This window comes from Pseudorasbora parva, chromosome 16, assembly GCF_024679245.1.
Source record: "Pseudorasbora parva isolate DD20220531a chromosome 16, ASM2467924v1, whole genome shotgun sequence".
Classification (NCBI taxonomy): Eukaryota; Metazoa; Chordata; class Actinopteri; order Cypriniformes; family Gobionidae; genus Pseudorasbora; species Pseudorasbora parva.
The window spans coordinates 10,554,542-10,626,630 of NC_090187.1; the positions used below are offsets into that span (position 1 = coordinate 10,554,542).

The following is a 72,089-nucleotide window of genomic DNA, read 5'->3' on the forward strand; positions in this document are numbered from 1 at the left end:
GAGTCCCTCACATTATGACAAGAAATGTGCAGTATGAAAGTAAATAGGGCTAATTTGTATTACTTTAATACTAAACATGTGTGTTATTTATAGTGCAAGCAATAAGCCTGTCAATTTTAGACATTATTTAATGGGGTGTCTTTGCTGTCACTGTCCACAAAAGGGTCATAGCCTGAAACAATGGAAGGACCTCTGCTGTACTCTCATTAACATGTGTGCATGTTTTTGAACAGGAGGGGGCAGGCTTTACAAGATAATAGTGGATCCATGATTGTGATTGGCTGGTATGTTTTTTTTTTGTGGGGTGGGGGAAGGGGGGGGGGATTGCAAGGGGGTGAGGGGGTGGGGCTGCCTTTCTGGGGGAGGAGAAGGAGGAGGTGAAGGTGGAGGAGGAGGGGGAGACAATGACGGCTTGTATGTAAGAGCCACACACATGCTGGTTGGCATGGACACACGGCAACCAAATGGAAAATAACATTTCTAAAGGATTCTGCTCTCTTCCAGTCCATAATCAGGTAAGGAAAAGAACATGACAAAAAAGAGGGAGAGGAGAGAGTAGCAGAGAGAGAGAGAGAGAGAGAGAGAGAGAGAGACTGGGTGTTTGCAGACTGATGAATGTGAGTGTCAGACAGGTGGATAGATGCTTTGTGAGCTTGTGTAAAGGTCCGTTCACATGTGCATGATGCAGATATTTTTTTTGTGATCAATTGCATACACATGAAAGATGCAAAAGATGCAGCGTTTATAGGTGCATGTGCAATGACTTCACTGCATATCACATATATCTTCAATTGCTATAAGGCTTGTGAGTCTTCAATAGCAGATCGGACTGTATTTGTGTGTAATAGTGCTTGCACGCTTATGTCTGCTTGCAGGTCTTCTCTGTGGCTTTGCTGCTCCTGATGGAATCATGGCAACAGCTCACAGCACTGCCAGAGCTCTCCTCCTGCTAGTCTGCTGTGCTGTCCTCTGCTACTCTATAGGTGAGAGTCTCTGACCTTGGCTCAATGCCCCATAATATCTATGCCTAGGTGAAATCCCACAAAACCTGTCATCCCCATAATTCAACACAAATTTTTTTTTAAAAAAAGTGTTACAAGTGTGTTGACTACTGTACTATTCTTACTAGTAAAGCTAGGTTAGGTAATTTTGGAGAGACTAGCAATATAAAGATAGCATTAGATCCCTCCGTCCCTTCAGAATGCTCTCCAAAGCCACGGCTCCTTCAAAACACATGAACGCGCACAGCCAGAGTCTGCAAGGCGTCACAAGAGACCTCATGTCTCAAAACACATAACATTACAATAATAATGAGCGGAAAAAGCTTAAAGGTTTAGTTCACCCAAAAATGATATTGATGTAATTAATGACTCACCCTAATGCCGTTCCACACCCGTTGGATCACCGTTCATCTTCAGAACACAGTTTAAGATATTTTATATTTAGTCCGACAGCGTATCCAAGCGTATGCAAACTATACTGTCCATGTCCAGAAAGGGAATAAAAACATCATCAAAGTAGTCCATGTGTGACATCAGTTAGTTAATTAGAATCTCTTGAAGCATTGAAAATACATTCCGGTCCACAAATAACAAAAACTACAACTTTATTCAGCATTGTCTTCTCTTCCGCGTTTGTTTTCAAACCTCAAATAAATATTCGAACAGTCATGAATCAGCGTATTGATTCATGATTCGGATCGCCGAATACGCTGATTCATGACCATTTGAATCTTTATTTGAGGTTTGAAAACAAACACGGAAGAGAAGACAAAAAAAAATCCATTATGATCGGATGGGTTATATAGATCATGAAAGGAGGAAACAAATATATATATTAGGAGTATAGTATCTTTCTTGTCGGACACATTTTGTGAGCTGACGCTTGAAACAAACAGTGAGGAGATTTAGACGCTCTATGCGGTGTGGAAATGAACGGGTCTTTATCATCACTGAAGTGAGCGACAATACGATCGCAAATGAACAAACAAAGGAACATGACACACGAGCATATTCAAGCAAAAGCCAGCATATATTAGTTCTCGGCTAATGTCCGTTATGTGTGTTGTGTGTTTTGAATAATGAGCGCTTTCTTCTCACTATCATAAGTAGACACGCCCCTTACCTGCTGATTGGCTACAAGTTTGTTATTGGACTCTTTGTCTCTCTTATTGGAGTCTAAGTCTGTTTTGTAAAACAGTTTTGAAATAACACTATGGGCTCACAGGGCTCGTACACATCTTTATCAAACAAACACAATGGTTTATTTCTCATCCACCCGTGATTGATTAGAGTATTATTTTTGTTTAACTTGGCCCGCCTGATCGGTGGATATAAGCGTGAACCACACACACACGCACCTTTCAAATATGAAGTCAAGAGAATGAACAGTGCAGATCAAAAAGGAATGTTATTTCACTATTTGAGATTCACCGGCCTGCCGATGGGCTTTTATTTTTGTAGCCCATCTGGAAAACAGATAACCCCGGGACGTTGGGCTTCGCGGGTCCTGGCCCATACATGTCCAAGTCTGAACCCGAATCGCAATGAACCAACAAATAAATTATTCTCCAGCCTGTGACAGCGTGCTAAGGTATGTTCTGTTAGACACGTATACACAATCAAAATGATCTGTAACAATGCAATACTATTACACAAAAAACACGTTTTACTCCAATATCCAATATGGAAATAACAGCATTGTGTTTTAATCTCAATATGTCTGCAAATCCAGAATCGACCTGAGACTTGTTTACAAACGATTCCGCAGTGAAATTAAGCGAACTCACGTACAACTCGCTTCCCCACATGAGTTGGAACTTCATTAAAAATAAAGTTCAACCACACATTCCTAATATTTGTATCTGAAGGAAGTTTTCAGCTCTGAAACATATAGGATATTCTTTTATTACTATGACCTTTTATATATCAAAAGCTCAAGGGAAAGTTGATTTCTCAATTTATCACCCCTTTAATAACTTGACAGTTAACATAACATACACTATCTTAACAGGAATTATTCTGATAATAATTTTCCAACATAATGATTAGAAATATTAGGGTGTTTAAAACGTATTTTATTTAATTTTATTCAGGTACTAATTTGCTTAATCTACCAAAATTAAAAACTAAAGGAAGGAAAGTCAAGTAACGCAGGAGTGTTTTAGTGAAGTAGTTTAACAGGACGAATAGTTAAATTGATTTCGGACTACCAAAATCTGAAGATAGCCTCCCCGAAGCTTTACTGGCAATTTTGAAATTTTGCACGCCCTGCTTAGCTCCACAGCAGGGGTGATGAATTGAGAAATCAACTTTCCCTTGAGTTTTTGATATATAAAAGGTCATGGTAATATAAGATTATCCTCTACATTTCAGAGCTGAAAACTTCCTTGTTAGTCAAAGAAAAGCTTTTATAGACACCAGGCCCAGCAAACGGTCTTGTACTTCATTCTTGCTTCATAGCACCACGAAACACCACCTCTACAGCACGTCTAATCCAGTAGCCCCGCCCACCGACTCATGGAGGTGATTGGCTTGTACGAGCTAGCCAACAACAATAAACATGCCGAAGAAGATAGCAAGATATTTGGCTATTCCTGGTTGTGGAAAAACACAGTCGCTGCATAAGCTTCCTTCGGATCCTAATATTAGGAATGTGTGTTTGAACTTTATTTTTAATGAAGTTCCAGCTCACATGGGGAAGACATTCACTTCAGTTCACTGCGGAATCCTTTATAAACAAATCTCCGGTCGATGCTGGATTTGGATCCTACAGGAATGGTGCAACACACTTATGTGAGTAAATAGTATTGCATTGTCATAGATGGTTTTGCTTATGTGTACGTATCTAGCAGAACATACCTTTAGCACGCTTGACTCAGACACGTATGGGTCAGGGCTTGCAAAGCCCGGAAGGCCAATGAATTAGAAAAATTCCGTTCTTGATCTGTCTTGTTGTTGTCTCTTGAGGCTCGACTTTTGAAGGGTGGTCTGCGCATGTGTGTGTGTGTGTGCGCGCGGTTTGAACTCATATCGACTGATCAGGGGATCTTCAGCTCATTAAATATGCAAATCTAATCCAATCCTAGCCATGGGCGTTTACTTCTGTCTCCAGTGTGGCATGCCCATCAGAACCCAGCGTTTTGGAGAGAGCCTCAAAACCAGTGTAGAAAATAGCCTATTACTTATTAGTTATGATGTTTTTGAATGTAAAAAACACAAACATCATTAGTTGACCTCAGACAACAGTATAAAAAAATTAAAAAGCCAGTTCATGACACCTTTAAAAGGTAGTTCACCCAGAAATTAACTGAAATTAATGTACAACCCTTGTGGTTTCCTGAAACTGTATGACTGAAAAAAACAACAACAACAACAACAACAAAAAAATATTAAAGGGGAGGTGAAATGTAAATCCTATAGTACCTATAGAGTAGTATTGCATCCTTCATATCTCCGAAAAGTCTTTAGTTTTATTATATTTATAAAAGAAATCTGGGCTGTACCGAGTCTTTCTGGAAAAAACGAGCGGCTGGAGGCGTATCGTGTGGGCGGAGCTAAAGAATGACGAGGGCACACAAAGCGGTGACGTCCTCAAGCGTGGAGAAGAAAACGTTACCCTAAATAAACCATGGCTATCAATCAGATTCAACTAATACAGATATGATCCAGAATCAGATCCGGAGGATGAAATAAATTGAACAGGAGAAACAGCAACAGCAGGACGTCCGTCTCTGTGGTATGTACTGTATTTAGTGGCCTGTCAACATTTGTGTGTGTTTACAGTTTATGAGGACATGATTCGGCTTATGGACTATTGTATGCGACTAAACCTTAGCAGTAGCAAGCAAAACGGTTTTGCACATCAGACTAGTGTAACGTTATTAATAGAACAACAATAGAGTCCGTTAGCGCATTTGAATGATGAAGCATGCTTTGTGAGAACGCTAGGTTTATGTTTGGGTGGTTTTACAATAAACAAACTGACACCTATTTTGGTCAGCTAAATAAATGTATTTAAACACACACCATAGATCGCATGCTCCATTGATAAATTAACTAACGTTATACACTGTCGTGTTGTTTACTGATGTTTACTCACGCGACGATAGCCAACAACATAGACATTTAAAGCAGTTTTACTCACCGCCTGTTTCCAAAGCACGACCGTGAAGCTTTATCGTTGGGACCGCTCTGTCAAAAACACACTTCTTTGGTAACTGTTAATTTTGTGAAGTCCTGTGACAGCAGTGACCGTGGAGATCCACTTTTGTGACACGATCGAAGCGTATGTTGTGACGCTTCCCGTCAATTCTGTGTTCAAATCGGTTCAAATGCAGCGCTGCCTTCCCGGAATGCTGTGCTGAAGCGTTGAAGTCGCTCGACGTCACCCATAGGAATAAAGTGGAGCGCGGCGCGACAGACGTGTTGCACGGACTAGTGGATCTGCTGCACCTGAGAGCAGTGTTTATGGGCGGCGTGCATCTAGTCACGCACGCGCGCACCCTTCCGGGAGAAGAGCCCGTACGGCCCATACAAGGGCCTTCCGCTCTGTCGACGTCAAGCGGACCCATACTCGAAAAAAAAACTCTCAGAAACTTGTGAGAAACCGGAAGGAGTATTTTTGACACAGAAATACTCCATCAAACGTCCAACATTAGTTTTTGAAACTTTGTCTATGTTTAGGATGGGAATCCAAGTCTTTAACAGTGTAAAAAGCTCAGTATGCATGAAACAGCATTTCACCCCCCCTTTAACAAACATGGATTGTTTGAGAATTTTAAGTGAAGTATTTTTAGAATTTTTGTTTTAGTTTTTTTTTGTTCATACAATGGAAATCAATTATCAACAAAACGGTTACAACTATAATTTCTGCTATAAGTATTAAACTATTACACTTTAAATATATTATTTAACAAAGAGGGTTGCCGCATGGATGACAGTGACCTCAGAATGTTGTGAATGGCCAGAATTGATTATTTCAAAGTAATTTATAATATAATATAATATAATATAATATAATATAATATAATATAATATAATATAATATAATATAATATAATATAATATAATATAATATAATATAATTTCCCTGCCTTTGCTTTTGATATCCCTGCTTCTGGTCAGATAGCATGCTCTTCTAATTTGTAACAGTAGATGCTGATTTATGTTAATTGTTAAACATATCATGTAGTTAATTTAGTTTTTCTGCATTTTTTTTTATCGTTCATTTATTCTGAATAACGCTACATACATTGTCTAAATTTCTACATTAATTTCAATGATGACATTCTTGTTTAAATATGTCTTTGCATACCTTAAATATACCCTCCTGGTTGTTTTAAGTTGCACCTTGATATAATATAAAAATATATAATGTCATTGATAAGATCACACTTCAACTGTCTCTGTGTTAGTCAGTGAGGGGTGAGAGATAAAAAATATCAGTTGCCACAATACTGTGTATACAGTATGTGGCATGTTTTTTAGACTTTTGAGGAAATAGATTTTCTCTGCTTTTCCCTTGGGCTCATAGCTTTAGCTTAAAGGGAAAATATAGGAAGTTATGACCCTTAAATTAGTTTTGTTTGTGTAACTTAGCCATGTTGATTTAGTCATTGAATTCTATAATTTAGTCATTACTAGTTATATTGTAGAACTGTCCACCTAAAGCCATGCTTGTAGTAAATATGGGATACACAATAATTGTGCAATGGTATTACATTTGTCACAGTCATTCTTTGCATTTTAATTAGTAATGGTCAATTCAGGTCATTAATATGTTGCTTTTTTCATCTACAATTCAACAAAAAAGACTTTATTCTAAGATCAAATAGTAAAACCACTGTGTTCTTTGAAGATGTACAGAAACAGAGTTTAGTGCAGAAATCGGATTATGTTTGCAGTGATTCAGTGTTTTAATAAGTCATGGTGCACATGTTCGCCCACACTGATTATCAATTTATGAGATAGTACAGGTCAGCTGTAAAAGTGTGACCTGATAATTAATGTTTTTTTCTAATTAGTCTTATATTGATCAAGGAAGACCAGAACCACAGATATTGATCAATGGCAAAACAAGCTGAAACTGGAATACCATCTGCAGCTTTGGGGCAGAGATAAAATGGCAAAATCCAATCAATATCTAAATATGGTGCTGAATTATTGGCATATAAATGCATAAATAAATGTATGCTATTTGGGTCTTACCCCACTTTTTTATGATAAATGCAGCACCAATGACCAACAACCTCATTTTAGACAGAAATGAGGAAAATTAGGCTTGCAGTGTTTTATGGCTTCTGGGTCAAATCATTACCTTGAGTCTCAGTGAAGCTAGAATAGTTGACTAATTCTGCTTTATATTACATCGATCTTTAGACATCCAAAAAACTGAATTCCAGCTCTACCAAATAATATATAGTTAAGATTTTTAAACAGGCTGGTAAGTGTTATATACACTGATAAGGCATAATATTATTACCACCTTCCTAATATTGTGTTGGTCCCCCTTTTGCTGCCAAAACAGCCCTGACCCGTGCGGGCATGGTCTCCACTAGACCCCTGAAGGTTCTTGGCACCAAGAAGTTAGCAACAGATCTTTTAAGTCCTGTAAGTTGCAAGGTGGAGCCTCCATTGATCGTAGCCTACTTGTTTGTTCAGCACATCCCCAGAAAATCGATTGGATTTAGATCTGGGGGATTTGGAGGCCAATTCAACACCTCAAACGTGTTGTTGTGCTCCTCAAACCATTCCTGAATCATTTTTTCTTTGTGGCATTATCCTGCTGAAAGTGGCTACAGCCATCAGGGAATACTGTTTCCATTAAAGCGTGTATATGGTTTACAACAATGCTTAGGTAGGTGGTACGCGTCAAAGTAACATCCACATGCATGGCTGGACCCATGGTTTCCTAGCAGAATATTGCCCAAAGCATCACACTGCCTCCACCAGCTTGCCTTCTTCCCATAGTGCATCTTGATGCCATGTGTTCCCCAGGTAAGCGAGGCACATGAACCTTCCACATGATGTAAAAGAAAACATGATTCATCAGACCAGGCCACCTTTTTCCATTGCTCCGTTGTCCAGACCTGATGCTCACATCCCCACTGTTGGTGTTTTTGGCAGTGGACATGGGTCAGCAAGGGTACCTGACTGGTGTGCGGCTATCCACCACATACGCAACAACCATCATTAACTTCTTGAGCAATTTGAGCTACAGAAGCGTTCGCTCCCACGTGCATCAATGAGCCTTGGCCACCCATGACCTTGTCGCAGGTTCACCACTCTTCCTTCCTTGGAGAACTTTTGCTAGATACTGACCACTGCAGACCAAGAACACACCCCAAAAAGAGCTGCAGTTTTGGTGATGCTCTGACCCAGTTGTTTAGCCATCACAATTGAACCCTTTTCAAACTCGCTCAAATCCTTACGCTTGCCCATTTTTCCTGCTTCTAAAACATCAACTTTAAGGAAAAAGTGTTCACATGCTGCCTAATATTTCCCACCCACTAACCGGTGCCGTGATGAAGAGATAATCATTGTTAATCACTTCACCTGTGTGTGTGTGTGTGTGTGTGTGTGTGTGTGTGTGTGTGTGTGTGTGTGTGTGTGTGTGTGTGTGTGTGTGTGTGTGTGTGTGTGTGTGTGTGTGTGCGTGTGTGTGTGTGTGTGTGTATATATATATATATATGGTTCTACAAGAAGCTGATGGTTATACATAGTTTGTCACCCATCCATAGTTTGTCTCCATTTTAATTTTTTATTAAATAAATAATGACAGTGTAATAATATGGTAATATGTCATTTGGTGTTGTTCATCTTAGGTTATATTTACTTTATGACCTGCCAAGGACCAGATGATTTTTGATTAGTAGAATTCAATAGGGTGTCCTTTCTGTTTTACATGATTACTATGAAGAAGTCAGAAGATTAAATGATGGGCTAGTCATAATGCACATTGTATGGTGTTGTTAGTTTAGCAACATGCTTATGGCAAACTTGTGCTTCAATTATGCACATGAAGGACATTTGTATGATGCATATAATTACTGCATATGTTAAACATTTTAAATCAATCCCTTGCCAGCTTTCATTTTAGAATGCTTGCTTTGGATGCAGTTTCCTATAAAGCAGTAGACACTAGGTTTTGAAACAGCTGTAGTGTTTGACATTCCACTTTGAAGAATATCCCCCCCACCAGTGATGGTAACACAAGCCAGATCATCTAAACCAGTTTCACATTCAGAGATTCATAAATCTTAATTCATAACTGCCCCCACAGAAAAGAGCATGTGTTTAGAACATCATGTTTCCCTTAGTGACTCAGACGTTGGAAGCCCTGAGAGGCAAATCGGATCACACAGGATATTGGCATGATAGCAGCAGCTGCTGGAGATCCAATAACAACGCTAAATGAGCTTCATTACAGTTCAAGTATACAATGTACATTAAAACAGAAGTAATTTTTAAGGCATCTTTGAAAGGATCAAGCTCTGATATTAACTGATATTCCATAATTCCAGCAAGAACTCATTCTATCGGCCTGTATTTTCTTGTAGTTGACTCTAAAAGGTGCAGGTGCTCGCTCGTTACAAAGCCTAAATGTCTTGGGTGAGATGTTCATTGTGAGATCAATATGTTAATTGACAAAGTGTCAACCAAATTGTCACACCTTCTATAAGCCTGTGCGGTCCTTGAATCTGGGACTGTTGCCATCTAATTGCTGTTCTTTATCGCCCCAGTCCCTTCTGATGCAATAAAAGATAGATTAACATGAAGTTGTTGATTTCTTTAAGGGCCTCCTGTGCTGTCTTCCTATGCCAAGACAGAAGACAAGCTGTTTAAACATCTCTTCACCAACTATCAGAAATGGGTGAGACCAGTGGAGGATCTAAATGGAACAGTGCAAGTCAAATTTGGTCTGGCAATCTCCCAGCTGGTGGATGTGGTGAGAATCAGCCATTCTAAAAATAGCAAAATCTTACCTTACAATAAAGATTACATTTTAAATGATATACATTTGTCAATTATCTATCATTAAAATGTATTTTACTGTTAACTTTTATGTTCTGTGGTCAGTAGGTTTTTTTGTCGTTTTTGTGTTAGATTGACAGGGTAAATCATCCATAATATGTGACATGTACAGCATTGAATTATCTGGGACCGCAAACATAAATAACATAAAAAAGGTTAATGGAATAACACAGATATAATATCAGATGTTTTGTTGTTGGTTAGGATGAGAAGAACCAGCTGATGACAACCAATGTGTGGATAAAACAGGTAAAAGAGGACTCAATAATGCAATGAGGTTGATCTGGTTAACATGAAATATATTTGCCTTTATTTTGCTTTCATATTGTCTACATTTTGAAAGTATATATTTTATTACCAATGTGTTCTATTTTGGTGGTATTTGGTAATGAGTGCACAACACACCTTTCCAACCACACGTTGCTTTCTTTATGGTTATATTGATTTGGTGAACAGCTTTGTACATAAATCCATGCCTCTCTGCATTCAGGAGTGGACAGACATGAAGCTCCGATGGAATCCGGATCATTACCTGGGCATCACTTCCATCAGAGTTCCCTCGGATTCCATCTGGAGACCTGACATTGTGCTCTATGACAAGTATGTGTATGATTCTGAAAAGACAAAAGAGAGGGACTGAACTTTCTAATATAAACATAGGCACGTTTCTTATTCAAAGGAAATGGACCCCATTTTCCTACAGCTTCTAAATTCACAATTAAAGAAAGTATTCACACAAAATCAAGAGTAGAACAAAATAACAAAATTCACATAAGGGAAGAGCACACTAAGACATTCCCCATGCTCACAGTTTAAGCTGTTACACAAATCATTTACACAAGTGGAAAAGGAAAGACACATTTACACAAAAGATAATTCAGTTATTCATATACCAATACACTTTCTGTTATTAGAAGTCACAATTCTGGATCAGGGCAAGGGGTAAAGAGCGTTGTTGTCAGCATAACTTCTCTACAATGTTATACTACCTGGTTTTGGTGACGTTCAATCACTGATGTGCATTAGCTGGTACCCAATTAGCAAGCACACAACATATAAAACGGCCAATAAGAAAGTATTACTCTCCCCAGATCTAATGAAAACCTGATTCCAAAAAAGTTGGGACAATATATTATTATTCACAATAGAATATAGATAATGTGTTGAAAGTGAGACATTTTGAAATGCCATGCCAATTATTGGCTCATTTTCGATTTCATGAGAGCTAAATAATATATAAATAAATAAATACTAGAGCAATATCAGAAAGGAGTTTCTCAGAGAAAAATTGCAAAGAGTTTAAAGTTATCATCATCTACAGTGCATAATATCATCCAAAAATTGAGAGAATCTGGAACAATCGTGTGCGTAAAAATTTGAAGTTATTTTTTGAAAACTTGGACGCCATGTCACAGACTAAAGAGGACAAGGACAACCCAAGTTGTTATCAGTGCTCAGTTCAGAAGCCTGCATCTCTGATGGTATGGGGTTGCATGAGTGCGTGTAGCATGTACAGCTTACACATCTCTAAAGGCACCATCAATGCTGAAAGGTTTATCCAAGTTTTAGGACAACATATGCTCCCATCCAGATGTCGTCTCTTTCAGGGAAGACCTTGCATTTTGCAACATGACAATGCCAGACCACATACTGCGTCAATTACAACATCATAGCTGAGTAAAAGAAGGATCCATGTACTGAAATGGCCAGCCTGCAGTCCAGACCTTTCACCCATAGAAAACATTTGGCACATCAAAAAAGAGAAAGATTATAAAGGCAACTAGAAGCCTGTATTGGACAAGAATAGGACAACATTCATATTCATAAACTTGAGCATCTCAGTCCCCCGACGTTTGCAGATTGTTATAAAAAGAAGAGGGGATTATTATACAATATACTCAACTATTTTGAGATGTGTTGATTCCATGAAATTTAAAATCTCAGTTTAAACATTTGATATGTCATCTATGTTGTATTCTGAATAAAATGTTAAAATTTGAAACTTCCAAAATCATTGCAATCTGTTTTTATTGACAATTTGTACAGTGTCCCAAATTTTTTGAAATCAGGTTTGTACATCCACAGGACAGGGCGAAACAATATGTAAAATGTATGTAAGTATGGCCAAATCGTTTTTTAAATCACATTTCATTTTAAGCTTGATCTTATCTGTATTTTTGCAACCTGACAAACTCAAAGTTTGACAGAGAATGGAAAATGGTTTGTACCGCTATTATAAGTTCTATATATAGATAGATAGACCTATTGGTCAATTTTAATGTTTCCAACTCCCTGACATGCTTGTAAAAGTACAAAAAACTTCACTTTTGAAATGTGAAACAAAGTTTTTTTCTCAGTTTACTTAATTTTCATTAAATTTGGACTGTATCTCATGACTGAATGATTCTCACCTGCAGTGCAGATGGTAATTTTGAGGCCACAGTGACAAAAGCAGTGGTGAGATATGATGGCACTATCTCCTGGACCCCTCCTGCCAACTATAAATCTGCCTGCACCATCGATGTGACATTTTTTCCCTTTGACCTTCAGAACTGCTCCATGAAGTTTGGCTCTTGGACCTACGATGGTTCCCAGGTAAGTGTTTAACTATTTTTTAGAGGCATTAAAAATAATGTTTGCTTGTAGATTAAATCTGTTAAAAGTTAACATTTTAAAATTACATTTTAAATAAGTCAAAATTCTGAAAATTATATACTTACTTAAAACCTTTATTTTAATATTTATTATTTACCTTAATCAGAATCATTAAATATCATAAATCCCTTGTAAAAGTAATTAAAATGACTGGTCTTCTGTATTCCTAGTCTTCTGAAGCCATACAGTTTCTTTTCAACATATGGATAATCATGTAACATCTGCATACTGCATCTGCATTTTTTTTAAGGTGGACATTCTCCTTGAAGATGTACATGTGGACAAACGTGACTATTTTGACAACGGTGAATGGGAGATTGTGACAGCCACTGGCAGCCGGAGTTTGAGAAGTGACGGGACATTTTTCTATCCATCCATCACCTACTCCTTTATTATCCGACGTCTTCCACTTTTCTACACACTCTTCCTTATCATTCCTTGCATTGGATTGTCTTTCCTGACTGTGCTGGTGTTTTATCTCCCATCTAATGGAGGAGAGAAAATCTCCCTCTGCACGTCTGTCCTCGTCTCCCTTACCGTCTTCCTTCTAGTGATAGAAGAGATCATCCCTTCCTCCTCAAAGGTGGTACTCTTTTTAAGACTTCAAAGTTATAATGACTTCTATATTTAAAGCTACACTCTGTGATATTTTCCCCCATCTAGCGGTGAAAAGGTATATGACCATCCAGCGAATAATAGTTTCTGTTCCTCTCAATTCTGATTTCGTTTTAACTCCTACGGTGGCCGATTTAGTCCAATATTATCATGGCAATCCCCCTCTTTACATTCGACATGGTGCCATCGAGTGTTAAAATGTGAAAGGCGAAGCATGAATTTACGGATATGTCCCTCTTTGGCTAATGTACTTTCAAGATGGTGGGGAACATGGCGACCCGCATTCGAACCCCTCACCCATATATATTTTCAATGGCATATTATAAACTTATGAGAATAATTTATTACTTGAAAGAAGTAAATATACATTAATGAGCACATATATTTTTGAAAGAACTAAGTGTTTTTAGCTAAGAATAAACTAAAAAAGTTACACAGTGTAGCTTTAAATGAGGTGTGCCACGCACAGCACTTTCTTAATTATTTCACATTATTGTCTACAATACAAGAGTAAATTGCATTATTTAGCTATTGGTTGTCTGTGTGATACATTTTCACCACAAATATAAGTTCATTCATGTAGGCATTGAAGTTCTTTTCTGTATTTACTTTAAGGGGATAACAGGATATATTGAATAGTATAGGATAATATATACTATTCAAAACTTAACAACTGAAAATATGTATATATATATATATATATATATATATATATATATATATATATATATATATATATATATATATATATATATATATATATATATATACTCACCTAAAGGATTATTAGGAACACCATACTAATACTGTGTTTGACCCCCTTTCACCTTCAGAACTGCCTTAATTCTACCTGGCATTGATTCGACCAGGTGCTGAAAGCATTCTTTAGAAATGTTGGCCCATATTGATAGGATATCATCTTGCAGTTGATGGAGATTTGTGGGATGCACATCCAGGGCACGAAGCTCCCGTTCCACCACATCCCAAAGATGCTCTATTGCGTTGAGATCTGGTTAATGTGGGCGCCATTTTAGTACAGTGAACTCATTGTCATGTTCAAGAAACCAATTTGAAATGATTCGAGCTTTGTTACATGGTGCATTATCCTACTAGAAGTAGCCTTTAGAGGATGGGTACATAGTGGTCATAAAGGGATGAACATGGTCAGAAACAATGTTCAGGTAGGCCGTGGCATTTAAACGATGCCCAATTGGCACTAAGGGGCCTTAAGTGTGCCAAGAAAACATCCCCCACACCATTACACCACCACCACCAGCCTGCACAGTGGTAACAAGAGATGATGGATCCATGTTCTCATTCTGTTTACGCCAAATTCTGACTCTACCATCTGAATGTCTCAACAGAAATTGAGACTCATCAGACCAGGCAAAATTTTTCCAGTCTTCAACTGTCCAATTTTGGTGAGCTTGTGCAAATTGTAGCCTCTATTCCTATATGTAGTGGTGATGAGTGGTACCCGGTGGGGTCTTCTGCTATTGTAGCCCATCCGCCTCAAGGTTGTGCGTGTTGTGGCTTCACAAATGCTTTGCTGCATACCTCGGTTGTAACGAGTGGTTACGTCAGTCAAAGTTGCTCTTCTATCAGCTTGAATCAGTCGGCCCATTCTCCTCTGACCTCTAGCATCAACAAGGCATTTTCACCCACAGGACTGCCTCATACTGGATGTTTTTCCCTTTTCACACCATTCTTTGTAAACCCTAGAAATGGTTTTGCGTGAAAATCCCAGTAACTGAGCAGATTGTGAAATACTCAGACTGCCTGTTTGGCACCAACAAACATACCAAGCTAAAAATAGTTTAAATCACCTTTCTTTCCCATTCTGGAGTTTTGGAGTTCAGGAGATTGTCTTGACCAGGACCACACCCCTAAAAGCAACTGCCATGTGATTGGTTGATTAGATAATTGCATCAATGAGAAATTGAACAGGTGTTCCTAATAATCCTTTAAGGCGGGCGTACACTGTGCGAATTCAGACACTCGGAAGGTCGTGAGATATTGCAGATGCTACGAGTCATTTAATTTGATCATCGCATCAAATCAGCTGGTACACGGCACGACTGTTTGCACCGCGAGCCGGCCGCAATCACACAAGCTTTCGTGTTAAACACAGACACCGGAGCTTTCAGTGCTGCTGCTATAGCTTCACATACAAAAAATAAAGAAAAAATGTGTGCAAATGATTTGTTGAAAAGCAGAGAACAGTAGCCATTCCTTTCAACCGAAACAACCAGAGGGAGAGAGAAGGGTGCGTGTGAGAGAGAGAAAGAGTGTGTGCGTGAGTGTGTGTGAACGCTGTATGTTTGCAGCCACTGAGCTAATAATACTCATAGATTGAGCCTATGTAACGTGCTTGTGCATGATTTGGCAATAGGGGACAGTCATATGCTGGTAAAAATCGGGCCGACTCCCCGAACTTTTTAAACATCTAAAAACACCGTCTTTCAGATGAGACGTTAAACCGAGGTCCTGACTCTCTGTGGTCATTAAAAATCCCAGGATGTCTTTCGGAAAAAGAGTAGGGGTGTAACCCCGGCATCCTGGCCAAATTTGCCCATTGGCCTCTGTCCATCATGGCCTCCTAATAATCCATATATCCTGATTGGCTTCATCACTCGGTCTCCTCTCCACCAATCAGCTGGTGTGTGGTGAGCGTTCTGGCGCAATATGGCTGCCGTCGCATCATCCAGGTGGGTGCTGCACATTGGTGGTGGTCGAGGAGATTCCCCCCTTCAATGTAAAGCGCTTTGAGTGCCTTGAAAAGCGCTATATAAATCCAACGCATTATTAACATGTTTAAAAATTATCGTAAGGTCAGGAGGTGCTCTTAACGTGCTCGGCAGGTCTCGTATTTTCTCTCACACAGTGCGAGCCGTGACCATACAAGCATCCACGATGTCAGCGCGATTTCTCCCGAGAAAAAAAAAAAGTCTGCGAGTTCGTACGACAGCAAAAATCGCACCGTACGCCCGCCTTTAGGTGAGTGTGTATATATGTGTGTGTGTGTGTGTGTGTGTGTGTATGTCTGTGTGAGTGCTTTTTTGAGCTGGGATAGTTCACCCCAAAAGTGACAATTTTCTCTTACCTTATCCCAAAATGTACACAATAAAAAATGTAATAAAAATAAAAAGTCACTATAGGGTTAGGGCTACGATTAGGTTCATTGTAGGGTTATTTGCATTTAATTATGCATAATTTATTGTTATTACTATATTGTATTTACATGTAATGTATATAAAATTGTTTAAATGTTAAATTCTCATTTGCAAATAGCTCTGCAATTTTCAAATGACTTATGTTTTCTGCAATCTTATTTTCTGTCCCAGGTGATTCCTCTCATTGGAGAATATTTGGTCTTCACTATGATCTTTGTGACGCTTTCCATTGTCATCACCGTCTTTGCCATTAACATCCATCATCGCTCCTCATCTACTCATCACAGCATGGCGCCCTGGGTCCGCCGGATCTTTCTGCACCACCTGCCTAAACTGCTGTGCATGCGCAGCCATGTGGACCGCTACGCAACCACTGCAGGGAGGCAGAGAGCAGAGCTGGGCTATGAGAAGAGTTTGGGCCAGGATACCACTCTGCTCAATGCAGAACACAGTCTGCGGGCAGCCTTAGAATCTATACGTTACATCACGCTTCATGTGGTGAAGGAGAATGAAGTCAGAGAGGTAAGATTGTTATTGTCTCACTTAAGCATCACAGGCATGATTGTAAGTTTTTAGCTCTGATGATTTCTAATATGATGCCTCTTTTTAGGTTGTTCAGGACTGGAAGTTTGTGGCCCAGGTATTGGACCGGGTTTTCCTGTGGGCATTTCTCTTAGTATCAGTGCTTGGCTCTGCTCTCCTTTTTATTCCTGTCATCTATAAATGGGCCAATATCATTGTTCCCAGCTATGCTGGAAGTACCACCTAAAACACATGAATGTATGAAATTTAGCTTGGATAAAGTTTTTGCATTATTGTTACATTTATTATTACATCTATGCAACTTGAGCGCTGTCATTTATGCTGTAACATGCTGCACCACATTTTGTTGTATGATGAAGTCATTAAAATAAAATTTACAATAAATAATAAATAAATAAATATAAATTGTGCATTATAACAATTTATAATTGTTTCCTTATGGGGAAATTAACCAAAAATGTAGATTACTCATCTATATCTACGTGTACTTTTTGTCCAATCAAATGGTCTCTGGTATGAGAATGCTCCTCCCCCTAATGCCATCTGCAGTGTTTTCTGGGATGTGATGTTAGCTAAAAGCTTGGGGCTATGTAACCCTTGTGCGTCCTTGAGGAGTTTTTTTTTTCTTTTCTTTTTTAAATAAATATAATTTTGCCTGTTAATGGCAACTGCATTAGTTTTGCCACAAGTGTGTATTGTAATTGGTATTGTACTGTGTCACCCTCTTTTCCTTTCGTAAATCTATTTCACATTAGATACACAAAATAATTACACTAACGAACTTAAAGGGATAGTTCACGCAAAAATGAAATTTCTGTCCAAACTCAATGCTTCTCTTTGAAAAAAACACATATGATATCTGGTGTTTTACCTAAACATGAATAATCTGGCAACCATATGCACGCAAGCTCTCTCTTTCTCGCGTGGATGATCTGAAAACACCTATAAACAAGTAGGCTGCACTTTAGCCATTTGAGATGTTCTGCTTAAAGTGTCATTCAGTTGGCCTGTGTTCTGTCAGGACTGACGAGCCGCTTTGCTGAACATTTGAACTGCGGTGTGCTGTTAATAGAGCAATCTGATTGGCTGAAATAAGCCTATCAGAGCAGAGCTCAACATTAATATTAATTACTCTTCCAAATAAGGCAAAAACAAAGCATTACATCCTAGGGACAATTTATAGGGTTGTAAATGGACCTGTAAAACTGTATCTGGACAATTTTTGCCCTTAAATAAGCCACATAGCCTCTATGTAGATATCAGAGAACATTTTAACATATTGTTTCAACTCATTCTAGGGCACCTTTAAAGTAAGTGTATGTAAGATTGTGGCCAAAACTGGTACTGCAATCACTATCCCCTCTCCCCCTCCCCCTGACTCGAGGCTGCAGGGACCAGCAGAAACGTTTGTAGCTGCAGCTGTGGTAAGTGGAGCAGATCTGGCAACCCGGATGCAGAAACACTACTGACTTCGTGATTGGTAGAGGGTGGCGCTTCAGGCCAAAACACAACATGTCAACATCAGCATCAGTTGAGGGCTGCCACAACAACTTTTAAATGACAATATCCTGGCTGGACTACTGTTATCAGTGATATAATTTGAAATTAACATGATTTCTTAATGCCTAGTGACATATCAGGGCCATTTTATGATTAATTGAAATACATTTCTTACATACAGTTCCTTTAATTGTAAACAATTGTCATTGTTCCAACAACTTATTTTCGGTTCAATTCTGCAAATGTGATTTCAGTTCCTCCAGTGTCATTATGTAAAGGTTTCTCATGGTTTTTCTTTGATATAAAAAACAACTCTCTGCTAATGTTCCACTCAAACTTTGTTGTTCTTCAGCCTTGTGGAGTGTTTTTACACAGTTTCTCTTTTGTCTCTCAGAGAATTTATTGAACATTTGAAACATTCCTTCTGCTCTCTTCTTTCTCCCTGTATTTTGAAACAAATGTTTGACTCAGTTGGACCATGTTTGGTGTCTCTTCTGAACTGTCCCTAAGCACTGCTTGTGCTAATCACATATTTTCTTACTTTTGAATTACATAACTTGTTCTTTATTAAGAAAATACATAACTGTATAGTTTGAAATGGTATGCTGAATGGACATATTTAGATAAAGTTTGCTCAGCTATGTCTTTAATAATTCATTTATTTAAACCTGTGACTCTACACTGTGGTTCAAGGGTTAACTCTCTGTTATCCAACATCCAGCCCTCACTGCAGACATTCACTCAGAGTCTTTGTGATACTTAAGCTCACTGGCTTCATCTAAGGGTAAGAGTTTTTTTATTTTAATTTTATTATTATTGTTAAAAGAAATAAGTATTTATACACTTCATATTTCAAGCTTCTGTTGATGTGTTAGCACTCTTCAAAGTGTTGCTTAAACTTTTTCGGTAACACTTTGAATGAGACTTTGGCAGCAGTTATTTATCTTATTAATTTTAACATTTGCTAATACATTTTTTAAATCAAATGTTGTAATTGTTTACATTAGTAAATGCTGTGTTCTAATATTAAAATTGTGATTTTTTTTAATAACTAACATTAGCAAATATTAATAAACATTGTAAAAATATATTTTCCTCGGTAAGTTCATGTTAGTTAGCTAAAATCAAATCTTACTGAAAAGTTTTAATATTGTGTCCCTTACAGTTTTATCTCATTGCACCTTCTTTTTTGTAGGTTCCATACCTCTGGATCTTCTTGTTTTTCACAACTTCATTCTTCTCTATTTTTTGGCTGCAATTTATGTTGTATTTCGGTAACTTTTTATTCAACATCACATGCAATTCACATATTAGAACATATTAATTAATTTTAGTGACTAACGAGAACATTACATTTCAAGCCCCGACATATTTTCTTAAACTGTCTAACACTGCAGAATGGGCTAATTGTTTTAAAGCAGAGCAACCATCAGCTTTACCAAACAGAACTGCAAACACAATAAGCTCATTTGAGATGACAAACACCTTGCCTTGAATGTAAATGAGAATAAACAGAAAAAGAGCCAGGGAAGGGAGCAAATAAGAGCTGTCAAGAGCTGAGAATTTTCACTTCTCTAAGTGGACAACAATATGTGAGCAAAAAGCTAATTATTATTACAATATCACACTACATTTTTTTGTTGTTCTAAGTGGATACATTTGAAATATTTTAGAGTTAATAGTTAACAGAATACCATTAGATGTAACATTAGATACACATCACAGTTTTGAGACACTGCACAGCCTGAAGGTCACACAATTCGTATGCATTTTATGAGGTGGCTAATTTGTAAGAATTTGTAGGACCTCACTCATAAAAAATGTGCATCATTTTGTATGAATGACCTACGCTGACCCACCCCTAAACCTACTCGTCACGGTTTAGACAAATCATTTGAATTTGTACGACCTCACTCAAATTGGTCGTGAGATAGCATTGGACTGTCTCTGGTGGCATTTGTAACCGTTGTGGTGAATAGATTCCATAATTCAGATTCCATGGTAAATTTGGACTTGTCTACTAGAACATATTTATGAAACATAATGGTGATTTTCAAATGCTTCACCTTAATTGCTTTAACCCACACTCTCAGAAAAAAAAGTACAGTGGAGGTACAATTTTGTTCCTTGGGGAACAAAATGTATAACTGTACCTTTAAAAGTTCACAATTGGTCCTTAGGTTACAATTATACCATTGGTTTCCTCAGTTCGGTCCTAGTGAGTCGCTATCCTGCACAGTTTGGTTCCAAGCCTAAAAGACATTGAAAGCTCTTATTGAGACTTAACAGGTTTAGATTTTGATGTTTTATTGAAAATGATTTGTCTCCATTAAGGTGATCATTGTTTCCTTTAGTTGGGCAGTTTTAAGTGAATTTGTTACAGTGTAAACAAAACACATTTGTTCAAGACAAAAGAAGCCATAAACAAAATGAATCATTAAGAATAATGTTTGACTAAACTCAACACTGACTAAAAATATTAATAAACAATATTCACCAAAAAAACTTTCTTGCCACAGATCAGACATTCTAAATTTTAATTTTTAAAAGCATTTAGACGCATTTAGATGCACATACATATCAAGAATCAGCATATGAATCTCAAAAATGGTGACATGCAATGCAATGCATGCTGGGAGCCACACGTTTTATACTGTGGTGGCTTAGGGTGTACTCACACTAGCCAGTTTGAACCGTGCCCGAGTGCGTTTGACTACCAAAGCGCGGTTCGTTTGACTAGTGTGAGTGCTCCGAACCGTGCCCGGGCTCGGCTCGATTAGCCGGCCCTGGCCCGATTGGAAGAGGTGGGCCAGAGCATGGATCAGTTGGACTCGGGCGCGGTTCGCATGCAGTGTGAGCGCTAACCGTGCTGGAGTCCGTAATCAAAGCTGCAAAGTCCTTGCTGCACTTCAGCTGGTACCTTGCAAACCTCATAATACGAGCAGCACGATTACGTGAACATTTTTGCGCCACTAAGGCGACACATCTGTTTAACAACAGGCTGTGAGAGGGCAGTGGACCAAACGACACAAAATTATCCACAAAGAAAACAGAGTGATGGACTCCATTGTGTTCAGAGCGCCGCTCTTCCTGTTTATCCTGAAACCGTCGCACCATAATGACGTAAGCGTGCTCCGGCACGAATGCTGAAACCCGAAAACGTCGCACCATAATGACGTAAACGTGCTCCGGCACGAATGCTGAAACCCTCCTATGTGAGTGCAGGCCAGCGGGGGAGTGGGGAGGGGGACAATCGTACTCGGGCCCGGTTCATGGCAACCGTGCCTAGTGTGAGTACACCCTTAGAAGGGTTGGAGCTAAACTATGAGGGCATCAACTGTCAAGGACCGAACTTGCCTACCTCTGATTTAGAGGTACAAAAATCGACCCTTAGGGGGACAGCCCCAGTGATGGCCACTTGTACCTTAAAAGGTACAATTTGTTACTCTTTTTTGGCAGTGCACTGGGGACCTATTGTGGGTAAAATATTGGGTAAATATCGTCAATTTGGATAAAATACTGCATATTTTCACATACAGTTTTCACCTAAACTATATAGAAGGGAAGTATGAGATTTTGGATGTGACTTATTTTGTGCAGAACTTGGTCCTCTCATTTAAGCCTAAGGACCTGCACACACCATTGGTTGCTGTATTGGATTTTTTTTTTTTTTTTGGGATGACCAAACAACCAGAGCATGGTTTTGATAGTCCCACAGAGACAGTGTTTATACTTTTCAGGAAAATTAACCTACAAATGGTGTACTTATAATTGTCACTAATAACATATTTCAGCTTTAAAACAGTTTGTGCATTGTGTCTTTAAGGACTGAAATGGATCTGAGAGGGTACTTGAACAGGATTGGGTTTACTGGCCAATATGACAAACCCGACCTGGACACTTTGCGCACCATCCACAAGCTGCATGTTATGAAAATTCCATTTGAGAACCTCAGCATCCACTGCGGAGAGAAGAACACGACAGACCTTCACATCATCTATGATAAATTAGTCAAGAGCAATCGGGGAGGCTGGTGTTGTGAAAACAACCTCTTATTCTCATGGGTCCTAAAGGAGATGGGATACAAATACACCACACTAGGCTCCAAGGTTTTCAACAAGTTCCAAAATGATTTCCACCCCGTGGACTCTCATCTCATCAATCTGGTGGAGATTGATGGGAAGCCTTACATTACCGATGTGAGCTATGGGGTGTCGTGCCAACTGTGGTATCCCCTAGAGATGATCTCGGGTAAAGATCAGCCACAGCCTCCCGGTGTGTTCCGCCTCCTAAACTATGGGATGCGATGGGTTCTGGAGAAGACATCAAGAAAGCAAGTGGTCAACAATAAGGCCTATGCTAATTCCAGCCTTCTTGACCATCGCCTGACGAAAACAATGTATTGCTTCCCATTAACACCCCGCGATAAAGAGCATTTCGTGGAGACACTGGATTGCCTGCAGACCAGTCCGGATTCTCGTTTTGTGCTGAAGTCCATTTGCTCCCTTCAGACGCCCACAGGCTTCAGAGCTCTGATTGGCTGGACTTACAGCGAGATCACCTACAACCCGGGCGAGGACTCTGACACGGTGGACATGAAGGAAATTCCTGACTGTGAAATAGAGACTGTGTTGAGGGAAAAGTTTAACGTGGTGTTAGTGAATAAGTTCACACCTAAAAATAACAAAGCTCATTATTGCATGTAATGCTCAGAAGCAGTACTGATCCGTAAACGCTTTTATGCATCTCTATGGCCAATATTGTCACTAGACAGGAAAAAAATATAAATATAAATTTTATGCTCAATGCTTTTTCATGCTCTGAGATTAAAATGAAACAAAAAATAACTATATAATGAAATATGTGCAATTTATATGTTTTTACACAGCCATCGGTGATGCAAATGGTTTTAGCACCTAGGGGCTGACAGAGGCATGATAAACAGAGTTTCTGAGAATGCTTAGTGCATGCTGAATGCAGAAATGATTATGTGGCTCTGTGTTTATTATGATTTCTGAAAATATTATTTTACATAGTAAACATTGTACTACTAAAGATTAAAATTGATCAATTATGTTTGTCTCAGTGACTGACAGAAACATGTATGCATAAATACAGCTTTGTAGTTTGTGTCGACAACAATGTATTTTGAATTATAGTCAAAATGTTAGGATATTTATAAAACCAATAATACAATAATTTTACTAACTTTTTTTTTTTTTACAATAATCAATTTTGGTCATCACTTGCAAAATTCAAGTCCACTTGAGAATTATTCTATTAAACCACAATCTAACCAAATTTTTACCTTATCAATTGCTAATAAAGTGTAAAATTGATTGTGTCAATTTATGTGTAGTATATACTACTGTACATATTGTATGTATTGTATGTATTTTAAATGTTTCTTGGGTGAAATTATATGTGCTCATATTCAGTAATATTCCCTTGTGTGTGCTTATATATGTATCATTATTCATTAAAAATATTAGGATGCAACTTATTAACGTTTTACATTTTTACATTTAAATAAATCTAGTGTTTGATCAAATCTAAATATTTATTAGAATGCAAAGACTGGGCAATGGCATTACAATTAAACATTATTATTTTTTAGCCACAGAATGACTCTAATTTGCCTTTATGAATTGGAATTCTCTATTTAAACCTTAATAACTACACAAATTGTAATATAAATAAATATTAGAAGAAAATTATCTTAAGTGATCATTAATTAACAATAATTGTTGCACAAATAGTATTTAGCACCAAAAGATCTCCTTAAAATATTAAATAAATATTATTGAACTAAAATATAGAACATTTATTTAATTGAAAAATAGTTACAGTGTATGGTAACATTTGAGTATGAGTGAGTATGAGTGTGACCAATTAGTGAGGAACAGGGCTACATACAAGAATAACATTAATGTTACAATGTTGCATCTCTCTCCATTATAAAATGATCCTGTAAATATGGTTGATTTAATAATAAATGTACACTATCACTATGCTGTACAGTTTACCAAAACTTACTGCAAACATCCGTATAGTGAAGATGTTTTGTATCCGCTTAAGCCATTTAAATGCATTAACACAGCGCTAGAAGTATTGAGAACTCCATGACCACCGCTGCAGGAAGACGAGAGCATGCCGCAACTCCGCCTTTAAACGCCTCTGGCTTTAACATTATGCTACATTAGCGCCAAAATGCGTGACACAAAGACTGAAAGCATGTGTCTCACGCCAGATGCGTGAGAGTTGGCAACCCTGCAGTTGTCAAAGGTCAACAGAACTCAATTGCATAATTGCATTCACCCCCCCTCCTCAGACGTTCTGAGTAGTTAGCAAACAACGTGGACCTGGACATGAGCTTACTCCCCAATTTTGACATTTTAGATTAAAAAGTGGTCAATTACAGTGCCTCAAGTAGGCATAAATTATACTTTTTATACTCAGTTAATAACAGAAAGAAACTTGTATAATAATCAGTGTTGGGTAAGTTACTCTAAAAAAGTAATGAATTACTAGTTACTAATTAGATCTTCAATAGTGTAATTAGATTACTGTACAAATTACTCTCGCTAAGAAGTATTTAATTACTTTTAATTACTAATTACTTTTTTAATCCTATACCAACCACGAGTTAAGCGATTCAAGGATAGACATGAAACGGCTCTTTTATTTCATTCAAACATATAAAATAAAACGACATAAATTACTCTTATTAACTGACCAAAGTATTACAAATGTGAGAAAGATACATAAAAACATGCATTTTAAAGTAAGACTTTAAATGTTGATGTTAAGTCCACTATTGAATTATGTATAAGCATATTTAGTATTTAGTTCAATTACATCAGAAGTAACTGTAATTCAATTACTGGAAAAATTAATAAAAGTAATCCCTTACTTTACTTTTTCCAAGGGAAAATTAATTAAATTACAATAACTAATTACTTAGTAACAAATTACGCCCAACACTGATAATAATTATACAAATGTTGAATATATTACAATACATTAATATTGTATTGCACACACTTTTGCTGATATTGAGGTGGATACAGGTAAAGTTAGGGACAGGTGTGCTGGTATGTGTAAGTTTAAGGGTAGTAAGGGAAGTGCCGACAGTGTAATTATAAATGTAACTACAGAAATGTATTACAGATTTAATTACATGCAGGTATTTTTAAAAATGTAAGTAGAATGTAAAAACATGTATGCACACTATAAGTGCATCGTCTCTATTCAGATACATGAATGCATACAGCATTTTAGAAAAATAAAATATACACAGACAGGGAAAGCAGAATTGTATTATTCTGAATACAACCCATTAAAAAAGTGAGTCCAGCAAAATGTCTAAGATTCAGATGGAAAACCTTTTTATATATTTCATATTACATGCACACCTATATATATTCTTTACAGTGTTACCAGATCTGCTTACTAACATTTTCCGTCCAGACATTATCATTATTTACTGTAGATGTTTTCTCTTTGCCTACAAAGTTCAGTGTGCCGTTCATAATAAGTCATGGGACAGACAGAAATTATATTTCTAAACTTAATATGCAAATGTGTTACTCAGTTTTCCTTTTTCTGCTGCAGCACTTGACACACAGGTATCTAACTGTTAAAAATATAGATAGAGTGAATATCAGAACAACTGCAAACAATAGAACTGCAACATCTACTGAATAATATGAGTACCAAGGCAGTTTGTAGGACTCTGTACGGAGGTGAGCAGCACCTTTGTGTCTCATTACAAACTCAATCCAGAAGAGAGCGCTGTCCAAAGGTTTAACTGGCTTGTCTCTGTGCAGATGAGAGAGTCTCTGCATATTCAGTCTGTAAGATGGTTCATTGATTAGTTCCTGTATGGCTGCATGCAGTGTGTTTTTATCTAAAGTTGCAATGGAAACGATCTTGGATCCTCCCCTTTCTTGTAATCGAAGAAGATTGTCGTACTGGTCAAAAAAGAATGGAATTCCAACCACTGGAATACCATGGTACAAAGCCTCTTGAACCCCATTGGTTCCGCCATGTGCAACAAAAACTTTAGTCTTTGAATGCCCTAGAAGATCATTCTGTGGCATCCAGTCAACCAGTAAGGTGTTGTTCCCCAAAGTAGCTGGTCTCTTTCCAGTGTATCTCCAAATTACCTTTTGAGGGAGCCGAGCAAAAGCAGTAGCTATTTCTGCTGTTAAATCATCTGGTAGGGCACTGATAAACGACCCTAAAGACATGATAATGACTCCATGCTCTCCAGAACTTTGCATGAAGTCTTCCAGGTCACGTGGAAGGGCCTTTGCTGGTTTACACTGGAAACCACCAATGTAGATGATATTTGGCATTGTTGGACGTGGAAATTCAAAAACAAAATCAACCCTCATAAGCCACAAATCAGCCCCCTGGAGAAGTTCATAAAAACGTACAGGCGTATGGAAATATTTATCACACAGTGCTTGGTACTGGGGTAAATTAAAATAGCTGTACTGAAAGGCCATTAGGAAATAGAAGAACATGTTTTTTACTCGTTGAAGGAAGTTCATTTTGTCAGTGTTTCCAGATCCTGTGATGGGGATGTAGGACAATGGTGAGGGAGCGATGTCAAAGTGTCCCTCTCCAGTAGCGGTCCATCTCACATTATATACCATGGGTAACTTGAGTTCATGAGCCAGGAGAATGCCTGCACCCCATACCGGATCAGTAAGCATCAGATTGTACTGTTTTTCATGTAGTGCCTTCATAATTTCCTCACTTTCAAACATGTTTGTTATAAGTTGACATATCATTTTATGCATTTTATACATGTTATTAACCACATCCAAATTCAGCTGTACAGTGCTCAGCCAGTACCCCTTTCCTCTTTCATGATCAATTAGTTTGGAGATCATATCTTCTACAAATTCTTCATCCATTCCTTTGGTGTTAGGTATGGTTATAGAGTTGTAATAAGTTGAATTCTCTTTTACGAACCAGCTATTATAGGTGCGTATTACATCAATGCTGTGCCCTTGACCATGTAAAGCCTTGATGAGGATGTCCATGTTCACCCAGTGACTTCCCTCCAAAGGCACCACCAAGATTTTGCCACCATTGCAGTGAGAACCAAAAAGGATTATGACTGTTATCCAGAGGGAGACAGGAACCATGTTCTTAGAAAATGGTGTCATCTTGCCTGCAAATAAAAAAGTGATTGGATTACATAAAATTGGATTATAGAATATTAACACTTTTGAATAAGGTTGCAGAGCGGGCCAAAGCCTTTATGGGGCCCTAAGCAGAATTTTATTTGGGGGCCCCTCGGTACCGATTGACTATTGTCAATTCTTGATAATAATCACACACCCATTATCAATTGTATTAGTTGTAGCTGTGTTGCTTACATCATGCCTGTCTGTCATGTTTTTACCCTTACACGGTTTTTAATTGTAGCAAACCCACAAGAGTGCTCAGATGTTCATTTGCACTTTAATATTCAAAGTCTTACAGTACGGTTCAGACTGGGATATGTACGCTAGAAATAAAAAAAAGAAGTATCATGCTAAATATGCTCACAATTCTTTACCCCAGGACTCTTTGATGAATAGAAAGTTCAAAAGAACAGGATAGAAAGCTTTCAAAGAATCCTAAAAAAGATGTTTACACAACTGTTTTCAACATGATAATACAAAATAAATGTTTCTTGAGCAGCAAATCATCATGAGAATAATCTGTGAAGGATCATGTGACAGTGAAGACTGGTGTAATGAAAATTCAGCTTTGATCACAGGAATACATTACAATTTACTTGATATTCATATCACATACGAATATCTCTATCTATCTATCTATCTATCTATCTATCTATCTATCTATCTATCTATCTATCTATCTATCTATCTATCTATCTATCTATCTATCTATCTATCTATCTATCTATCTATCTATCTATCTATCATAGAAAACAGCTATTTCAAATTGCAATAGTTTTGATCAAATAAATGCAGCCTTTGATGAGCAGAGACTTTAAAAAAAAGAAATGGTGGATTTCTTTCATACATTAAAGGTGAACTATGTAGTATTTTTGCAGTAAAATATCCAAAAACCACTAGGCCAGTGTTATATATTTTGTTCAGTTGAGTACTTACAATATCCCAGATGTTTCCAACTATTTGTAAATTGTGAGAAAATTGCTATTTTAACTAAGGACAGGGACGTTGCAGCATTGCATTTGAGAGAGTCGCCTGTCAATTGCGTCATATCTGCGTTACCCTCGGTTTCAGGTTTTATTTGGCAGGAGCGCTTTACTCTTAGCAGTGTGAACAACTGAACGCACGGAGTAACGTCATAACATCGTTTTAAACACACTTAAATGTATCTAATATGATAAACAGAGCTCCATTACCTCAAAATCATAATCGGAAGAGCGGATCTGTGCAGGCGCCCGGCAAATGAGTCCCGTCCCGTCATAATAAAAGTCCCGGTATTCGCAAGGCGGGTATTTGTTTAACAATCGCTCCAGCAGCTTTGCTCAGGTCCATAACACTCGGTCCTGCTCTGCTTTAGACTACATTAACGTTAATAACCGCATGCATGAACGTGATTTCTGCCCGAGTCCTATTTTTCACCGGCTGTGATGAGAAGACCACATCTCCCAAGATGCTGCGCTCACACTTTGCGTCATCAAACTACGCATTTGTTTTGCATAGGCGCCCTCCAGTGGACAAAAGCTGCATTGTGCACCTTTAAGCAGAGCTTTTATTTTGGCGGAAATTCACGCAGAAAGACATTAGTACTTCTATTTGTTGACAACAGCATATTTATAAATGATTCTCATAACAAATTTGGGAAGGCTTTTTTGGGAAGAACGAACTTGAATCTCCCCCCCCCCCAAAAAAAAATAATAATAATTTTGAGCGACTCAACTATAGCACTTGCAGAGAAGCATTTAAGCTATGCTGTACTCCGTCCAAAACATACAGCATGTCAAATAAGATATTTGCACTAAACCAAAGCGCATTCTCAAATCCATCCATTCATAAAAAGGTTACCGGGCAACTGACGAGTAGCGCGTTTCGGCACCGATTTTTTTTTTCTCGCACTGTGGACTTTGAACCCTGACGAACAAGCTAGTCCAGTCGATGGCACCGCGAGCTCGTGCAGCGCTGTCAGAATCAATCCGTGCATATATTAGAAAACGTAACATTTTGCAGTTTATTTAGTAATTGTTTTAAGGCCATAAAGGCGATTTCAAACATAAAGGAACATGCAGCAGGAAGTCATTTCAAGTGCTCTTGGTAGCCCCCTGGTGGCCAAGGGGGCCCTAAACAGCCGCTTAGTTCGCTTATGCCTTGGGTCGGCCCTGTAAGGTTGTATTATTTAACTTTAGTTAATGCATTAGTTAACATGAACTAACCATGAGCAACACCTCTGTTTAGCATTTGTTAGCCTTTGACTAAAATATACCAATGCATCTATTAATATTAACAGTGCAATTTAATTTAATGCATTAGTTAACATGAACTAACCATGAACAGTGCTTGTAGCTTTACTGTTGTTGTAAGGTTATCTTACTGTGCATATTAACATTAGTTTATATAGCAACTAACACACACTATGAACATTTCTAAATCACCATTTTACTCTAAAGGTAAAAATGCTGTTGTGTACAGAGGGCAAAACATATTTAGTCAGCCACCAACTGCGCAAAAAAGCTTCTAAAGATTTCTGGCTCTCACAGATCTGTAACTTCTTCTTTATAGGCAAGGTAAGGCAAGTTTATTTGGAAACCACATTTCATACCCAATGGCAATTCAAAGTCCCTTACATAGACATTTATTAAAAAGGTGATAACATATGCATGAGAAATGAGACATGTAAGAATTAAAAATAAAAACAAGGATAATTAAAACAGTTGTAAAGAAAATATATACTGCAAATATATACTGCATATATATATATATATATATATGTGTGTGTGTGTGTGTGTGTGTGTGTGTGTCACATGTATAGTCGGTTTCCTTTGTGTTTGCACTGGTCACACGTCCCTTTGTTAGTTTCCCGCAACTTATCTTATCATGCCTTTTCAACACATATTTTCTCTGCATATCTTTAGTAAATACTGACAGTAGTTTTTTAACACCAAAAGAGTGTTTGCGCTGGTGCAAGCTGTTAGTAAATCCGGGCCTATGTCTCAAAATCTTGAATGTACAATCACTAAGTGCATTAATAAAGACACACACACACGCACGCACGCACGCACACACACACACACTGTGTGATATATATACGGGAGCTACTTAAATTAATTTTTAAAACCAGACGATCTCTGAAATAATGCAAATGTTTAATCTATTGGAATAAATATCCTTACATTAAAAATTCCTGTGGTTTTAATTCACAAACTGTAGATCACTTACGTTTCTATTTCAGCTTTGTTCAGTGCTGATGTCTTTATGTTGTCATGTCTTTGGAATTGAGCAAATTTCTCCTATAATATTGCACCTTATCAAATACAGTGAGCAGCCAACAGCAAAAAAAAGTTCAAAGTACAAAGTTTATTCGTAACATGATCTGTATGGCACAGATGTATTTAAAAGTCACGAGTGTTTCTAAAGTCACTTTTACTTGATTTGCCTGTGATATCATTTCCACAGAGAAGAATTTATACTACTTTTCAACACTATGACTATATCTTTGCACACATGCTTATTATAAAGCAACACAACTATTGATTTAAGAGAACTTTGTTGGTGTCCATTTGACTGCCTGCTATCTGTATCTGGACTGTGAACTGAGAGAGAGAGAGAGAGAGAGAGAGAGAGAGAGAGAGAGAGAGAGAGAGAGAGAGAGAGAGAGAAAGAGAAAGAGAGAGAGAGAGAGAGAGAGAGAGAGAGAGAGAGAGAGAGAGAGAGAGAGAGAGAGAGAGAGAGAGAGAGAGAGAGAGAGAAATGAGGGAAAGAGAGTTCACATTATGAGAGGTCGTGCAAGGGAGTGCAAAATCTCAAAAGGAATCAATCTGTTGAATTTTGTGAACAATGAGAGAATGCTACATTCACAGGCAAATGACTCAATAATAAGTTCATTTAATTAAATAATTTTACAATGCTTTGAAGTGGGTTGAGGCACCATTTTACCAAGCAGAAAAGGTAGTTTAAAGGACTCTATAAAGGTGAATAGCACCTTTTTGTCTCATTGCAAACTCAATACAGAAAAGGATGGTGTTTAAAGATTTAACTAGCTTGTCTCTGCAGAAGAGAGTCTCTGCATTCAGTCTAACAAGCCAATTCAAGCCAGCAATCTTAGCCTAAAAAGCGTAACACCCGCGGTGGTACAAATGGAAGGAGACCATTTTTTAATTGATGTCAGTGGAGGACAGGCTTCACAGCGCTAAATTAACCGCTATTGTGAGGAATTTGCTTGTAATCAACAGGGATGGCTCGATACCACAATTTTGGCTTCGGTACGGTACCACAATCTAATACCGAAGTACCGATATTAAATCGATATCACACGGTCTGATATTAGCGCGGGTATATCGCACAAGAATGAGAACAATTATGCAAGTTTTGAGTTTATAAAGTGGAAAATCACCACAAATGTTTATTAGTAAATTAATTAGCAAAGCTTATCACATCAAATCCGTCGTTTGAAAACTTTCTTGTGAGAAATAATTGCAGCAAAAAACTCTCAAAATTAGCAAATTGCTTCTGGTTTCAAAAGAAATCGCACCTAACGTTACACTAAAGCAATCTGCATGCTCCGATTCAACATGTCACGCTCGTCTCGGGATGGATAACGGAAATAATTTGAACATGCAAGCGATTGTATAGCATTTCGTAATAACAGTTACAGGAGACATGAGCTCATAACAACAACACACACACTCCTGTAACGTAGAGCTGGCACATTACAAATTAAATTTCCTCAAACAGTCAAATACACAGAATTATGTAAAAATGTCCGTCTTTAGTCACAAACACACTCGGTTGTGTCGAACGCGAATGTAAATAGTGCAATAGTATGCATGCAAATATTATGAGATCTAAATGTCATTGGTTGAAACGAAAGCTGGTGATTTTGTGATGTTCGATCTTATGTTAGGCTGTGTATGTGCGTTGATCAGTGTTAAAAGAAAATAAATGTCTGAATGAGATGGTTTGAATGATCCACTGACCTGTCGATCTCTTCAGAAGTCAGGATAGTGACAGATGCTTCTTGGCTAGGTTTGATGGTTCTTCATCAGTTTTAAGCAAAGTAATTACAAATTCCACTTCTACTCCTCTCTTTAATAATTCGTTTTGGGCATCTTGAGTGAGATTCAACTGCTTTATCCATTTTGTTCGTCTATGTTGTTGTCACATTTGCTGGTTGTTTCGGGTCAGTTTGGGTAGAGCGCTGCCATCTATTGGTGAACTTCGGAAAAGCAGCATATACCGAAATGTGCCAAATAATGATATCGTACTGTTTGAAATAAAATATATACCGGTATTTTTCCAGTACCGGTATACGCGCATCCACTGGCTAATCTTCAACACGTTTTCTCTTAAACATTAATTTTGGAATGATCTATTTATAAAGTTTACACTGAAGAAGATGTTTTTTGTAAGAGAAGTCAAAGAGTTCTGATTCAGTTTATGACACTACTCATAATTTCTATGGTAACTGTAAACAATAATTGACTTTTCCACAACTCTGAATGCGATTTCAAGGCTGTGATTGGTTATCAAGGCACATGTGATCCAAGTTAGCTATTATGCTTTCTCCAATGGTAGAGCAGCAGACCCTCATATCTCCCAATAATAAGACCATCTCTTGTAGCCTGGCTCATTGATTACTTCCTGTATGGTTGTGTGCAGCAATAGTGACGGGGAGTATCTGGCCTTCTCCCAGCTTGTAGTGAAAGAAGATCAATCCTAATCACTGGAACACTGTGTTACAAAACATTTAAACCCCATTGGTTATGTCATGTGTTATAAAACTTTGTTCTGTGCATCCAGTCAACCAGTAATGTGTTGTTTCCCAAATTACAGTTTTTAGTGTATCTCCAAATCAGAATTTAAGGAAACCAGGCAGCAGCTATTTCTTCTGTTACATTAGTATTGTAACTTCTGTTACACATGTAGGCTAGTGCCCCTACACAATAATGAGCCCTCCAGATCATTTGTAAGGGGCTTTAAAGGTCCCTTTCTTCGCGATTCCATCTTTCAAACTTGAGTTAGTGTGTAATGTTGCTGTTAGAGCATAAATAATACCTGTAAAATTATAAAGCTCAAAGTTCAATGCCAAGTGAGTTATTTTATTTAACAGAAGTTCCCTTTCAAAGCCTACAGCGATCGGCCGGTTTGGACTACACCCCTGCACTTCCTTCAGGAATGACGTCACTAGAACCGTTTGTTGACTAACCCTCCGCCCATCCTCCGTGGTCGTTGCTCTCCCACGTGGAGAAGAGCGCGCAGTCAGTGCTTGCATCTCCCCGTTATGCTAAGAGGCGGGATATTTCTGGGCAAAGTGTGCTAAGCTGCTGTCCAATCACAACACGGGAAGCGCTGGCCCAATCAGAACTCGTTACGTATTTTTGAAGGAGGGACTTCATAGAACAAGGAAAACATCAGGCCGTTTTTAGGACAGAGGAAACAGCGCTGTACAGATAAGTCAATTGTGTGAAAAATACTGTTTTCTTACACGCGAAACATGAACTCATGTTATATTGCACACTGTAAACATAATCAAAGCTTCGAAAACACGCGAAGAACGGGACCTTTAATAGAATGTAACCTGGACTTACTTACATTTGCCATGTTGTCATTATCATATTATGTCGCTTCACTGCCATTTATCTCAATCATATCCTGTGGCCTCATGGTATAGTAAAATGCCCATCGTATGCCCACTTCAGAATACGATAGCACTACTCACCGGGAAGTAGTAGTCACCCAGGTACTTGGTCCAGGTACCTAAATTTGAGTCCTGTAATTTCGGTTATACTTATTTTATCACACACTGTTTTTTCCCTACTATATAATAGGAAAGTATGCGATTTCGGATGGAGCCAGTGTCTGTGCACCTGAGTAACAGTGCACGATTGGGACAAATCTTGCCAAGTTTGGAGTCTCTAAGATTTACAGTCTCCGATGCCCATTTACCTTTAGTGCAGACAAAAAGAAGAACATTGCATGCATTTCATGAGAATACAGGCTATATTAGAGAGAGCTTTCTTTTTGCATTCCTGTTCAATTCAGTGGCAAAGTGGCCACACACACCTCCACATTCATCATGTGTCTGTCTCCCTCTGGTGGTGCTATTTTTTCCTGGTGGTCTTCTTGGCCATGTTGGTCATGTTAGGGCATGTTCCAGCTCCTATATTTTGTGGTCAGTCTTACCTTTGAGAGTCCTTATGTAATGCCTTTTCCCTACAGCTCATCTTTAGGCTTTAACTTTGGATGCATATTGACAATTTTTGCTTTAGAGATGACTGAAGATAACTGCAGGGTGAGTGTATTCCTGTTTTCACATTGCACTTGTTGCTTATGTTTATATGTTGAATAGTTGGTGTGCATGGTCCATAATAAGGATTGTATAAATGTATCGGGTGAAGACTATGGTGCTTTTCTTTATCTGTCTTCACCAAAGTAGGTGAAGACCTCTTTTTATCAGACCTAACATAAGGGGTAGAAGTCACAAGGGCTATATAATGTTATGAAACATTATGTTATATATGTATATATATATATATATATATATATATATATATATATATATATATATATATATATATATAGTAGTCACACTGTAAATATATATATATATATATATATATATATATATATATATATATATATATATATATATATATATATATATATATATATATAATGGTAAAACAGTCAGTCAAACCAAAATTTATTTAGACACCTTCAACATTTTCTCACATTATCATAGTTTATTTACTATAGTTTAGAAAATGTTAATACAATATGACAAGAACTGTGTCAGAACAAATTCATTTTAATAATGTCAGATAACTTTGATATAAATGTATATTAGGTGGCCTTAACTACTATGTACTAACATTGTAATTAATCATTTGATACAATGCACTTATTGTGTATCTACATGTTTTTACATTGTACTTACATTTAAAAACATATCCCCACTTACATAAATGAACTTAAAGTGTCCTGCACTTTTAAAATATTTTTTGGTTTGAGTGTATAAAGTTACAGATCCTTGTCTCTTCTGTAGTCAAAGACTGGAAGTGACCCTCCACAAATGACTCTTGATATACAGGTTAAATTGCATTAATCATTGTTTTTGAAAAGGGATATATGATTATATGGAGATATAATTAGTTTACTTCTGCCTGCCTGAGAATTACAGTTTTTCTCAATTACTAAAACACTAAATCCCATTGGCTGAACAAAGTACTCAGTTCCCTGAACTCATTTAGCTAATTGTGCAGTCTGTTGTCAGTACCTTAAACCATTTCACATGGTAAAACACAATTTGCAGATCTCACTTAGACTTTTCAGCAAAACTCGAAACACATTCTCATTCTCAAAACACATTCTGTACTCTAATGCACATGTCATTCATACTGGTAGTGGTAACAATAAAATACAAATAGAGAACACAATGTCATTGGTTGAACACAACCACTCCAAATAATTTAACCTGTTTCAAATGATGTGACACAACCAATATACAGTACAGTGCATTGTAGGCTGTATACTGTACAATTAAAAAATGGTATGGCTCTGAACATTGTGCTGAACAGAACTGACAGCTCAAAAGATTTTGACTGATTGCAGGTTCATATCAATAAAGAACAAGAATTACAATACCACAGAGACAAAGGACAAGTTTGTGAGGTGCAGGGTACAGTACTGTAAAACTCAGCCTGATCTAATGGAAATGCAACTCCACACAACTAAACCTACCCAATGGGATGAGAACGCAAATCATATGCACGTGGCTTATAAATCGTGCAGTAAAAACAATTGTGTTTTCAAAAGCAGAGTAGCAATTTCTGATCAATTTGAGCTACTATGATAGAACAATAGGTTACTATCGTAACCCCGGTTCTCTGAAACATCGAGTGGAGAGATCCACCTATGGGAAGGGCATCCGTACCTGACCTCTGCAGAAGCATCCAATTGCACCAAGTCTGACAAGACAGGCAGGAGCGCGCAGCCAATGCCCAGTAAGGCCCCACCCCTTACCAGCGGGCATATATGGGCTGCATACGCTACTGTACATCAGTAAGTATATTCGCTTCTCGTGCGGTAAGCGGGGCAACGCTGGTGGATCTCTCCACTCGATGTTTCAGAGAACCGGGGTTACGATAGTAACCTATTGTTCTCTTTCATCATCTCGTTTCGAGATCCACCTATGGGAGAGACATGGACAGCTCCCCGATTGCCCAATACACTCACAGTGAGGTCCTGTTAGCCAGAAAAAGACGGTCACCCCGAGGGGCGGTGCACGACGCGTCTCATAATCATGAACTCGCCACACCGACGCAACCGCGTAACTGCGGTGTGAAGCAGGACATGAAACATAGGCTATGTGTGTCACACATAAGGAAGGCAGGGTTAGGAAGACCCCACCCCCAAGACCGAATGTGCTACTGAGGTTCTGGTGACATCCAGCCTGTAGTAACGCACAAACGTATGGGGAGAAGCCCAACTGGCCGCAGAACAGATATCCTGCAGTGATACTCCCCTGAACAGAGCCCAAGAGGCGGCCAAGCCCCTCGTGGAATGAGCTCTGATGTTCCCTGGGGGTTGCACTCCCTTTGATTCATATGCCAAGATTATAGCGTCCACAAGCCAATGTGAGAGGCGTTGTTTAGACAGGGGATCCCCTTTGCGAGGAGGAGCCCATGAAACGAAGAGTTGGTCACTCTTCCGGAACGCGCTGGTCCTAGACACATACGTTTGTAACGCACGGACTGGACACAGGGCATTTAGCCTCTGATCCTCCGCGGAGGAAAAGGGCGGAGGGTGAAAAGCGGATAGCTCCAACACCTCCGATGTGAACGCAGGGAAACATTTCGGCATGAATGCTGGATTAGGCTTGAGGAAAACCTTATCTCCACCCAGAGAGAAATTGATGCACGAGGGGTGGACCGAGAGTGCATGTAACTCACTGACACGTTTGGCTGACGCCAAGGCCAAGAGCAAGGCTGTTTTGAAGGACAGCAACTTAAGGGGAATATTCCCCAGAGGCTCAAAAGGGAATTGAGACAGAGCTTCCAGCACCATGGAGAGGTCCCATTCAGGGATCGTTCTCCTAATGACTGGCAAGGAGCGACGGGCGCCCTTCATAAATCTGCGGATTAGAGAATGCTGCCCAACCGTTGAGCCCTCAAAACCCACATGACAAGCAGAGATAGCTGCCAGATAGACCTTAATAGTGGAAAAAGACCTGCCCTTATCCATAAGGTCTTGGAGGAAACACAAGATATCAGCGACTGAGCACTGATATGACGTGAGACCCCGCCCATCACACCACTCATCGAACACCTGCCACTTACAGCCATACAAGGACCGTGTAGAAACGGCCCTGGCATTCTGTATAGTAGCCACCACGCGCGGGGGAAGCCCTAACGCGCTTAGGTTCGTCCTCTCACGGGCCAAGCCCAGAGAGCTACCCTGTCCGGGTGTGGGTGATAAATCTCCCCGTTCGCTTAAGACAATAGGTCTGTGCGGAGGGGGAGGCACCACGGCTGGGCATACAACAGAGGGATTATCTCTGCCAGCCACGGCGCTTTGGGCCACCTGGGTGCTATCAGGATGAGAGAAAACCCCCCCTCTCTCGCCCTGGCCAGTGTGAGAATTATCAGGCACAGGGGAGGAAAGGCATACAGCAGCACTCTGGGCCACGGGTATGGCGTGGAGGTCGTCCACCTCGAGGGGCGCGTCCAAGTCCTTTAGCGAGAAGAACATAGGACAATGGCTGTTTTCGCGCGAGGCGAACAGATCTACGGGCGCCCGTAGTCTCATCCATATCATGTCTACTATCTGAGGGTGGAGGTGCCAATCTCCGAAGAGCGGGTTCCCCCTCGATAGAAGATCCGCGCCTCTGTTCAGAATTCCCGGAACATGAGTCGCGCGTAACGACAGGAAAACTCGCCCGCTCCATACCAAACGCTTGTAAGCTAGGGCATGAAGCTTCGGCGAGCGCGCGCCGCCTTGACGATTGATAGCCACTGTCGTGGTATCGTCGCAGCGTACGAGCACATGATGTCCCTGCAGACGAGGCAGAAAATGATTCAGAGCCTTCTAATTGGTTAGAAGCTCTAAATAATCTATGTGCTCTGAACGTAGTTTGCTCGGCCGCAAACCGTTCACAGTTCTGCCCTCCTGGGTGGCACCCCAGCCTGTTAGGGACGCGTCCGTCGTCACGACTTTCCGCAACATGACAGTCCCCAGAGGGGTACCCTGTGCGTAAAAGTCCGCGCTCTTCCAGTGGCGCAGAGCTGCAGCGCAGGTGCGCGTCACTGTTACAGAGCGGCAAAGATCGTGTAACGGGCTGAAATGTAGTGACAAAACCCATTTCATGAACGCCCTCATCCTCAGGGGTCCTAGTGGCAAAAACTGGATAGCTAAAGCCATAAGACCCTGTAGCCTGAGACATGTGCGATATCGCACCCTCGCCCCCTCTCTGAACTGTGACAGACAGTTCGTCAGAGAGAGAACGCGCTCCTGAGAGAGACGCGCTCGCATGGAGACTGAGTTCAGCTCCATGCCCTGGAAGATCACCCTCTGACTGGGTGTAAAGCTGCTCTTGTTCACATTCACCCTGAAGTCCAGAGATCGGGTGTGCGCGAGCACACGGGAGGTGTCCTGCAACACCTTTTCCCACGAATCGGCTATGATGAGCCAATCGCATATGTATGTCAGGATCCGTAGACCAGACATTCTTAGGGGAGTGAAGCCCGCTTCCACACGCAAACAGAAAGTTCGGGGGCTTAATTTTTGCCCGAACGGAAGCACCGTGAGTTCGTAACAAATGCCTTGATAGGCGAAACGAAGAAACTTCCGGTGTGGTGGATAAATGCTTATGTGGAGAAAAGCATCTCTCAGATCGACCGATGTGAACCAGTCGTTCCGTTTCATGACACGGGCGAGCGAACCAAGGGTTAACATTATGAATCTGTATTTCCTCAAATGTTTGTTCAACACCCTGGGGTCCAGAATAGGACGGAGGGAACCGTCCTTCTTTGTGACCAGGAAATAACGGGAAAAGAAACCCTGGTTTATCAGATTGTGGGGAACCACCTGAATCGCACCTTTGTTTAGAAGAGAGGAGATTTCCTCCTTCAGGACGTGGGCCGTGCTTTCCTCTGTGTGAGAAAAGAGAACGCTGCTGAAACGTGGATGTTTCATAGCAATCTGCAGACGATAGCCCTGTAATATCATGCGTAATACAGTAAGCCAGGCTGACACACAGCTCGTGTGAATGCTCGTCCAGGCCGTGCTGGCTTCGAGCATGCCTAGCTGGCTTATTTGTGATGCAATGGCGCCCTCTAGTGGAGAAACTAGGGACGACACGTGCAGGTTCACCATTACGAGAGAAAGGGTATTTCCCTACATTGAGAGGGTATCTCGCTGTGACGAATTCATTTGATTCGTTAGATTTATTGTGTTTCTGTGTGTGTTGTGTTTTCTGGGAAACACTGGGGCCGAAGCCTTTATTATTTGGGTGAGGGGAACACAGTATGTGCGGTGTGGTTACACTGCTTTTGAACTTTTCCTCACGACAATCCCCTTGAACAGGGGGGAACACACATCGTCCACTAAACATATGGGCTGGGCAGCCACGGGAGGGGGACACCCTACAGCAGGAACCTTCCGTCCTTTGGACAGGGGTTCTGGGGCAGGGAGAAAGCCCAGAAAACTTCTTTCGAGGCTTTTCCTTGACCTGATTAAAATTACGTCCCGGGACCGGGGGGTTAGGCAAACGCACAGGGGGCACCTGGCGTGGGACCGTCTTCCTGGGAAGATACAATATGAAGGCCTCGTGCTCCTTCTTGTCGTCGCATCGTTGTTGCATCATAGCAACTGCGGGGCCAAAGAGAGCCCGGCCGGGCTCTACCGGGGCGCCTGCGATACGTTTCTTTTCACTATCCGGGAGACCAGACAGGTTGAGCCAGAGCGAGCGCTCTCCTACCACGGAAAGCGCCATAGAGCGCCCGCAGGTTTGGACGACCTGACGAGCATTACGGAGAACGAGGTCGTTAACCGTGATGATCTCCTTCCACAGTGCAGGAGAGGGAGAAGATCCCTTATCTAACTGCTGGCCCAGATCGTCCAGGATCTCCGCTTGGTAAGCGGAAAGGAGGGAGGAGACATTCAGAGTCCTAACAGCCAAGGCCGAGGATTTATAAACGGCCTGGTGCACCGAGGCAGAAAAACGGTCCATCCTGTTAGGAAGGACCGGCTTCGGGGGGGCGGGCAGCCCTCCCTGGACTGGGTTGAGGTGTCTGGCAATGGAGGGCTCAATGGCAGGCGGTTCGCCCATGCCGCGAGCCGCCATATCTTTAACCTCCAGCCCCGCGAGACCGTGTTTAAGATCGAGCGGGTCGTTCCAGTAGTGCCTCATGTGCTTAGCGCACGCTGGAAGAACGGGAAAGAGTTCTTTCCTCGGGCCGGGGGGGGCTCCCAACACTTTACCGTCATAAATATCCCTCTCCTGGTCGGTGGCGCTCTGTGGAGCCGGCCATTTAATGTTGAGACGAGCGGCCGCTCGTTCACACACATCCAGGAGGATGGATTCAGGCAAGGCCGCGGGGGCGCTAGCCTGGGGAATAACAGAGGGCGGGATGGCCTCCTCGTCCTCCGAAATTCCAAGAAGGCCCGCGTCGTCGTAATCACCGGACCCGGCAAGATCGTCGGCGAGCGGGAGGTTACCCGTGAAGATGTCCTCTTCGGGGAACTCAGGATTGGGCTGGTCAGCCAAAACAAGAGCCGTCGCGCCCCGGGAGGTCCCCGGTAGCGCGCTATCGTCACCGTGTTCCATATCCGAGTACGACAAGTCGAGCTCGCCACACTGAGTAGCGGCAACTTTAAGGCGGTGTCGCAGGAGTTTCTTAGGCAGTACCAGGCAGTAACTGCAGTTCTCCGGGTTCTCTATTGCCTCCTCTGCGTGCTTGAGGCCCAAGCAGACCACACAGAAAGGGTGAAAATCCTTAGCGGCGATAAGAGACCCACACGCGGCCGGGCAGGCCCGTAATAGGCTAGACACAGAAGGAGAAGACTGAGAGAGCGACATACCCGCGAAAAACTCAGAAAGGTCCGTGGCGGCAGCCGTGGAACAGGAAGACGGACGAGAGCGCGAGCGGCTCCGAATGCAGACACAGAATGTGGCAGAATAGAACTGTCACGCCCGGTGGAGGCTGATCTGGCGATATTTCCTCCTGCAGACAATAAGTGAGCAGCGCAAATCTAACCGAACTGTGTCAGTGCAGAGATCGCGAGAAGCGAATGTCAACTGATGTACAGTAGCGTATGCAGCCCATATATGCCCGCTGGTAAGGGGTGGGGCCTTACTGGGCATTGGCTGCGCGCTCCTGCCTGTCTTGTCAGACTTGGTGCAATTGGATGCTTCTGCAGAGGTCAGGTACGGATGCCCTTCCCATAGGTGGATCTCGAAACGAGATGATGAAAGAGAACATGTTTTCATTGATCAAAAGACAATGACAATGACAAAAAAAATGAAATTTGTTTTGAGATTAAAAATGTACTCCTCCCTAAGAACTATGTTTTCTATTTTTCGGTGTATTGTTTACTGACTGCTTGATAGTATCATTTTCATCACTTATGATTCCAGAGCAGTGTTTGATTTTGAACACAGGTAGAGCTGTTTCGAAAGTCTCATTTTGCCAGAGGAGTCAGCGGTTTTGTAAATAGTGCTTAAAGAAAAGGTTTTGTGTTTAATGTTTTCAGAAAATGGAGCAAGGTTTCAGAAATAGTGTTTTACCAATTGAGAAAACTGTAATAATTGTTTACAGGAAATATGTTCAGTTTTGCAGTCCATAATTTCACCTCTTGTGGTGGCAGTAGGTAAAATTTGGTAAAGTAGGTAAAAACGTGATTTTTCTGACTATTATTCCATTTGTCAGGCTTAAAAGGGTTAATGGTTTACAGGGTTTGACAATAATTGTATTAATGGAGAATGTGACCCTTGTGTGACACTCAGTGATGATGATTATTTGTGGCATAGTGCAGGGCTGGATTAACATTAGGTGCTAGGTGGGGCTGAAGCCCCAGAGCCGGCCGAGGAAATTATTGACAGCAGATCTGGAGCACTTGGACTTTTCCTTGTGGGCCACTCGCCAAACCCCACCACATCCTCACATACCTCATAACCTCATCTTCAAGCACTATTTATAAAACCTCTGACTCCTCTGGCAAAATTAATCTTTTGCCTCATAATGCACAGTTTAATCAGGTAACCTGGCTTTTGGTGTTTGTTTCCCATGCACTCACAGCACATCAATCAGAAATTACTACTCTGCTTTGCTCTTTTCAATTTTTTTGTACCCCCTTTTTTTGTAGTATTTTTACAATACTGTACCCTGCATCTCACAAACTTGTCCTTTGTCGCTGTTAAACTGTAATTCTTGTTCTTTATTGATATGAACCTGCAACCAGTCAAAATCTATTGAGCAGTCAGTTCTGTTCAGCACAATGTACAGGGCCATACAATTTATTAATTGTACAGTTTACAGCCTACAATGCACTGTACTTATACTGGTTGTGTCACATCACTTGAATCAGTTTTGAGTGGTTGTGTTCAATCAATAATGGTATGTTTACCCAGCCGGATCTCACAAAAAATGCGTATAAATAGTACGAGTGTGCAATGTCGTGTAATGTGTACGCCAAAACTCATTTTGGCGTGCATATGATACGCACTTTATGGCGTACTATACATACGAACCCCCCAGCCCACTACCCTAAACCTACCCAAGAGAGCGTTTCATATATACACAATAAAGTGCGTATCATATGCATGCGAAAAACAGCATATCATATGCACAACAAAATGAGTTTTGGCGTATACATTCCACGACATTGCACACTCCTACTATTTATATGCATTTATGTGTGATCGGGTTGGTTTACCAGTATGAATGACGTGCATTTGAGTGCAGAATGTGTTTTGAGAATGAGAATGTGTTTAGAGTTTTGCTGAAAAGTCTAAGTGAGATCTCCAAATTTTGCTTTACCATGTGAAATGGTTTAAAGCTACACTATGTAACTTTTCCGTCCACTAGAGGGTGTCTATTCAAAACAAAGGCGTAGTTTGATAATGCCAAGTTTGAGAACAGAAACTTGGGACATGTGGTTTTCACCTCACAGCCGGTGGAAAAGAATCGGGATAGGACTCAGCAGAAATCATATTCATGGATGTGATTCTTAATGTTACTGTAGTATGAAGCAGAGGGCCTCGGGTTGAAGGAGCTGAGCAAGGCCGCTGGAGCGATTGTTACACAACACACGGATCGCAAGCAGCAGGACTTTCATTATGAAGGGACACAGTCGCCGGCATAGATATCCATAATAAAGGCTAGATGTCTTGTGCACGCTGTTGACCAATGGAGGTCGCCGTCCGCAACTGGCGGCCATCTTGTCACAGGCAGCTCGCTCACTCGTAACAGTGTGTTTTAATGGTGTGTGTACTTTTAAATAACCATAAATTGATCAATTTTCAACCGATTTTCAAACTGTTTCGTTTGTTATAAACGTCAGAGATGTAGTTATGACACTACATACTTATGAATAATTATAACCATGGACTTCGATATGAAAGTAACATTGAACAGAACAGATAGGTGCAATAAAAAAGGTATTTATGTTAAATCAATATATAGGCTACTAAAACTGTGTACCGAATGGCAACATGAGAAATTTATTAATTATATCACACACACACACACACACACACACACACACACACACACACACACACACACACACACACACACACACACACACACACACACACACACACACACACACATAGCTCTGCATTTTTTTTCCATAATATATATATATATATATATATATATATACTTTTATAATAGGAATATCACTATTATAATAAAATATATATTTTTAAATAAAAACAAAAACAAAAAAAACATGCAAACTAAGTTTATTTTAACTAGACAAAAGATTGGTTGTCATAAAATCGTTATTGGTGTCAATAAACCTATATAATTGAACAGCTCGATTGTGGTCTCAGCCTTGATAACGTGCACGTACGTTTGCCGTCATACACAAGCTGCACGATTAAGTCGTTTATCGAAACGAAAAGCTGCAATTTCAACGTGTTAAAGCATCCAGATCTGTACCCATGTTAATAACGTTTGTAAGAAACCAAACCATTTGTAAATCCGTCAAGATTTCAGCGAGATTAGAGTATTTATGTTCGTACAGATCACTCACCTTACATCAGGTTCCACAGAGCCCGACAGAAAGCTTGCCTGTGACAAGATGGCCGCCGGTGATGCCGATGGTGACTCCGCCGTAAGATATCTAGCCTTTATTATGGATATCTATGGTCGCCGGTGCCACTTCCTCTTTTCCAGTCATGAGTATGAGGTAACAAAGCTCTGTTTATCATATTAGATACATTTAAGTGTGTTTAAAATTATGTTATGATGTTACTCTTTGTGATCGCACAGCGGCTGCTGTGACACGTGTTGCCCATTGCTAAGAGTAAAGTGCTTCTGCAGAATAAAACCAGAAATTGGCAATTGACAGGCGACTCCCTCAGACGTCCCGACATTGTGAAATGTGGGGACAATGTTTTTTATACTGTACAAATTGTATTTTATATCCCCCTACACTGCCCCCACCTCAAAACCTGCCCTTCACAGGAAACATTTTGCATTTTTACTTTCTCAAAAAAACTCATTCTCTATTATTTATAAGCATTTTGTAATGTCCTTATATGTCCTCATATTTCACCCTCTTCTTGTGATACCTGTCATACCCATGTCATTATATACATTTGTGTCCTGATATTTCACAAAAACATGCCCCCCCCCCTCCCCACACACACATACATGTCGTGTTTCCATTTTTTATGGGGACTTTCCATAGGCGTAATGGATTTCATACTTTACAAACTGTACATCCTATCCCCTTACACTGCCCTTACCCCTAAACCTACCCATCATAGGAGACATTCTGCATTTTTACTTTCTCAAAAAAACTCCTTCTGTGCGATTTATAAGATGGTTTCCTCATGGGGACCTAAAAATGTCCCCACAAGGATAAGGATTTCGGATATTGCCATCTTTGTGGGGACATTTTGTCCCCATAACGTGGGGATTACCAGGCCACACACACACACACACACACACACACACACACACACACACACACACACACACACACACACACACACACACACACACACACACACACACACACACACACACACACACGTCTGCTTCACTATCTTTGAAGGGACTCTCCATAGACGTAATGGTTTTTATACAGTACAAACTGTACATTGTATCCCCCTACTTACCCCTGCCCCTAAACCTACCCATCACAGGAACTATTCTGCATTTTTACTTTCTCAAAAAAACTCATCCTGTTTGATTTATAATCATTTTGAAAAGTGGGGACATGGGTAATGTCCTCATATTTCACCCTCTTCTTGTAATACCTATTTCATACCCATGTCATTTTACACATTTGTGTCCTAATATTTGACAAAAACATGCCCCCCCACCCCACACACACACACAAAACACGAATTCCTTCGTGCGACAGGAGATGGCAGTATAGACCCACTAATAGAAGAAGAAAAATTAACCCTCCAAGTCCACAATCATCCTTCTATCCACTGATCCCCAATCCTCATGTCATCTATCACCATATTTTTTTTTTTGTGATATATATATATATATATATATATATATATATATATATATATATATATATATATATATATATATATATATATATATATATATATATATATATATATATATATATTTGTCTTTTATTATTAATAATAATAATTGTCATCATGTTATGACACCCCAAGCATTATGCTTACTGTAAAAACATTGCAAAGTATATTTTGTGTTATAACAGGATATCCTGGAGGATTTAGAAGCCAGCTCTTGTGTGCTTTGTGTATAAGAGATTGAAGTGTGCAACGGAGCTGAAAAAGCCCAGTGTGGTTTATGAGTGAGGGGCCTTCTGTGGGGAATACAGGAACAGACTCAAATCTCAAATTTCATCCTCTTGTTCCTTAAACGCCACTCTCCCCCTCCATACAGTTGTATGTTCAATGTTTTAACATGGACCATAAAGAGTTAATCCCAGTCACAGAGACATGTCATAGAAACCCTATGTAAGCAGAAAATGTGATCTAGAAAAGACAAAGTGCTGTTTTCTGTACATTATGAGTTGGGGACAGAGTGACTGTGAAACACTATGTATGTACAGTATATGTGTGTGACACAGATGGAGTTTTCATGTGTGTGTGTGTGTGTTTTCATAAGAACGTGGGCATAATAAGTGTTCCACCTGAGCACACACAGAAAGAGAGAGGGGCAGTAATTACCTCGGCACGGGGGGTCGTCGTTCTTTAACACGTACACACACTCTCTTTAGCCCTTTCTCTATTATTCTGTGAGAAGGTAAGAAGTGGCAAAGACCACGGGAGGCCCATTTTTAAAAAAAAATCCCTCTCTGTAATTACAGGGAGAAGAAAACACTGCCGCCCCATCTTTGACTTATTTCCACCTTCAACCATTCTCAAAAATCTCTATAGCTTTCTGTAAATCTGCATGTTAACTTCAGTATTCAGTGGGAGGCTTTACTAATAAATGAACATTTTAAATTAGATTTTTATAGACAGATATGTTTATTGCATTATATTTATTGAATACTTTGGATTATTTAACTAGCAAAAATTGTACAATAAACTCAATCACCACCATGCTGTCCTTCTGCATACTTCCAGAGTTTCAGACCCAAATCAGTTCAGGGGTACAATGGGGTAAAATGTAGTGCATGGGACTGGACTTCTCTTTGAAACACCAATCATATTGAGATTCTGACTGTGTCTGAAAGCTGAAAAATTCTGCCTCTGCTGGGACCATACAGAGGCACATAAAAATCCAATGATCGTGTCACATCCTGTGTACTGAGATCTGATTGATTTTAGTAGGCAACATACTGTAGATGGATCCTCTGCTGCCTATGATATCCCACTATTCTGTGTGTTCGATTCCATAAGAGTTGAGCTAGAAATTGTGGTTGGTGGTCATTTTGTGGGTAAAATATTACTGAGGTAATATTCACCTAGTTAAAAGTGCACTGTGCAACTGTTCCGTCCGCTAGAGAGCGCCTATTCAAAACAAAGGTGTAGTTTGATGACGCCGAGTTTGAGAGCAGCCTCTTGGGACATGTGGTCTTCACCTCACAGCCGGGGGAAAATAGGACTTGGGCAGAAATCATGTTCATAGATGCGGTTATGAACGTTACTGTGGTATGAAGCAGAGCAGGACTGAGTGTTGTGGAGCTGAGAAAGGCAGCTGGAGCGATTGTTAAGCAACCACATGCAGGGTTGCCAACTTTTAAGTTCAGATTGGAGAGCGATTATTATTATTTTTTTCCGATTGATTGTTTTAGTATCAATTCATATGTAGTACATAGCTTACTGTACATAATAAGGAAAAAGTAGTTTGTCTTAGCACTATTTTAGCACTATTTTTAATGTTTCTTGGGTCAAATTATGTGCTTGCATTCATTACTATTCACTTGTGTGTGCTTATATAAGTATCATTTTTCATTAAAAAAATATTAGGATGCAAGTTATTAACGTTTTAAAATTTCACATTTAAAGAAATCTAGTGTTTGATCATACCTAAATATTAATTAAAATGCAAGACTGCAATACTTTTTTGAGCAACTAGATTAGATACATGTATATGTATTAAAAAGCCATTGCTTGAGCCATCACATGTCTAAGAGTAAAGCGCTTCTGCAGAATAAAACCAGAAACCGGGTGTAACGCAAATATGACGCAATTGACCCTTCGCTAAGCCACGCCCGAATACCACCACAGGCCAATCGTGGCTTAGCAACTGTAACTAGGCACGGAAGGTCTGTCAAGCTTTCGATTTCCGATGCAAATCTGTGCGTATGGATTGTGCAAATCTGATGCCTATCCTAAAAGTTTGGACAGATGGTGTATTTTTTTTTCCTTCCCCAAAACGTAAAACTGAAGGTAAGAAATACCAGCCTTGAATCAAGCAGTGTGTGTGAGACCCCATTCACAACGTTAAATGTCGTCAGGATTAACAAAAACACCAACGTTTGCTTCAACAAACTGAAAATACATGAGGTTTTTGACTGATGCAAGTTATTACGTATGATGCAGTATATAGACTATAAAAAGAACTGTCTTAGCTTTATTTATTAGTTTTGTATTGTAGTTTTGTTTAGACAAAATGTGTGCAAATTAAGACCTTCATCATAAGGATTGTTGCAGTGGCTGTGTTATAATATTAATAAAACCCATCATGTTTGAAAGACTGGCTTTCTGTTATAAGGTTTCAGTAAATGTGTGGTTTTTGATGAATGGCTCAGGTCAGAATCTCAGGCTAGTGCCAGGAGTAGATTATAGACACACGACATGTGAGCAGTGGCCCGGCGCGCTAAATATAACGTTAAGCCGGAGAATCATTGCAAAGTTTTCAGGCTAATGTCTTGTGTTTATTCCACAAGATTTATTGATAAGTTGTTTGATTTATAATTATTCGATTATTTTCTCATTTAACTTACCCTGTTGTGCATGAACATACATATGAGGCAGCTGCTGATTGCGCTGAGACCATAGGCTTTAGCTTCAATTTTATTGAAATTATTCTGTAATCGGTTGCATAATCTATCGCGGATATATCCCGCAAATACATACTGCAGTCCCTTTTTTCTTACTCTCTCAGATATTTCCCCTGTTCGCCAGAAATGACTAATTATCTCCTCGGAAATGTCTGACACCGGCACATACATACTGTAATAGACGTGCCAGGCGCGAAAGCTTGACAGGTGTAGCAACAGTAACTATGGGGGGCGGGGCTTAGCGAAGGGTCAATTGACAGGTGACTCCCTCAGATGTCCCGGATCCTTGGTTAAAATAGCAATTTTATCACAATTTACAAATAGTTGGAAACGTTTGTAAGTAGACTTACTCAACTGAACAAAATATATAACACTGGCCTAGTGGTTTTTTTTGGATATTTTACTGCAAAAATACTACATAGTGCACCTTTAATCTATATTTTGCTGTAAATCTTTAGATTGTTATGCAGCCTCAGAAGCAGATCTTCATTGCCTGACAGGGCAGCATAGTCAACAAGTCTGCAGCATAAGTTTTCTGTTTTGGTATTTAAGTTAGAGCTCAGCAGATAGAGTTGGCATGATCAGGCTTTAGTGTCAAAGTTAGTTTTGGCTATAGTCTCACAGAGCCATAGAGCCACGTTAAAGGGATAGTTCACTCGAAAATGAAAATTACCCCATGTTTTAAAATCAGAGTTATATTTAGTTATAATTGAGTTATATCTTATATTTAAAATGCCCTGGCTAAAATGTAAAGCCTCTAAAAGGCTCCGGGGGGTTAATAAAGGCCTTCTGAAGTGTATTGATGGGTTTGTGTAAGAAAAAATATCCATATTTAAAACTTTATGAAGTAAAACATCTACACTCCAAACAATTATTCTAGCTGTTTGGATCAGGAGAGTAAATGTTGAAGTTAAGTGCTGTTTAATGTATTTTTTAGTAAAGGGAAAGTGTAAATGTTATGTTAAATGTTATATGTGACATTTAAAAGTTGTGTTATATTGTGTTGATTTTTGAGGTTACCATTATTGTGAAATGTAGAAATGTAGCTGCGGCTACTAATGCCAGTGATGAGACATGTTTTACATGATCATTACTTGCATACTACAAATGTTACAATTAGCATGGGGTCAAGTTTTGTTTTGACTGTTCAGTTTTTATAGGAATAAATAAAATAAATACATTTGACACAGATCCCACAGTCTTACTATGGTCAATTATATAAATTCTACTCCTCTTTATTCTGTTTTTTATTATTCAGTTTTTAAGTAGTCTTAACTATATAAATTTAAGTTCATACAACAAGGTTACAACAAATCATTTCAAACCAATTCGATTTTGTTTGAAAAAAATTTAATTCAGTTTCGTGGAAAAAGTTTCCTTAATTTAGTTAAGTTCGTTCAACAGTTTTTTTTTTAATTATTATTATAGCTTCTGCTAGACCACCTTCCGTATTCAACTTATGGAGAAAGTGTAATGTTTCAAAACGCTTACACTACGTCCGACGGCACACAGTGCATTCAGTGGTTACACTTTTTCCGTTTTCAGTTGAATACGGAAGAGGGTCTGGCGAAAGCTAGATGTTATACTTCATAATGTGTTAAATTTTCGTACACAAACACATCGCTTCACTTCTTAGAGCCCTGTGTTTTAGTTTTATAATGGATGGATGCACTTTTTTGGGCTTCAAATTTTGGGCTGCCATTATAATGCTTGGATTAGCCAGGACATTTTATTTTAAATATAAATCGGAATGTCAGGCATCAAGTTGAGTAAATTTTTGGTTGAACTATCCATTTAAAGCTGCAGTCCGTAACTTTAGAACTGCATGCGTCTTGCGGAAGAACATTGCAGCCAGAGCTACTTCTCTCTGTTCATGTCTATGGGCGAGTCACGCAGGGACTGTGCTCCTCCGCAGCGGTACCTACCAGTCTGACCTGAAGTAGTCCCAATATAAACAGTTATTATAAGTGTACCATAATGACATGGTTTGGTAAATGGATTCATGTTGTACATTCTCATTATATCATTTTTGTAAATCTTGAACTCAAAAAAAAGTTACGGACAGCAGCTTTAACAAACCATGATGATAACACAGATACTGTAAGTAACACAGATTATATTAAATGATAGTTCACTGAAAAAAGTAACATTCAGTCATCATTTACCCTCAAGTCATTCCAAACCTTATTAATTTCTTCTGTGGAAGATACAATAAGATTATTTAAGATATGTGTCAGTGTATTTTTGTTCATACAATGGAATTCAAGGGTAACCAAACTGGTTATCAACATTCTTTAAAATGTCTTCTTTTGTTTTCTGCAGAAGAAAGTCAAACAGGTTTGGAGCAACATGGGTGATGGGTTAAAAAAACTATCATTTGAGCTGAAATGGATTATTAATCACTCAAATCTCTTTTAGGACACCTTAAATGTTGGTCTCAAGCACACCCACCATGTTTGTAATTCTTTTTATTTGTGTTGGTAGTTCTGACCTGAATCCTCCTTCAGAGGTTTATGGACATTATTAGCCATTAGAGTGTGCATGGTTCCAGTCTTCGGAAATCTACCGGAAATAAGGGCCACACAGGGACTTGTGGCATACTCTTTTCAACATTGTGCTTTGGAACACACTTATTCTAATTTCACTAATTTCCATATTGGAATGCAGGGAAGGTATTTGAAAGGTATATACATCTAGTACATTGATATTAGTATATACTTACTACATAAAGTATACTTAAAAATATAATTAAACTTTACTTAAGTATACTTAATAAAATTAACTCGTATGTATAATATGCCATAAAGTGTGTATCATATGCACACGAAAAACAGCGTTGCATAGACAAGCCAATATGAGTTTTGGCGTATACATTCCACGACATTGCACACTCGTACTATTAATACGCATTTTCGTGAGATCTGAAATATGCGCCGTTTATGAGGAATACTTGCAAATGAGCAATTGAAGCATGCTTTAAGTTTAACTTCCAGAAGTTGAAAGGAGTTGCGCACAGGGTTATTGGCAAAATCATCATGTACAGATGCTTTAAAAAAGTAAATCCACTAGTAAAAATCTATCATCTGCACTTTGGCATTCTATTTTCATGATTTATGATTCACTAGTTCTAATACATGCTGTTTATGAGGAATGTGAATTGGCAAGTCATTCTAATGGCATAATTATATATTATCTGATTAATTAAAGGCTCTTTCTGTTTGTATTATTCATCTTCAATGCCTCTTGAGGTCCGTTACAAACACAAACTTCTAACAACTCTTAACCGCAGAGAGGGGGACAGAACCTCTCAATGCGCCAATGTTTGGAAAGGAGACACTCAGCGTTTTTGTATTTCTGAGTGTGAGTGTTTGTCAGTAGGAGGGTCTTTTGTCTCTCAGATTGTATTTAGCAAACACACAGCAGGTCTATCAGCATATGAACGGCGCAACAGCAGAGGTCGAGCATAACAGAAAAGAAGCGAGCCACGAAACCACTGAGCGCACACACTGCATGCATCCACATGAATGCATGCTCATCTATGGCCACGAATGCAGGCACTTATGCACTTACAGTGTTTACCTTGGACATCAGCCCAACCCACCAGTGCTGTTATTGAATGCATTTCACATTCATGCGCCTGACGCACACCTCTATTGTGTATGTGCTTTGAGAAGACCAGTGTTAAACACACACTGAGCATGCTGCCTATAGTCTTTCATCATATACTTTTCCAGCTTTTCCTGAGCATTCTGTAGTTACTGTCTTTCTCAACCCGTAATAACTTTTTGTAATACAAATGTAGGTATTTTCAATGAAATCCAAGAGTTCTCTGACCACTCCATGCTAGTTAACACTTTCAAGGCCCAGACTATCGTTAAAACAGTCCATGTGACCAGTGGTTCAACCTTAATTTTAGGCAGCATCGAGAAAACATTTTGTGTGCAAAAAGCAAACAATTTTATTCACCAATTGCTTCACATCTGTGTCAGTCTCCTATGCTGTTGACGTAGTAGATACAGTCCAGCGCTTCCAAGTTACGTCAGAGCTACGCCAGAACACTGGCTTACATTGGCCAATGGTGTTCATGCGAGTACCACGACCCATACATGCGGTGCTGACACAGGAGCTGGCCAACGTAAACTAAATAGGAGTCTGACACAGGTGTGAAGAAATTGTTAAATAAATTGTATTTATTGTTTTTGCGCACAAAAAGTATTCTAGACGCTTCATAAAATTAAGGTTGTGTGACAATAGTGTGACTATTGTTGTATGTTCTGTTGTAGAGGGGCCTTAAAAAGAGGGACACACCCAGGGTAACCACATGTACAAATGTGTTTAAGGCTCAGAAGTTTATTAAAAGAAGTCAAGTTAGTCCCAGATGTCTGTCTTTATTTTGTAGAAAAATACACATAAAACAGGTTGAACCACTGTAGTCACATGTGCTATTTTAACAATAGTCTAGGCCTTGAAAGTGTTAATAAAATTTCTGTCTATGGAGGGGTAAGACTCAGAAAGCTCTCGGATTTCTTCCAAAATAATAAACGAAGGTCTTACGTGTTTGGAACGACACAAGGGTGAGTAATTACCCAGAATTTTCATTTTTGGGTGAACTAACCCTTTAATGATGAGAAGCTGATGAGCAAGCGGCATCCTCTCGCAGTTTTTCTTGAAGCCAGTACGGAAGTGACTTAAACTGCAATTCCTTAGACTGGCCACTAGGGACAGGCTCCAGAAGGGAGCAGAATTGCATTAAGCCCCATGTTAAAATGCCCAACTTTACAGCAGAAAAAAACATGCTTACAGCCTGATACAAATTGTTGTTTTGGTCTATATGGCTAATTTTGCCTGTATAGTTAATCATGACAACTCTGAGGGGGGTGCATTTTTGGTAACTCAATCATTTATATAAAGCCTTAAAGTTCTGCATAATTAAGGGCATGGCCACTTTGAATGACAGGTAGATCAGAATCAGAAAGAGCTTTATTGCCAAGTGTGCTTTCACACACAAGGAATTTTTTTTGGTGCTGAAGCTTCCAGTGCACATAAACAATACAATACAACACGGTAATAAAAAATTCTAAGAATAAAAATATGAAGAAAAATATGAACAGTATAAGGTCACGGTTACGTTTAGTCAGAAGACGTAGATTATGAGCATTTACAGTATTTGGGTGGAGAGAATAAATATGAATAATAAATAATATAAGTAATAACCTGAGTTTAGGAGATATTGCACTAAAAAGTGGGAATAATTGCACTTACAGGCATTTGCCTTGGGGGGGGGGGGGGGGGGGGGGGACTGTTCAAGAGGGAAATGGCCTGTGGGAAGAAACTGTTCCTATGCCTAGATGTTCTAGTGGCCAGTGATCGGAGTCGCCGTCCTGACGGTAACAGTTCAAACAAGAGGTGTCCGGGGTGAGTGGAGTCTGTGATGATTTTACCCGCTCTCTTCCTCACTCTGGAAGAGTACAGGTCCTGGAGGGTTGGCAGTTTGGCACCAATAATCCTCTTATATAGATAGCCACTTATCCGCTGTCTGTTAGTCATCGCATCACCTCAGCTCCGTCCACGCCCCGCCTCTTTGCCCATTTTCTGTTATCTGGGCGTGATGCGCGATGACGCGTTGCCAATATGGCATCGGCCAGCTCGTCTCTAATTTACACTTCAAAACATCACTTCAGAATCCTATGGGTGAAGTCACGGACACTACGTCCATATTTTTTTTTTACAGTTTGTGCTGATGAGTAAGCAAGCGCAGATAGTTAATCAGTGGTTTAGCAGCACATTGACTCAATTTATCAATTCATATAGTTATATTTGTATAGCTAAATCAGCAAAATTATTGATAATTTGGGGTTTTTTTCAGTATATTTATTTAATACATTTCAGTTGTAACTACAGTAATGATTTTTGTGCTGTGAAAGTAGCATTGCTGATGGAGAAAGAGATTTTCTAAACTCTGATTTAGCTGAATTGCTACATTGATTTGAAAATGATTTACTGTTTCGAAGTGATTGAAAAAACACAGGGTGGCGGTACCTGCTGGTCAAAATAGTTAGAAGCATTATCATTATAGATGGGTCTCGTCACGCACCACCTGGGGGTAAGGACATATGAGACGAGAGAAAGGAGATAGGATGAGTAGGGACAGAGAGGAGAGAGGAAATAAAAAGGGAAAAACAACTCGATCCTCAACCAGCTGGCTGGCCCTCATTTATGGTGTCATGGATGCCCTTTGTGGATGGCCTCTGACTTGTCCACCCCCTGGTGGACGGCGACAGCCCGACAGCGAGCCTCCCATTAAATAGCTCTTCCTGCTCATCCCCATCATCATCCTCTGTCCTCCATGGATGGTAGTCGCCCCTCCACAGGGAACAAAGAATTCTTAAATGTTTTGAAGTTTTATGTTTCGAATGCATTCATCACTTATATAAACTCTTAATTACGGTCTAATTTTATTTGAGTTTATTTGAGTATATTTTTTTATCCTGTGGCACTCCAAACCAACATCAAAGAAATAGTGATGGTGAAAGCCGACGGTCGCCTTGCATCATCTGCATCAAAACAGCTGCACTTGAAAACACAGAGGATATATATATAACACTATAATGATGTAAACATCTGACAACATAGTCAAGCCGGATCTGACTAAAAAAGCTGTATTATGCATGCCAGGCCAGTAGTTGGAGATGTCATTTAGTCAAGAAACACCCTAGGAACTTGTAATACACATGCATGAACATTCAATAGTTGGAAACATTTGGGAAATAAGAACTGAACAAAATATATAACACTGGCCTGGTGGTTTTTGGATATTTTACTGCAAAAATCCTACATAGTGCACCTTTAATGTTTTGTTTTTATTAATATGGAAACTGTTACATTTTTTTAAAATGAAAATTAGAAACTAAAACTGCCAGTTCGTGGCAGTAAATGTCTAATTGAGTAGGTTATTGAGTCATTCATTCGTTCGATTTGTTCACATGAATGATTCATTCAGGAGTGAAGTTAAAGGGGTGATGAATTGAGAAATCAAGTTTCCCTTGAGCTTTTGATTTACACTCACCTAAAGGATCAATAGGAACACCATACTAATACTGTGTTTGACCCCGTTTCGCCTTCAGAACTTCCTTAATTCAATGTGGCATTGATAGGATAGCATCTTGCAGTAGATGGAGATTTGTGGGATGCACATCCAGGGCACGAAGCTCCCGTTCCACCACATCCCAAAGATGCTCTATAGGGTCTGAAGTCTCTTTTTACACAGATCTGGTGACTGTGGGGGCCATAGAGTGTTGTCATTGCCATGTTTAAGAAACCAATTTGAAATGATTCAAGCTTTGTGACATGGTGCATTATCCTGCTGGAAGTAGCCATCTGAGGATGGGTACATGGTGGTCATAAAGGGATGGACATGGTCAGAAACAATGCTCAGGTAGGCCGTGGCATTTAAACAATGCCTAATTAGCACTAAGGGGCCCAAAGACTGACAAGAAAATATCCCCCACACCATTACACCACCACCACCAGCCTGCACAGTGGTAACAAGGCATGATGGATCCATGTTCTCATTCTGTTTATGCCAAATTGTGAATCTACCATCTGAATGTCAAAACAGAAATCAAGACTCATCAGACCAGGCAACATTTTTCCAGTCTTAAGCTGTCCAATTTTGGTGAGATTGTGCAAATTGTAGCCTCTTTTTCCTATTTGTAATGGAGATGAGTGGTACCCGGTGGGGTCTTCTGCTGTTGTAGCCCATCCGCCTCAAGGTTGTGCGTGTTGTGGCTTCACAAATGCTTTGCTGCATACCTCGTTGTAACGATTTGTTATTTCAGTCAAAGTTGCTCTTCTATCAGCTTGAATCAGTCAGCACTCTGACCTCTAGCATCAACAAGGCATTTTTGCCTACAGGACTGCTACATTCTGGATGTTTTTCCCTTTTCACACCATTCTTTTTAAAGCCTAGAAATGGTTGTGCGTGAAAATCCCAGTAACTGAGCAGATTGTGAAATACTCAGACCGGCCCGTCTGGCACCAACAACCATGCCACGCTCAAAATTGCTTAAATCACCTTTCTTTCTCATTCTGACATTCAGTTTGGAGTTCAGGTGATTGTCTTGACCAGGACCACACCCCTAAATGCATTGAAGCAACTGCCATGTGATTGGTTGATTAGATAATTGCATTAATGAGATATTGAACAGGTGCTCCTAATAATCCTTTAGGTGAGTATATAAAATGTCATGGTAATATAAGGATATCCTGTAAGTTTCAGAGCTGAAAACTTCATTGTTAGTCAAAGAAAAGCTTTTATAGACACCAGACCCAGAAAACGATTGTGTGCGCATCATGACAGAATAATAAGCATTATCAAGAAGATAGCAAGATATTGTGCTATTCCTGGTTGTGGATGAACACAGTCACTGCATAAGCTTCCTTCGGATCCTAATATTAGGAATGTGTAATACTTCATTTATTTTTAATGAAGTTCCATCTCACGAGTGGAAGCCATTCACACGTCTTCGCTTCATTTTTACTGCCGAATCGTTTGTAAATAAGTCTCAGGTCTGATGATGAGTAAATATCAAAATGTACATTTGATGATGTAAATGTGAGGGCGTTTTTACTTTGTCAGTTTAGTTCGAAACGGGGTACAGTTCACGAAAAAAATATTGGAAATGTGAAAGCTGTCATGCGGTCCCGGGTGAGTTGAGCTCAGGGGTACCAAATTCGAGACAGCCTGAAGGAGGTGGTTTGAGTTCGTCACTCAAATCGCTCTCAAACTGTTCCGTGATTCACATGAATGTGAAAGCAACACAGACTGGGGTGCGCAAGAAAAGTAACCTGCCCATGCGGTTTATCAGATAAAACACATGCAAGGGATGATGATTTGTTTGTCTTTACTTTATTTATTCCAGATGCCATGTAGTTATGAAAATATTTACATATTGAAATGCTCAGGTAAGATGTAGGTATTAAATTAGAAGAGCCATCTGTGTATGCCACCCTGACTCCATTGTGTGTTTGCTTTTTTCACTTCCGTTTTTTCTTCTCGTGTATTGGTTTGCTAAACTGAACATCCAATCAAAGTGATTTATCTCACTGACTGCCCTAAGCATATTCAACATGCTCAATTGGCCAAAAAGCCATGGACGGGGTACTAACTAGTGCTGACAGTTCAGAACACACTGCAAAAACTGGGCTGATAGACGTTCAATAAAGACCCGACTTAGGCCGACGACTCATCATCAGCTTGGTGTGTCACAGGCTTTAGACCTCACAATCATCCACAAAACCTTACTATAACTCATAACACTCCACCATACTTCAGTAACTACCAAATGACTCGTGGCATGATGTGCCTATTTGCTCTATGAATGGAAAATAGACCAGCTTATGTGTGTGCTGGGAAGCAGATCTCCTGCTGGTGATTTGACCTTCCTTTGCTGACTATGTAGAGAGAATGACAGGTCAGGCAGTAGGTTTTGAACACCATGGCCCTTTTTTTTTGGCGTGTTTGCACTATGATTTTCACAACAATAAGGCTTGTGACCTTTGTGTTGTCTTTCTGCTGTCAATGGTAACCCCTGACCTTAGCATAGTTCTGCTACTAGCCATTGATCAGTAGCCTGTATTCTGTCTGGTCCTGTTGTTGAAAGGCTGACTGCACTTTCTGTTGTGGTTATGAATATGGAACTCATTCTTGCATTCATGAATTTTCAGTGCAAGAAGAAAAAACATTTTAGTCTGCTTCTAAAAAAGTGCTTTTGACATAGACAAAAGCGTGAGTCAGGCCCTCACACCGTCTGCCTGTAAAGTCTGTCTGTAAACTGTCTCTCACCTTGAGGCAGCTGAAATATTTTCTCTGCATCTGTTGCTAGTTAGAATTTTACCTTCGTTATAAAACACATTCTCAGCATGTTCTTCTCTTGTAAATGGTGATGAACCACTTTTAATTAGTTTATCAACATCATCTGTTATATGCTGTATGCTATCACAGACATTTTGAAAAACAATAATAATAATAGATTTCAAAGAGATATTTTTCTCACTATTGGCTGAGCACCACAGGCATGCATTGTGTTGCTTACGTGAACAGCATAGGAGAGTGTCATGAAAGAGAAGAGATTGCTGAAAAAAGTCTTTATTAGGGCCGATGCACTGATGGTCTGAGGACCCTATTGGAATTGCTCAGTATATTATTATTATTCTCCCAAATGAATTGCATTTTTGAGGGTGTAAAGATGCACACGTGTCAGAAGTGGTAGAAATGTACATCTGATATGGGTTTCAGAACTAGTTGTGGCAAAATGGCTTGATAGCGCCACATACAAAATTGTATTAAGCGCCGTTCGAGCTACGTTTCAGATGCAAGTATGAAATTCGTTAGACACGTGTAAAAGCCCGTTCTTTACAAAAAAGTCAGTGGGTGCAAAAACTGAAACCCAACAGGAAGTGAGATATTTAGATTTTTTCGTTTGCAGTTTTTGCCATTTCCAGACATTGTACTTTAACAAACTCCTCAACATCATATTTGTCTAATCTAAAGGTCTTTGCGACATTACATTACGAAGATCTTGAGATTTTCCTGAAGTGTGTGTCCGTGGCGGCCTCACAAAGTTTGATGTTTTGCCATGAAACAGGAAGTTGTTGTAACTCGGGCCCAAACTTCATATGTTCAAGAGTCCTGACCTGAAGACATCTGCATGCCAATATTCAATTTTAGTCATAGCTCCACCTGCTGGCAACAAGAAATGGCATGTTTTATACTATAATTCAGTCCAAGAAAGTCATTTAAATAAGCCATGAAGTACCAAACATGCTAGACCAAACACATTATATCATATAACACGTGACTAAGTGCTAATGTATGTGATTTACGCCACACTGTAAAAAATTATTTAGAAAAAAGTTACCTGGTTGCCTTAAAATTTTGAGTTAATTGAAATTAAAATTTTGAGTTAAAACAATGACAATTTTTTGAGATTCGACCTTTATTAAAATATTATTAAAAGATTTTGTAAGCATATTGGGTAATTGTGTGTGTTTTATTTCTGATGAGGCAGTGAAACATGCCAAATAGTGCTATTTTTATGATTTATCAAAAAATGTATGTGGTTCAGATACAAAAATATTTTGAGTTTCTATTTATTAAACAAATTTCCTTCATTGTATCAACTCAAATTTTTAATTTCAATAAACTCAACATTTTAAGGCAACCAGGTTACTTACTTTTTTAAGTTAAACCAACAAAAACCAACCAATTTTTTTTACAGTGCATGAAACAGGAAGTTATTGTAACTCAGGCATATGTCCGATCTGCCCCAATAACTTCAGGCTAGAACTTTTATCAACCGTGAAGACTACATGTCAAAAGGCAGTTATAGACAGTCAAAGCGCCACCTGCTGGCAGAAGGAAGTGTGGCATATTAAAATGACTGCTGTATTTCTCCTATATTTACCCGCTTAAATCTTGCTCACTATTTGCTGTTTTCCTGAGGACACAGATGTTCCTGGGTGCAAGGGCCCTTTCATCGCTGCTTGCAGCTTTAATTTTTGTTTGTTTTTTTGCACATAAAAAGTATTCTTGTCACTTCGAACCATTATTTACATTTGCATTTAATCATTGAGCTGACACTTTTATCCAAAGTGAGCAATAGAAGCAACTGAACAAACAAGGGCAACAGCCTGCAAGTCCTGTAACAAGCCTCAGTTAATCGTGCATAGTACACACACTTTTTTTCTTCTTCAAATAAACAAACAAACAGAAAATTTAATTGGATAGTGCTATTCTTTACTACCTTTCTGGGCCTTGAAAGTGGTTGTTGCATTGCTGTCTATGTGGGGTCAGAAAGCTGTCAGATTTCATACAAAATATATTCATTTATGTTCCGAAGATGAACGAAGGTCTTACAGGTTCAGAACGACGTAAGGGTGAGTAATTAATGACATAATTGTTATTTTTGGAGATCTTTGGAATTTTGGAATATTTTTGTGGGCTGCCCTTTTTGGACAGGTTTTATTTCATAATTACATATTGCTGCTTTTCTCCTGCTTTCTCTTTTTTGTCTTGAACATTTATTAAAAGTAAATTCTGCATCTCAACTTTTCCTAATTGCATTTTACCATTGGGTTCATCATCCTCCAGTGGCTCATTGACTGAGACTTCCCAGTGCTGACAATTGACGTGTGGCAAAAAAACCCAAAAGTTTGATTTGAGTCCTAATTACATGTGTAACCGTCACTTAACTTACAGCTTAGAATAGCTTAAACATATAACTAAACGTTTATCCTCTACAAAAAATAGTTCCACCACAAATGTTGTGGCAATCATGATACGGATGCTGTCCATATTAGAGATAAAGTGGTACAGAACCAAGAATATTGCTTTAGCTTATCAGGTGTGCAGTATTTTACCTGTTTTAATGTAATATTTATTACAACAGTCTTGGGTTTAGAAGGTTCTGGCTCTCTGAACCTGTGTGATGCTCGTGACAACAGGATTTCATCTCTACAAGGCTGAAGGCAGGGCAGCTCATATTAGTCTTTTATGTGCTGAGACAATAGGGGCTTTTGTGTAGAGACAGAATGCTTGCATTGTACTGCTGTATAAGGTGTATTGTGTGTGTACGTATGTGTGTATTTGTGTTTGTGGGTGTGTATATCTTTTGTGGCTTGGGAAATGGATACACTGGCCTGAATTGCGTTTCAGACACACTGAAACGGCATGCACTGCAACACAAAGACTCGCGTCCTGCTGTTTGAGGGATTTAACTTATGACTTGATGGCCGACGGACTCTCCCTCCCTGAAACCATGGCGACAACAATCAGATGCACTGCAGAGTCAAAGACAGCAAGAAACAACACAAATTCAAAGCAATAGACATTTCTCTCTCTATGTCTTTGTCTTACTCTCTTTCTCTCCCTGTCTGTCCCCAATGTGTTTCCAGTCTGCTGAGCTGAAGGTTACTGAGCTCCTCTGTGATCAAAGCGTTTACTATTCAAACCACTGACCCTCTAGCCCACAGCTAACCAGAGCACCCGAGCGCTGAGGGCCCCTTTACATCTCCTGTTCACTCTCAGCCTCTATTTTCATGTCTATTTCATACTCGCTTGTGATATATTCACACGTCTGACAGTGTAAAGGAGTATCGAGGAAGGAGGAGGCGCCCCTTCTGTCACTAAACAACATCTTCAGGGCCCTATGTTGACAGTGAACATGATACGGCCTTCACAACTGATTTGAGTACTGTAATGTAACATTTCATAACAAAAACATTGAAATTGTGTCCAATGGGAGTTGAATGGACAATGAAAAGCAGTTGACTTGTTATTATCATTAATGGTAACACAAATCAAATTTAAACACAAATCGGTTACAATTTATTTTGATTGTACACTTTAGATATTCTACTAACTATTAGTAACTTAGCAAATATGTGTAAACTAAATCTCTTCAGAGTATAAGTAGACTGTAGTAGACTGTTAGTAAACTGTTAAGTTAGGTATTAGGGTGTGGGTTAGTAGAATAAGTTGACATTAAAGGGATAGTTCACCCAAAAATGAAAATTAGCCCATGATTTACTCACTCTCAAGGTATATGGCTTTCTTCTTTCAGATGAATACAATCAGAGTTATATATATATATATATATATATATATATATATATATATATATATATATATATATATATATATATATATATATATATATATATATATATATATATATATATATATAAAAACTATCCATTATAAAAGTGCTCCACACGGATCCTTCAGGGATCCTTCAGGTTAAAGGGATACTTCACTGCCTTTTCATATTAAACTATGTTATTCCCTTAACTTAAACGAGTTGATACATACCTCTCTCGTCTCAGTGCGTGCACTTAATGCTCCTGACACACAGTGACGATCTGATAGCATTTAGCTTAGCTCCCTAAGCCCAGTTCATTCACTATGGAACCAAACAGAGATCAAGTTAGAAGTACCAAACACCTCCACGTTTTCCCTATTTAAATACAGTTACACGAATAGTTGAACGATCAAGTATGGTGACAAAATAAAACGTGGTGCGTTTTCTAATCGGATTAAAAAGGAGAACTATAATGTATGGCGGAATAGCACTTCTGAGAGTACTTTGGCTCGGCGCAGTAAAAAGTCCCGGCCGAAACATCTTCCCTCACATCTCTCTATTGACAGAAATGAGAGAGTGGGAGGGAGGTGTGAGGAAAGATGTTTCGGCCGGGACTTTTTACTGCGCCGAGCTGAAGTTAGGGAAAGTTAGGGAAAACCTGGAGGTGTTTGGTACTTCTAACTTGATCTCTGTTTGGTACCATAGTGAATGAACTGGGCTTAGTGGGCTAAGCTAAATGCTATCAGATCATCACCGCATGTCAGAGAGATTAAGTTCACGCACTGAGATGAGAGAGGTATGTATCAACTCGTTTTAGTTAAGGGAATAACATAGTTTAATATGAAAAAGCGGTGAAGTATCCCTTTAATACAGGCCTTCTGAAGTGAGAAAAATATTAATTTTTAAAACTTCATAAACTAACATAACTAGTTTCCAGCAGGCGGCCGGATGGGGTTGGGGAGTAAAATATCAGGAAATTTGAATTTTGAAGTGAACTAATCCTTTAACAGGCAGTCTACTAATACTCTAATGTATGGTGGCCACAGAACACACCAAAAATGAAAAAGCATAAGTTTCAAGCCACTATAGAACAAAATCAAGCCATGACACAGTGCTTATGTAATAAACACAATGCATTGTACATATTCAGAATGTGTGTTAAAGAAAGCAAATGACTACATATTGATTTTAACTACAGCAATCAATCTGCAATCAGTCTTAAATCAATAAAACAGGGACTCAGTAGATCCTGCAGATGGTCATTCAATTGATAATGGTTTATCAGTAATCCCAGGCATGTCCAGGTTTACTTTATCTAATCCTCGTGCAAATGAATTTTCATTCATTCTTTATAAATATTTACTTTGCTCTCTGACTAAGAAGAAAAACAATCATTGATTATCATTATCTATACTCAACAGCTGCATTTGCATCTGCTGAATAACTATCTAACTGACCATCATGTTCATCGTCAAAAAAATAGCATTTAAATATTTCGGTTTGTCTCACTTACATTCAGCAGTCTGTGATATGCAGATGTGATGGTGCTGTTCTTCAAACAGCATGTTAAATGTTGTTTAATTATGCAGAAATTAAGCAGAGTGTGAATCGTAGTTAATATAGTTTTTGCATGTTTATAAGTAGAATGTCAGAGTGTATTAGAGTAACTGTTTTCCCAGTGTAGATCTTGGTGTGTTTGGTTTTGTAATTAACTTAGTAATTCTCATTATCTTCTGTGTTGGACAAACACATGATGGCTAGGCTGTACTTATTAGGCAGCTATACATCCTGAAGAGAATCTAAGAAAGAGAGACACCCAGCAGGCTTTTAATAAACCTCACCAAGACCCCCTGCCCTAGGACACATAACACAGATTCTGAAGTGGCCCTTCTTCTCAGAAATGGAACAAAATCCCTTTATCACAGTCAGGGGAGATAGAGAAAAGAAAAGCTTAGACAGACAGGTCACAGTTTTAATAAACTTTTAGCTTTTTGCGGTTCACTTCCTGTCCTGCAGTGTTACAAATACATTGTTTTTTTTTTGTTTTTTTTTTGGTGGTATTTAACGAGACCATACAGTTATACATTCAATGAGAAATAAGAGATCACAAATTGTCTCATTATAAACCCCTTTTAGAGCTCCCACCCCGAATTATACATGGAATATGAAAGCAACAACAACAAAACAAACAAACAAATAAATAAATAGACATAAATAACTATATGAAAATAAAAATTCCTCTCTCTAGTATCTGTCTTTCCTCTTTCCAACAAAAGGCAGTTATTACAAATACATTTTTTAAAGTACAAACCTTCCAATTATCCAATTGTCTTTTAATTATTTTGCGATAATAAAAAAATGAAAATCTTTAAATCCATATTACGCAAGTACCCAGCAGCTGGCAAGGAACATTCTCATAACTTTTGCCAACATTTTGGCAAAGTTCTTTCAAAGTTATGAACAAACCTTCTTTCAGTAACGTTAACAGAACATTTGTTCAAAGCTATCCGGTCTTTTTATCATGTTCTCAAAATGATAGCGCAAAAATATTATTTATTTATACATCATATATGGAACATTTTTTTAGATGGCTGTCATTTTTTAAATGCTACTATTTGTTTTACATTTAGAAAGATTTTCACCACAGAAAAGGAACACGACGGTAATCCTACACTGTAAAACATTATTTAGAAAAAAGTTTTGAGTTAATTGAAATTAAAAATTTGAGTTAGTACAATGAACATTTTTTGAGATTTGACAACCTTTATTAAAATATTATTAAAAGATTTTATAAGCATATTGGGTAATTGTGTGTGTTTTATTTCTGATGAGGCAGTGAAACATGCCAAATTGTGCTTTTTTTATGATTTATCAAATTTTTTATGTGGTTCAGATACAATAATATTTTGAGTTTCTATTTATTAAACACATTTCCTTCATTGTATCAACTAACATTTTTAATTTCAATAAACTCAAAATTTTAAGGCAACCAGGTTACTTACTTTTTTAAGTTAAACCAACAAAAACCAACACATTTTTTTACAGTGTAATCCATATAACCCTAGTTGATAAATCAATTTATTCTGAAGCGCAATAGGCACATTGTTAGTGCACTGATATTTCGAAGCAACTTTAAACGAATGCGCCACTAACCAACAAAAACCTGGTCTAAAGTCAGTAGCACAGTATTTTTTGTGTTATTTAAAGGGCACAGTTATAATATGCATAGACATTTGCTCTATTTGTTACACACACAGGGATGCGCAGCAGCACACAAACATGCCGAATATTAAAAATAAAATGAAAATATAAAATATTATTAATTTAGATAATGGATAGTCATTGAATGTTTCATAATTATTATTTGCAGTAATGATGAATTAAATTGGCTACTTATTCAACCAATCGTAGCAATACATGTATTTAAACTGACTCGTCAGGTTCCGCCATGGTGCAAGCGCAACTGGCTTTTAAAGTAAATGGGAGATAAGACTCTGATTGGTTTATTGCACATTACACCCAAAACACACCCATAACTCATTAACTATTTTTTCCTGCCAGCGTTTGAAAAAAAAGTTGCCTGTCACCGCCAGGGTTTTTGACCATTTTTAAAAAAACTGAATAGCCCATAGAATATTTTGTGCATGCAATATATCAAAAGAAAGATCTGACCCTGTTCTTAAAATATATTCTGGTTAAAATTGCTTATTTCTCTGGATTTAAACGTTCTTGGAATCATTTGGGATAATGTACACAAGTCAACAAAATATATATCACTCACTCACTCACTCACTCACTCACTCACTCACTCACTCACTCACTCACTCACTCACTCACTCACTCACTCACTCACTTACTCTCACTCACTCACTCACTCACTCACTCACTCACTCACTCACTCACTCACTCACTCACTCACTCACTTACTCTCACTCACTCACTCACTCACTCACTCACTCACTTACTCTCACTTACTCTCACTCACTCACTCACTCACTCACTCACTCACTCACTCACTTACTCTCACTTACTCTCACTCACTCACTCACTCACTCACTCACTCACTCACTCACTCACTCACTCACTCACTCACTCACTCACTCACTCACTCACTCACTCACTCACTCTCACTCACTCACTCACTCACTTCCTCACTCACTCACTCACTTTCTCACTTTCTCACTCACTCACTCACTCACTCACTCACTCACTCACTCACTCACTCACTCACTCACTCACTCACTCACTCACTCTCACTCACTCACTCACTCACTCACTCACTCACTCACTGACTCACTCACTCACTCACTCACTCACTCACTCACTCACTCACTCTCTCACTCTCTCACTCACTCACTCACTCACTCACTCACTCACTCACTCACTCACTCACTCACTCACTCACTCACTCACTCAATAGAGAGCAGCTTCACTTCAGTAGACAGTTATTTGCAGCAATTTTTGGTAAACAGTACACTGTCTAAAAACTATTTGTGCAATAATTATGGTCCATTAATGAGCACTTAAATATTGTTTGATTATTTCTATTACAAGTAGTGTAGTAGTTAAGGTTAAAATAGAGAATTTCAATGCAAAGGGGCAAATTAAAGTCATTTTGTGGCTGGAAAAATAATAGCATTGTAGATCATAACTGCTTGCTTATTTTTAGGTTTTGCATTTGAATATCCTACATGTTTAGACATGGTCAAACACTAGACTTATTTAAATGTAAAATTTCAAAACGTTAGTAATGTACATCGTAATAATAGTTATTTATTTATTTATTTTAGGGGGGTAATATTTTTTAATTGTCCCCACCCCCCACAAATTGCTTTCAAATCTGTGGGAAACACTGTAAAGCAATATTGCAATATTCCTTTAAAAAATGGTCAATTTTGATCTCATGGTGATTTTAATGTCATGTCAGCAGCACAAACATATGATTATAGTTGTAAATGTTAAGAGTATGAACACAGTGTAGGGTGTAATTAAGTTTACTGGTCTGTAGATCATACACGCAAACCCTTTGTTTGGTTTGCTTACCTACAGTGAATGTGTTTTATTGCTGTGTTTGTGTGTTGGGATGGGAGTAGCATGTTATGACAGTGATCAGGTGCTCCTGTGTTGTCTGGCTGCTTTTTTGTGGTTGGGTTTTTCCGTGACCCTCCTCCCGACAGCACGCACATGCACTAACACACACTCTGCCCCAGGGACAGGCCCAGGTGAGTGTGTGCCACAATGACGTATGTCTTTAGAGCTCCTTTCGAGTCTGTGTAAGAAGTGACGACTAAGCATTTATCCTCAACACACACATCGACACAGCTCAGCAATACTTAGTTAATGAAGTGTAAACGTATGTGCTTTTAACATGCTCATTTGTTTTAAAGCGTGGGTGTCAAATTCATCTCAACACCTGTTCTTCTGGAGCTAATAAAGTTCTGAATTAGTTTATGGTGTTTTGGGAATTGGGGAAAATTATTTCAAACAAAAATATATTGACAAGAGAAACTGAATGGTTTTTTTTTGTATTACTTTAGTTGCTTTAATTATCCATCTGAAAGTTAAAGTCGCCTTAAACTCAAAATGTGTGTGCATATATATATATATATATATATATATATATATATATATATATATATATATATATATATATATATATATATATATATATATATATATATATATATATATATATATATATATATATATATATATATATATTGAATACTGCTGTATTTCTCACAAATGATTTATCCAGGCACACTATTATTATTATTATTATTATTATTATTATTATTATTATTATTATTATTATTATTATTATTATTATTTTAAAGCATCTTTACATTCTACTAGACCTCAGTCAAACTTGTTAGATGTCATATTGTCATCATTACTGTTAACAACAGATTTTAAAGAGGAAAATGAACTGGGATTTGCTAAGGAAAAAAACAAAAACCCTAACACACGCACGCACGCACGCACGCACGCACGCACGCACGCACGCACACACACACACACACACACACAGGCCATAATTATAAATGGCCAAATTGTCCTCAATCTTTGATTGGCCAATCAAATCAAAGTAGGTGGGGTTTTCTCTAGGCTCGTGCACAGTTATCACACATCAGTCTATCACTTAAAGTGCCCTAGAATGAGTTGAAACAATATGTTAAATTGTTCTCTGATATCTACATAGAGGTTATGTGGCTTATTTAAGGGCAAAAATTGTCCAGATACAGTTTTACAGGTTCATTTGAAAGAGTCATGAATATTAATGTTGAGCTCTGCTCTGATTGGCTTATTTCAGCAGTTCACAGCACAGCAGTTCAGCTCGTGAGTCCTGACCGTCCTGACAGAACACAGACCGACTGAATGACACTTTAAGCAGAACATCTCAAATGGAGATTGATAAAATTCAGCCTACTTGTTTATTTGGTGTTTTCAGATCATCCGCGCGCGAGAAAGAGCTCGTGTTCGTGAAAATTCGTTAAAATGTTTGAGACATGGTTATAGCCTTGTTATATGCAAGCTCTGAAATGCCACACAGAATTAAATGAATCACTCCGACTGATCTCATGAAACGGCGTATGTATGACACGGCAATTCGTATGCCATTTTGGCGTGCTATGAAGACGCATAATCACTTTTTAGTGTGTTTATCAACGCCGTTACATTCTATCCCCTACACTGCTCCTACCCCTAAACCTACGCATCACACACACACACACACACACACACACACACACACACACACACACACACACACACACACACACACACACACACACACACACACACACACACAGCTCCTAAACCTACCTATCACAAGAAACATTCTGCATTTTTACATTTTCAAAGAAAACATAATTTAGTATGTTTATACATCCATTTACCTTGTGGACACACACATATTCAGACACATTTTGAACACATAACTCAAACTCTTCCCTAAACCGACCCATTTGTGTATCATAAAAAAAAAAAAAAAAAAAAAAAAAAAAAACGGATATAAGAGGCAGATACAACTGCAGGCGCATTTATTCAGAAAGTACAAATATTCCAAGTGTTCCGAGGCCAAACGATTGATTTGTGTGAAGAAAATCCCCAAAAACGATCAGTAACGTCGAGTCCATCCGCCAAAGATTAATAATACATTTAAAATATTACCGCCGGAAGAAACGTCACGTCAGCTTTGACAGCATTGGTTTCGTGACCAATTGCGTCATTACGTCAGCTTTGATTGTAAAATGCCATTGGCTCATGTGTCTCGTGACCGATCACGTCATTTTCAACTTGTGAAAATGTATCTTTTCGTATGTGTCATTTATATCAGAAATATGAACAAGTGCGTTCGTGTTCTGTTCACAAAGGGGCGCGATCATTTCAATGACTAAAACATTAAGATCAACTCTGTTCTTTACATGAAGAAATCGTATGACTTCAGAAGACTTTGAATGCAACATGAGTTAATTTTATACAGTTTTTTGGTCATTTTTTGCAATAAATACATGTGACTGTACATTTATTTGCCTGTTACGTGTTTTATATTGTTGAGAGTGTGCAGGTTTAGGGTAGGAGGGGATTTAGTTGCTCCAAAATATAAAATTATAAATATTAATTCTGTGAGATCAGGTTGGCGGAATCACACGGCGCATACACTCGAATATGATGGTTTGTTTAGGCGTACACATACACACGGAATCACACGGCGTAAACATACACACGGATAGCTCAAAATGCGTACAGATAACATGCCACTTGGCTTTTTACATATTTCCAATTTTTGTCAAAACTGAACTCTTTCACAGCTGCATTCATCCTTCAGGCCGTTTGTTCCACAGCCCTCTTCTAAGGTCTTGTGAACATTATGACTCCAATGCCTTGCCCCCTAGACTTCTTTTGGAGCATTTTTTTAATGCATCACTTCTCCAGCTTATCAATATCTATAGCTGCCCGTTTGATTATCCAGATTTTTAAGTTTTGCCGTTCTCTTCAATGTTTGAATTGATCTTCTAGTTTCTGTGGACATGCCTGGACTTCGTTCTTACTCTGAGATCACAATGTTAGAAAAATAATAGCACAAGCCAGTTGTATTGTCACTACATGAGGATCTATGCCAAAAAAAGAGGTAATAAACACCTATGTACTAACTGTGATCGCACTTTTTTTTAACAGATTTTGCAGATATTCTCGCTACAGGATAGAAGTGGCCCAAATTTGAAGGTGCTGTCACACTAGGATTAAAACTTGTGAAATTACTTCAGACCTCGTAATGAATAGGGTATGATAACAAACTCCAGGGATTTATGTTTTCTTAATCAAATATTAATAACGACAATGATAAATAACAATGATTTAAATCCATCATTGGTTAAACCTTCTCCTCTGTTTGTAATAATAATAATAAAATACATTTTATTTATAATGCACTTTATATTAAACAAAATCTCAAAGTGCTACAGAATTAAAAAAACAATCAACAACAATAAATAAATAAGTAAATTAATAAAATAAAATAAATAAAACTGAAAAATAAAATAAAATAAAGAAGTAGCAAGTCAATTAAAAGCTCTGCTAAAAAGGTGGGTTTTAAGACCACGCTTAAAAGCATCTATAGTCTGTGGAGTCCGCAGGTGGTCAGGGAGCGCGTTCCACAGACTGGGGGCTGCCGAGCAGAAGGCCCGATCTCCCATAGTACGGAGATTGGCTGTGGGAGTTTTAAGGCGATACAGCGAAACAGAGCGGAGGTTACGAGTGGCTGTTTGTGTAGTGAGGAGTTCCTTAAGATAGGAGGGAGCATCACCATGGATGCACTGGTGGGTAAGGAGAGAGATCTTGTACTCGACCCTGAACGACACAGGAAGCCAGTGGAGTGATTTTAGAATGGGGGTGATGTGGTCGTATTTGCGCACCCTCATGAGGATCCTAGCAGCGCTGTTCTGAATACACTGCAGCCTCTGGAGATTTTTGCTAGGGATGCCAATAAGGAGCGCATTGCAGTAGTCCAGCCTGGAGCAGATAAAGGCGTGGACAAGCTTCTCCGCA

General features: G+C 39.0%; 3 protein-coding genes across 5 annotated transcripts; 2 read left to right on the forward strand and 1 right to left on the reverse strand.

Annotated features, from left to right (window-relative positions):
* Window positions 1–377: 377 nt before the first annotated feature.
* chrna5 (cholinergic receptor, nicotinic, alpha 5) lies at window positions 378–17,363 on the forward strand. The gene is made up of 9 exons (XM_067419688.1): window positions 378–515; window positions 876–983; window positions 9,797–9,948; window positions 10,239–10,283; window positions 10,525–10,634; window positions 12,452–12,629; window positions 12,940–13,272; window positions 16,649–16,999; window positions 17,088–17,363. Exons 2-9 carry the CDS (start codon window positions 911–913, stop codon window positions 17,244–17,246), a joined length of 1,401 nt encoding a protein of 466 aa, XP_067275789.1. The 5' UTR covers window positions 378–515; window positions 876–910; the 3' UTR covers window positions 17,247–17,363.
* A 1,851-nt stretch (window positions 17,364–19,214) lies between these two features.
* zgc:101040 (Arylamine N-acetyltransferase, pineal gland isozyme NAT-10) lies at window positions 19,215–23,728 on the forward strand. Of its 2 annotated transcripts, XM_067419353.1 has the most exons (3): window positions 19,263–19,304; window positions 19,716–19,794; window positions 22,347–23,728. In XM_067419353.1, the coding sequence occupies exon 3, from the start codon at window positions 22,354–22,356 to the stop codon at window positions 23,224–23,226; it is 873 nt and encodes a 290-aa protein (XP_067275454.1). In that variant the 5' UTR covers window positions 19,263–19,304; window positions 19,716–19,794; window positions 22,347–22,353; the 3' UTR covers window positions 23,227–23,728. The 2 variants fall into 2 exon arrangements, with proteins under 2 accessions (XP_067275455.1, XP_067275454.1); XM_067419354.1 differs by lacking the exon at window positions 19,716–19,794 and having other exon boundaries at window positions 19,215–19,304.
* A 1,944-nt stretch (window positions 23,729–25,672) lies between these two features.
* LOC137043402 (UDP-glucuronosyltransferase 2A2-like) lies at window positions 25,673–32,886 on the reverse strand. 2 transcript variants are annotated; one of them, XM_067419670.1, is made up of 2 exons: window positions 32,688–32,886; window positions 25,673–27,707 (listed from the first exon to the last, which is right to left on the reverse strand). In XM_067419670.1, the coding sequence occupies exon 2, from the start codon at window positions 27,700–27,702 to the stop codon at window positions 26,107–26,109; it is 1,596 nt and encodes a 531-aa protein (XP_067275771.1). In that variant the 5' UTR covers window positions 27,703–27,707; window positions 32,688–32,886; the 3' UTR covers window positions 25,673–26,106. The 2 variants fall into 2 exon arrangements, with proteins under 2 accessions (XP_067275771.1, XP_067275770.1); XM_067419669.1 differs by lacking the exon at window positions 32,688–32,886 and adding an exon at window positions 30,931–31,202.
* Window positions 32,887–72,089: the final 39,203 nt, after the last annotated feature.

Bases quoted from the DNA above. Each gene is read 5' to 3' on its own strand.
- chrna5 (XM_067419688.1), top strand. From the start codon at position 911: ATGGCAACAGCTCACAGCACTGCCAGAGCTCTCCTCCTGCTAGTCTGC. The intron at 10,284-10,524 runs GTAAAAGAGGAC...CTCTGCATTCAG, and splicing joins CCAATGTGTGGATAAAACAG to GAGTGGACAGACATGAAGCT. The intron at 10,635-12,451 runs GTATGTGTATGA...TCTCACCTGCAG, and splicing joins GACATTGTGCTCTATGACAA to TGCAGATGGTAATTTTGAGG.
- zgc:101040 (XM_067419354.1), top strand. From the start codon at position 22,354: ATGGATCTGAGAGGGTACTTGAACAGGATTGGGTTTACTGGCCAATAT.
- LOC137043402 (XM_067419670.1), bottom strand. From the start codon at position 27,702: ATGACACCATTTTCTAAGAACATGGTTCCTGTCTCCCTCTGGATAACA.